The following is a 53054-nucleotide window of genomic DNA, read 5'->3' as shown; positions in this document are numbered from 1 at the left end:
GGAGCCCACGTTAGGGGGCCCAGCACAGAGTTGGGGGGCACCCTAGCACTGAGTGGCAGGCTCGGGGCACAAGAGTGAGTGAAGAGCAGACACCTCCTTACCTCTGCCCGTGGTGCCTCAGCACTGATAGCCTCAGTGCCTGGAGATGCAAGGTCCAGGGTCCTCACGAAGACTCCAGTCAAAGCATGCCCCACCCAGGGCTTTGCCATTGCTCCTGCCCTTCTGCAACCCAGCACTGGGACCGCAGGCCCCTGGAAGCCTCTAGATGCCAGCCTGCCCATGGGGAGCCTTCCCACAGGCTCCCAAATGGTGACTCAGGCCCACGTCTGACTCCAGGTCTGTGTAGGGGCACCAGGACAGCTGAGAGCTGTAGAGTGAGTGCCAAGCACTGGTCAATGAAAGGAGTGCTTGGTGCCTCCTTGGTGAGGTCCCTGCAGACTTCCTGGGCAGAGGAGAGTCCTGGGTTGGGGGAGGGGAGAAGAACAGGGGGAGACCCAGTGAGGCCTCCGGCCCAGGAGTCCTCCCCCCACTTAGGAGTTAAGATCCCTGGGAAAAGGAAAGCAGAGCAGAAAGCTTGCCCAATGGACTGACCTGGAACAGAAAGGTGTATCATCTCACTTCTCACTCCATCCGCAATACCATCAGCACACCTGTTATGGCTCACCATTGCCTCTGTGCCACAGGGAGGAACCCACCTGAAAACACACTGGCTGAGGGGTATGGGAGATGCACCTCTGGCATCCCTGCTCATCCCAGTGGGACTGAATGTCAGGACTGCACGTCTCCCTTTCTGCACCATTCTGCAGTGTCAGCAAGCCACCTGTAATGCAGCCTGGTCACAGCACAGCTCTGTTCCCCAGCCATCTTGAGGGGCCTACCCTGCTGTCAGGGTTTTCCCCCCTTGGAGACACAACTCATCACCCAAGAGGAAAGAAGTCAGTCTGGGGTTTCACATCAAGTGGGATTTACCTTGTATTTGAGCCCAAAGCAAAAACAATGTTCAACCATTCTGTACTAAGTAAAAGGGGTGTCTGACTGTCCTTCCCTAAAGGATCAAGCCTGGGCCAACCTTTCATACGTCGATGCATCCAACGGAGGCCCACGGGGAAGCAACACCTGTCCTTTACGTCAAAATTCCAATTCATCAGGATGGGCAAGGTACACAAGCTTCAATGTCCCTCCTTGGTGGGAAGGGCCTCTGTGCCAACACTGATTTTAAGAGCACCCAGACCTGTGCCCTAGAGGCCTAAGGCTGCCAGGACACAACAATGCTGGCCAGTGAGGTCTTAGGTTTGGTTTAAGAAAAAAAAAAAAAAAAAGAGCAGCATCCTTTGGAGGTGCTTCCCCCAGAGAGAACAAGGACCCGAGGTTTGGAACCAGACACAGGTCACAGGACACACAGAGCACACTGGGAGGTCGGACAGAGCAGGACCCAGCTGGTCAACTCTGGCCACACTGTAAAGTGCCTTCAGCAGGTGTTAATGGCCAACAGCCGAGTGAGAGTAATCCACCCCAGGGCCGGGTCCAAACTTGCTCCTCCCCCGCTGGAGGGCAGTATGGCCACACTCCGCAGCCCCGTTGGCCTCCCAGGACACACATTACCACGTGTGACCATGTGCTTTGAAAAGCCTGCTGGTGCACCAAAAACCCTTCTCCCCGATTTAGGACAACGTTCAGACACAATTTGTTTTACAAGAGGAACCCCCAAATGGCACCCATTTGCATTCGAAAGCATCCCTTTATATTTAAAGCTATAGCAGATGTCCACAATTCTACCCAGATGCAGATGCCACGAGCGAGCGGGTAGGGCAGTTTTCTCTGAGGGTGGCAGCGGGGTATCCAAGGAGGGCTGTGGGGCCAAGCACCCCCTCACACATTGCACCAGACTGGACAAGTGTGCCAGGGGACCGGCCTTTCCCTCCGCCAGGGCAGAGGGCCAACCAAACGCAGCCTTGGCCAAAGCCTGGAAACCTACCTGGCCTTCCTGTGTGAAAAGCCAGGGCACTCTGGTGGTCTTCCTTTCCCTCCCCCAGGCCCCCCCGACCCCGAGGCAAAAAACAACAGCAAGACACAACAAAAGCCTACCTACTCCTTGCCACAAGGCAGAAGCGTGTGGCCGCCCCACCTCAGACACAGCACAGCCCCAGGGGCCAACAGCAGCCCCCAGGCCAAGGCTAAGCCAGTGGCAGCGCGTGGGCCCCACAGCGCTGCCCCAACAGCCCGGAGCCAGCAGGCACCCACACTGCTCCCAGGACAGGGCCGGCGCATACACGGTCCTGCCCTCCATGCAGGTTTCGAATGTGTCGTTTATTCACTATTTTTGATGACTATAAATAAGTGTTTCCACTATGGAAAAGAAAGTGAGCACAGTACATTTTCATGACTGGGGAATGGATTTTCTGAAGTCTTCTTCAATAGGGCAAAAACTTAGAAAAAAACAACCTGAATGTTGGAATTCAGTTCTTTATATAAAGTCCCTTGTAAAAACAAAACAGAATAAAAACAAACTGAAAAGAAGGGGCAGGGCAAAATTTAAAAAAAGAAAAAGGAGGAAAAGAACGGAAGGAAGAGAAGTCAAGGGGAGGTGGCTTATTGCTCCTCCTCCGCTCCAGCCTTGCTCTCGGTGTCTTCCGACTCCTTGCTCTCCTCCTTCACGGAGAGAGCTTCTAGCTTCTCAGTCACCTTCTCGGCATCGTCGTTTTTGCCCGACCCTGCTGAGACATAGGGGGACGCAGTAAGAAAACCGGGAAGCGCCGCTCTCTGCAGCCCATCCACCTCCTGTGGCCCTGGGCCAAGGCCGCAGGACAGGACAGGCCGCTTCACCACGTGCCGGCCAAGCCAGCCTCCAGGGGCACACAAACGAGTTAAGAGCTCATGCCTGGGACGGGAGTCAGGGAGCTCAGTTAGGTCAGGTCCCTTACTAGGGCAGCCATCGTCGGGCCCCAAGCAAGCAGGTGACTGCAAGGACCTCTTGAGGCCCCTTCGGCCGTGGACTCTAGCCAGATGTCGTTACGTGACCACCTGGCTGGGTGCTGTGAGGCCAGGCCAGGGAGCATGTGCTTGGGGCCTTGATGGCCAGCTCACTCCCCAAGAAGTACCCTGTGTCCCCAGACGGCTGTATCACCCTTGACAGGTTGAGGTGGTCACAGCACCCTGGGATGTTTCTGTGGCAGACGGAAAAAGCACCCGCCTGGGGCTGCAGCCGGATGCAGAGTGAGTCTGCAAGGAAGTCCCCTACCCATGACACCATGTCACCTTTCTTTTCTCTCTCCTCGATCTCTTTCCTGCATTCTTCAAACTTTGTTTTGAATTTCTGTGCATCTGTGGAAAGAAGAGACTTCCTAAGATCCCTGAGCAGTGAAGGGGACACGTCCTGGAGGGTCTGAAGAGTCAAGATTCACAAATGGCTCATCCCATGGCCAATTTGGACTTAAGGACACAGCCCTGGGCTCACTCTTACTCAGATGGAGCAGTAACTGTTTCTCGAGTCCCTCCTGAGACCGGTGGCTATGCTGGGCTGTCTCCCTCCATCTGACGCTGTGACAATCTGGGCAGAGCAGTACATGGTACTGGCGGCCGTGCACAACCAAGGGCAGGGGCCTGCCTGCCAGGCACGTCAGAGCAGCTGCTAGACGAGGCCCACTGGGCACTTCTGACAACCGGGGCTGGAAAGGGACAGGCCTGCCCGGGGTAGACTGAATGCCCAGACCCCTTTGAGGTTAAAAGGGAAAAGACCCTGCTCGTGGCCTCAAAGCCCAGATGAGGCCTCGTTGGCACATGGCTCAACTACAGGGCTTGCATCCCTCCCCCAAGGGAGCACCAGACTGCACGGTGGGACCAGCCCCTACCACACACTTCCCAGGCACAACCAGTTCTCCCTGCAAAGCCCTGTCAGACGAGTGGCCGCAGTCAGGCAGTCCCCAGGGCCCAGCACCCTTCTGCTTACTTTCAGCATTTAGGAAGCGGATGGCCAGCAGCTCTGGCTTGGGGCACTCGTCGGCAAAGTCAGCATGGGTGTTCCAGACCCAGGCACGGTCACTGCCCGCATTCGGCTTCAGTTCCATCATCGGCGTGACTGGGGAAGAGGAGACAAGTGAGAGTCCTGTCAACTGCGGCGAGGCCACCCCGCCACAAAAGGCCTGGTTGCCAACGCAAGGTCCCACTTTGGGGTCCACCAACCAGGCCTAAACGAAGTCCCGTGGGACAGGGATCTTAAACATGTTTCTTTGCAAATACCTCGTGTTCACTTAAAACCAAGACTGTCCTAAATCTGGAAACAGGGTGACCTGCTCCCTGACCCGAGAACACCTCAGCAAGCGTTCTCCAATTCCACTGGAACAAGGGCTCCAACACCAACAGAGCCACTCATACCTAGCCCTTCCTGTGGAGCACCTATCACGTGGCTGTGTCCACGCTCAGTCACACCATCAGAGACCTGGCCCATCGGGAGGTGGGGGACAGAAACCGTAAGCAGGGTGACCCCCCCCAGGAGGGCATGGGGTCGGACCAGGGCAACCACTCTGACATTGTCCAGGGACTTGGGGGACGAGGCCACCAGAAGTGGACACCGTGGGGCTTGTGATATACATCATGGAAGACAAAGCTATGACCTGGAATAAGCACAGCTACCCGAGGGTCCTCAGGCTTTGCGCAGCCCCAATGGCGGAAAAGGGAGAAAGATTGCGCAAAGAACAAGAGCACCCCCAATGCCGCACCCACCGGTGTGCCCCTGCACCCCTGGCAAAGGTCTCCAGGGATGTGGGCTGGCCCACGCCCAGCCCCAAGCACACGCGACCATCTGAACCGGGACCAGTCACACCATCCTCATGGAGACACGTGGCAAGCCCTCAAGCTGTACAGAGCACAGAGGCACGGATGCCGCCTCCCGCCACCACCCGCCTGAGCCCTCAAGGGCTCTACGGTATGTACCAGGCCCGGAAGCCACCTACAACTTGGAAACAACCCAGTGACCTGACAAGGCTCTGGAAGAAGCACAGGGTGTCAGGAAAACCCCTGCAGAGCGATTCAAATTGGAGTGGAGGCCAAGGGCCAGGGAAGACAGGGGGTGGTGGGGTTCACGAGAGGATACCTAAGCAGCCCCCTAAGGAAGGGCATGAAAGGGGCACCTGGGTGGCTCAGTTGGTTAAGCATCTGCCTTCGGCTCAGGTCATGATCTCCGGGCCCTGGGATTGAGCCCTACATCGGGCTCCCTCCTCAGTGGGGCGTCTGCTTCTCCCTCTCCCTCTGCCTCTGCCCCCCACTCGTGCTCACTTGCGCTCTCTTTCTCAAATAAATAAAATCTTATGAAAAAAAGGAAGGAGATGAAAGCCCCTCTGCACCACCCCTCAGGACCTCTGCAAACCTGCCCATCCTTCCACATCACCCTCAAGGGCTGTTCTGCTCAGGTTCCTGCCTGGTCACCCTGTGTGCCCAGATGAGGGGCCCTGCCCTGCCAGACATGCATTCTACCCAGTAACGCAGACACGGCACTGGATCAGGAATGCAGCCCAAAACACGTCTGCTTCCCAAGACACACAGCACTGCAGGACAACCCAGAAGCCAAGAGACTGTTACGGTGGGGAACTTACTGTTGCCCCTTCACAGGCCAGGCCTGAGGGGGCTTTTCCCAGACTCTACCCCCATCCCCACCATGTTAAGCCCAAGGATGGTGCATCACACCTGTCCAAAGGCCTCAGCTTGTCACTACCTGTTCAGTCTCACAGGCACAAGGACAGGTAGCCACCTTCTCTCCCCACCCCTTTTCCCTTCTGTGTCTTCCTCAGGGGACACCCTGCAGGGACAAAACACACTGAAGAGTGGGAGGGCTTCCTACTGGGCACATCAAATATATATGGGAGCACACGTCCTCACAACACTGCCCAGTCCTTGGGCAGGCACCTCATGGTCCCAAGCCCACAATGGGGCTCTGTGTCCACCCCGTCATGTCCTATCTGCCTGGACTCCACACCCCGTATGCCAGAAGTTTCTCTGAAAGTCTGCTCCGAGTTCAGAGCATGTGGGAACACCTCATTCCCTACTTTAAGTTCAGAAAACACCACGAATATGCACCCATGTCACAATGCACTCCCAGGCTCCCAGTGCAGCACTGAAGGCAACCTGCCCAAAGACCTGAAGCATCCTCGTGTGGGACTCAGCGTGAAAACACAGTCCCCAGAGGCCACCTACTATAATGGTTGGCGCATATCTTCAGGGTCTTGTCCCTCCTCATGAGGAGGCGGATGGTCCCTTTCTCCTTATGCTTCAGAAGCTTGACGTCACCAGTGCCTCGTTCCTTCCATTCTGGGAGATCATTCTCTGAAGCGAATCGGAATAGCTTTGCCCGCCTTCAAAAAAAGCCATTAAGAGAGAGCTTAGATGGGCAGAGGGAAATAAGTAGTCAAACACTGGCTTGGAAAGAACACTTGTTTTCTGTGCACTGAACAAATAGCTGTATCTGGTGTCTCCATAGACGCCCTTTCCTTTCTTTGCACTTTGAGGACTATTAGTCCAAAAATTACCAAAAGAGCAAAACAACAATTTCAAGTTATGAAATGAAAAAGAAAAGAGATTTCCAACAGAAAGGCCCAACTTCTCAGCAAAGATACCGCCCTGAGTACGCTGGGCTTGCCCGTCATCACAGTGCAGGGGAGCCCCTGGTGTCCCATAGGGCCACAGGGGTAGCTTGGAAGCAGATGGAGGTCAAGGACCCCTGCCCTCCAAAGGGCCAGCCCTTCCCTCTGCTGTGAGATGCCCCCTTTGCTTCCCTGGCCCCCCAACCCAAAGAGGGGGCTGCAGACCTCTGCTCAGGCCGCCAGGCTCTGGCCCAACACCCTGCCTTCCTGCCCAGAACAGCACCTCACATTGGGCCCAGCCAAGGCCCCCACCCAGGTAGGCACCAAAGCCCACATGGTGAGCCCAGCAGTCCTGCCTTTAGGACTTTAGGCTGATGTCCTCCATTCCCTTCCCCACCCGACCCAAGCCCTGCTGGTCCATTTTCTGCACAACACTCTGCTCTCTCCCCCAAGCTCAATTCTGTTAAGGGAGACAGTGCCCTCACAAGGATGCCACCAAAGCTTTCACCTGGAGCTCAAGGGCCCAGACGCAAAGGCCTGACCTGCTGGCCTCACTTCCCTCAGGAAGGGCCTGTGTCCAGGATCACCAAAAGTTCTCAGCCGCGCGCGCGTGCGTGTGTGTGTGTGTGTGTGTCAGCAACAGCACCAGCAGTAGTCCCCACTCCTGGGAGGAACCAGTCCTTGGCTATTGCACCATTTCTGGGCAAAGCAGAGATGTCAAGAACCAGTGTCTTCAGGGACACGCCCACCACTCTCTGAGACCAAAAGGTTGTATGTGACTCTCCCTCCCCAGACCTTTGGGCGTGGTGGGAAGGGGTTGGTCTCCCCAGTCTGCCTTCCTTAGAGGGAGGGGTCACTGTTCCTGCCCGACCCCCCACCCCAGGAAAGCACTCAAACCCTCAGCTGGCTTCTTGGGTAGAATCTGAAGGGGTGTGGGGGAACTCCACAAGCTTGGACAGGAAGAACACTCCAGCCTATTTCCATTAACTTGTAACAGAGCCTAGTGTTTCCTGTGATTCTGAGTATAGGCAACAGGTCAGTCTCGGCAGCACTGATTTTGTCACAAACATCTCAACACATGGCTGGTGCCAGCACTACTTAAAAATGTCCCTTGCCGGGGCGCCTGGGTGGCTCAGTCGTTAAGCGTCTGCCTTCGGCTCAGGTCATGATCACAGGGTCCTGGGATCGAGCCCCTCAGCAGGGAGCCTGCTTCTCCCTCTCCCACTCCCCCTGCTTGTGTTCCCTTTCTCACTGTGTCTCTCTCTGTCAAATAAATAAAATCTTTAAAAAAAAAAAAAAAAATGTCCCTTGCCATTGTAGCTTCTCAGTGAAGGTGTCAAAACACACGTGTAGAATAACTCTTAGACAGTAATCTTGGTAAGCATAACACCACCCCCTTTCACTTATAATTCCAGGTGTTATTTTGTGCATTAAAAACACTGAATTGGGAGCTTACAAACTTCAAGATGCCAGTCTACAGTGCAAAATAATAATAATAATAATAATAATAGAGACTCCCTGTTCAACCAGAGGAAGGGTGCCATGGGAGTCTTAGAGGTAACAAAGAGGTAACAAGCCTGTAAGGCTGCAAGGACGGGGGCTGTGGAGATGCACCTTTGTGGACAGAGCAGCAGGGACAGGACACCAGGGAGCACCTGTGCTCTCCACAGCACTGGCCACCAGAAGCAGCGGCACCCAGGGAAGAGGTAACCAATGAATGGATTCTAACAGCAGCCTTAATTTCCACGTAGGATTAGTCAGCACACAATTCCAAGCCCTTTCTTTAGCCTCAGTCCAATTAAAAGTCAGGCCAAGACCTTGACACCCATAAAGACCGTACTTCAATCTTACACTAACGATTCCTATGCCTGGAGCAACATGAGCTTACTTACATTTTAAAAAGTTCTTCTTCATCTTCTTCCAGCGTTTTAATTTCCTGCTCGGGAAGAGAAACTATAGGCTCAAACTGGGGATCGTGGTTGGACTCATCTGCATTCTCAGTGGAGGTGTCATGGTCCTCATGGGTGTCCTGTGGATTGAGGTGCAGAGAGGTGACTCTGCTGGCCCTAGAGCCTGGCCCCAACCCAGAGCTCAACAGTGCCTACAGTGGGCAATCCCTCCTAGTGAAAAGCCTTATCCCAAAGCAAGAGATTAAGCCCACAGTCTTTCACACAAAGAAAGGTTTGCACCCACATTCAGAGTGCAGTAAGATGCTGAACTTCAGCACCCTCCCCAGATGCATCAATCACACGTGTGGACAGTCGGACTGGGGCCCCTAAAGTTGGGCCCCCTACTGGCCAAAGAGACACTGCCTCACCACTTTGCACCTCAGTTTCCTCACCTGTAAAATGTTGATAATGACAATGCTAAGTGAAGATTAAAAGACATACTGACGGAAGAGAGCCTCAAGAAGAGTGCCACCCTTTAATCAAAAAGCAACCCTTTGAATTTCTACTGGTTGAAAAAAAATCAGTGCTCTTGTTTAGTAGAAGGCAAAAATATTACTACACAACTGTTAGTATTTACATGGAATTCACAGTTCTGTCAGCAATTTTATCTTACATCAGAAAGCTGATGCGTCGACAGAAATCGTACAAAAAAGAGCCGTAAAATTCTGACCCAGTTTAGAAAACTACAGGGCACAAAGGATCATATTTTAGGTTCAGGTCTTACAAAACACGTGGTCTGGTGATCTGTAGTCCATAAAAAACTAGGAAACTTCACTACCAAACTCGAGCCAAAAAAGAACATATATAAAGCTTCGTTGCCTTCCTTGGTTGGACAGCACTGCTGCTCCGCCGAGGCCAGCTCAACCCGAGCAGATGTCCCGCAGTCAACAAAGCCGCCCCCACCCTGGGTCGGTGCGGCTACGACCCGACCACCCGGCTGGAATGCGAGCTTCCGCGACAGAGGCCTGTGGCGGTTCAAGACATGAGAACAGAATGAATGAAGTGCTGCGTAGGCGACGGCAGGAAGGGACGCACGGTTTTGGTGGGAAGCCTGCAAGTGGGCCGAGCCGGAGGAAACCGGCCACCCGCCCCTCGTCTCAGGCGAGCAGCGAAGTGAACTAGAGACCAAGAAGCCTGGGCGGCGGGCCGCCCCACGCCCGGATGGAGCTCCCGGCCCCACCTGGGACCGCCCCAAGGTCACGCGGGCGCCCCGCAGCCCCCAAGCCCGCGCTCCCCCAGGCATCGCGAGCCACGGCCCCGAAGGCCCCAGGCCGCGCTCCCCAAAGCTCCAACCACGCGCCACTGAGGCCCCGCAGGCACCGAGCCCACAAGCCAGCGGGGGTTGGCGGCGGCGGCGCGGGCCGCCCACGTGGCCGCCGATAGCGACCTCGGCCTCCCGGCCCCCACCCAGTCCCCGCCCGGGCCCTGCCGCACCTTGGCGGCCGCCATGGGGGCGCGGCGGCGGCGGCGGCTCGGTTGGCTCGGTCGTCGCTGGCTCCGCGGCCTCTCGGCGGCTGGTCGTAGCTCCTCTCCTCCGCGTCTGGCGCCGGCGCCTCCCGCCCTCCCGCTCTTCCCTCCGCCCCGCGACCCGAACCCCGACCCCTGACCCCGGCGGCGGGAAACGCGACGCGATTCAAAACCAGTGCAGCTTTATTGGCTCACACTGCGGACACTCTCATTGTCCAGCCCGCCCCGCGCTTCCCGCCAAAACGCCCGCGGCGCATGCCCGACCCGCCCGGCAGCCTGGGGAGCGTGCCCTCCCGGCGGCCCTCGCGCGCACTTCCGCCCCGCGGCGGCGCGCACCCCTCGGGCTCTCGAAGGGACAGGGGATCGGAGCTGGCGCGTTGTGATGACGTCACCGGAAGCCAGGATGATAGAGACGCGCTGCCTCGGCTGCACGCGCTGGCTGACGGGAGAGTGGCCAGCTAGGCGAGCGGCCGGCGCGGGCCCCTGGCGGGCGGGCGGCGTACCCCATGCCCGAGACCCGAACCTGAGCACCGAGGGTTCGAGTCCCGCCCCCGCCCGGGGCGGAGCCGGCGAGCGGCCTCGCGGCGTTGCAGCCGCCCTCTGAGCGCCTGCCTCCCTTGTGCCAGGCCCAGGACGGGGCGGCGGAGGCGGTCCTCGTGGGTGTCCCCAGTCCGGGCAGCGGACGGACCAGACGATGAGTGACAAGCTCGACAACGAAGTAAAGTGAAGGGAGATCCTGATGGGAGACGGAGGAGATGGAGGAGGGGGGAATAGGGGGAGATGGAGGTGGGGTAGGTAACCGCTAGGAGAAAACGTGGGATAGGGGGTAAGTTGGGAGAGGGGAAAAGAGGCTGGGCGTAGGGTGCACTAATGGAGGTCGGGTGTGGGACAAGGGGAGCTGGACCGTTCAGGTTCTAGGGTCCAGCCCTCAGCCCAGCCCTTGTCTGTCTCCACACAGGGCCCTGTGCCCATGGAGGGCTGCGGCCAAGACAGCAGCAGTGCCCAGGGTAGCCCTGCAGCCCTAGCCCCCCAGGAGGAAGACAAGGAGGAGGAAGGGGGGGCTGGGGCGGCTGCAGAGTCCGTGCCTCAGCCTGGGCTCTACAGCTACATCAGGGACGATCTGTTTACCTCGGAGATCTTCAAGTTGGAGCTGCAGAACGTGCCCCGCCATGCCAGCTTCAGTGATGTCCGCCGCTTCCTGGGCCGCTTTGGCCTGCAGCCTCATAAGACCAAACTCTTTGGGCAACCTCCCTGCGCCTTTGTGACATTCCGCAGTGCTGCTGAGCGGGACAAGGCTTTGCGTGTGCTGCACGGTGCCCTCTGGAAGGGCCGCCCACTCAGCGTGCGCCTGGCCAGGCCCAAGGCTGATCCTATGGCCAGGAAGAGGCGGCGTGAGGATGAGGGTGAGCCGACGGCCACATGCATCGCAGATGTAGTGACACCTCTTTGGACCGTGCCCTATGCTGAGCAGCTGGAGCGGAAGCGGCTGGAGTGTGAGCAGGTGCTACAGAAGCTCGCCAAGTAAGTGTGGGTGCAGATCACCCCCTTGGCCCCAGAGCTCTGCTCGTTTCTATGTTTGTTCAGCCCATCTTGTGCCCTGTACAGACATCCTCAGGGTCTGCACAGTCTTTTGGGTAGTTAGCCAGTAAGATCCACGTATAATCAGCGTGGATAGTGAGGTCCTGAGGGAGGGGCCCGGGCACCTGGGCATTTGGAGAATGGCTGGGGATGGTTGCAGGGGAAGCGGACTGAGTCCAACCTTGGCCCCACCTCATCCTGCAGGGAAATTGGGAGCACCAACCGCGCCCTGCTGCCCTGGCTACTCTCGCAGAGACACAAGCACAACAAGGCCTGCTGCCCGCTGGAGGGGGTTAGGCCATCACCCCAGCAGGTCAGGCCCGGCTGGTGTGGCCAGAAACTCATCTTATGTTCTTAAAGGAGCTCTTCTCGCTTATCTCTTATCTCTACCATCCTTTTTCCTGCTTTGCATTTACTTCTGGTATTCATCGTGTGACTGTTACTTGTGGACCGCCATCCCTGGACGGCCAGGGTAAGGTCAGGCATGTCTCTCTGCCTCCCTGCAGACCGAGTATCGTAATAAGTGTGAGTTTCTGGTCGGCGTTGGGGTGGACGGGGAGGACAACACAGTCGGCTGTCGGCTTGGCAAGTACAAGGGCGGGACGTGTGCTGTGGCAGCCCCCTTTGACACCGTGCACATCCCTGGGGCCACCAAGCAGGTGGTGAAGGCCTTCCAGGAGTTCATCCGGTGAGGGCTTATGGCTGGGCTGGGGGCCCTGAGAAGTTCTGAGGTGGTCTGGGAGCAGAGGATCTGCCTGGGGGGATTCTGGGATTGTGATCTGGCAGGTGCAGCTGGAAGAGCGAGCAGGGATGCTGCTCACCCAGTCCTGGTTGGCAGATGTTGGGGGACTCAGGGCCACTCATGGCTTCCACAGGTCCACTCCATATCCGGCGTACAACCCGGAGACGTACTCAGGCCACTGGAAGCAGCTGACTGTGCGCACCAGCCGCCGTGGCCAAGCCATGGCCATTGTCTACTTCCACCCCCAGGTCTTAGGCAGGGTGGCTCTCCTGGGGGAGGGTGTCTGGGCCACAGTGAGCTGTGACGCAGCCTTACAAGGCCTTTTCTGCTGCCTACCCAGAAACTGGGCCCTGAGGAACTGGCTGGGCTGAAGGCCTCCTTGGCGCAGCACTTCATGGCGGGGCCAGGCAAGGCCACTGGGGTGACCTGCCTCTACTTTGTAGAGGAGGGACAGCGGTGAGGAGCCTGGGAAGGGGTGGGGCGGGTCCCTGCAAGGGCTGGTGACACTGATGGACTTAACCCTACCACCCACAGAAAGACTCCCAGCCAGGAGGGCCTGCCCCTGGAGCACGTGGCTGGAGACCGGTGCATCCACGAGGACCTGCTGGGGTTGACTTTCCGGATCTCTCCTCACGCCTTCTTCCAGGTAGCCCCAAATTTTGGGGGATCACAAGGACACACGGAGGGAGGCCTGACGTCAGGATGTGATGGGGACAGTGGGCTAGGGCAGTGATAAGGGATTAGCCTGGGGAGAACGTCCAGGCAGGAGAGCCACAAGCACCGTAAGGTAGGAAAAAGATCATTTGCCATTAGATTCTCTGACAACCCTTCGGAAAAAGGGCCCTCTGAGGGGTAGGAACAGGAGTTGGGGTGATGCCAGGGTTCTGGTGTGAGCTCTGGCACTCAGAAAAGAGGTGAGGTGTGGGGTATCAGCATCAAGTTGCTTTTCAAAGCCAGCAGACTGGGCGAAGTTGCCAGGCATGATAGGATTGAGGGTCAGTCCAAGGACTGGGCCTCTGGCACTCAGATGGCTAGATGGGGGGAGGGGTGGGGTCTGGAGACCTGGGAAGAGGGTGAGTGACCCAGGGATGGGGCCATGGAGGCCCCCAGGCAATGCAAGTGTTTGGGGGTGGGGAGGTCAGCGTGGGCAGGGAGGCTCCGCTGACCTCCTGGATGCTGCTGGCCTGCTCTCCAGGTAAACACTCTGGCGGCCGAAGTGCTCTACACAGTCATCCAGGACTGGGCCCAGCTGGACACAGGGAGCACAGTGCTGGATGTGTGCTGTGGCACTGGCACCATCGGCCTGGCGCTGGCCCCGGTGAGCCCTCCTGCCCCGCCTGACAACCCCACCCATGTCGTCACCTGCCTCGTGACCCCCAGTGCCCCCCCCCCCCCCACCTATTCCGGATCCTCTTTCACTCCCCAAATGCCTCCTGCCGTGGCCCTCGCTGAGGGGGTGGGGATGGGACGGGGCGCCACGACTGTCCTTTCCTGACTTCAGAGGGTGAAGAGAGTCGTGGGGATTGAGCTGTGCCAGGAAGCCGTGGAAGATGCCCGGGTGAACGCCCGAAACAATGGTGAGAGCCAGTGCTCCATACAGCGGGTGGGCGACAGATGCTCCTGCTGCATACCTCAGCACCGCCCCTGGGGCCCACCAGGTGGTTCTTAGGGCCCATGGTGCGGTGAGGGGCAGAGGGTGCAGGAGGGCTCCGACTGTGTGCCCAGGACGCTGGAGCTGGGTAAGGGTGAGCAAGCTCCTTAGCCAGAAGGCTTTCCCGAGACACCTCTGGCCTGGGACTTCAAGATACCAGGCAGACCCTGTGGGGAGAGCGTGTCCTGGGTCCCCTGTGACAGGGCTATGGTTCCATGTCCAGAGTTGAGCAATGTGGAGTTCCACTGTGGGAGAGCCGAGGACCTGGTGCCCGCTTTGGTGAGCAGACTAGCCTCCCAGCAGCTCGTTGCCATCCTGGACCCACCCCGTGCTGGCCTGCGTAAGTGGCCTCCATCTGGGAGGTGTCATGGGGAAGTGGGGGGGGGGGGGGCAGGGATGTCTGGGTGGCACACCAGACTGCGCAGCCTCAGGCCTGATGCCCATCCCGTTTGGACCTCCTCAGATTCCAAAGTGATTCTGGCAGTCCGAAAAGCTGAGAACCTCAAGCGGCTCCTGTATGTCTCTTGCAACCCCCGGGCAGCCATGGGCAACTTTGTAGAGTGAGTGTGAGGTGGGGGGCCTGGGGTGGCCCCAGGACAGGGTGGACTGGGGACCTGGTGGACCCATGTGGCTGACCCTGACGTTCCTTTTCCACCACAGCCTCTGCAGGGCCCCATCTAACCGGGTGAAGGGCAGCCCCTTCCGGCCTGTTAAGGCTGTGGCTGTGGACCTGTTCCCGCAAACCCCGCATTGTGAGATGCTCCTCCTGTTTGAGAGGGTGGAGCACCCCAATGGCGCAGGGGCCCTGGCACCCCAGGACCCTCCAGCCCAGTCCCCACCAGAGCCCCCAGAGGATACCTTACAAGAAACCGGGGCTGCTGCCTCTTGCTAGGTCCCTGGAGGACTGGAAACTTGCCCTTTCAGAATGGGGCCATCTTCATCACCCGGGCAGCAGCCAAGGGGTTCCCCAAGTCCTTGCCTTGCCTCGCCTCAGGACGCTCAGGCAGCACCTAGAGGGCACAAGACTTGGCTGACCCACTCAAGGTCCATCTGTCCCTGTGACCCTAGGCTCCTGTAGCGTGTCCCCTACCACTCCCCGCCACACCTGTCCAGTTCTTTTTGGGTTAGCTGGGATATAGTGCTAGAATAAATAGTTGCTGAACTACAGCTGTTATTGTGATGAAATCATTAGCACACGGGGCTCCCTTTTGCCCCCCCCACTGCAGGTGTGGGGGGCAAGGTCAACGGGGCACCTTGAGCAGCCTAAGTCTGAGCCTCCACCTCCCGCTAGCACACTGCCAGCCCCTCTGCACGGCTGCAAGTCACAGCAGTGTGCTGACAGCATCAGGTTTTATGCTTAACCCCAGGGGAGCAGAGATGTGGCTCTCCTGGCCCAGGGCCAGCTGTACATGTGGGGTAGAACACATGGTGAGGGGCCGTCTCCTGCAGGTAGGCCCGGTGGTCTGCCCCGTTCTTCCTGCGCCCCCTGAGGTGAGGTTCCATCCGCACCCTAGCCCTGAAGGGAAGCCACTGGAGCTGGGAGCCAGGATGGAACACTGCCCAGCTACCGAAGGAGCGGTGTGACCAGGCAAAAAGGTCTCCGCCCCCGGGGGGGCAACTGAAGGGGGCGTTCTGGCCAGTTGAGGGTCCACAAGCCCCATAGCCTCACAGGGTTAGAAGAAAGAAACACCAGCCATTCCCTTTGGGGACAATTTTGCTTTATGCGTTCAGTCAAGGCTCACCCTCACAGCCATAGTTTAGCCGCCGCCTGGAAGGTACGTGACGGCCAGTGGCCACGTGGAGGTGGCATCAGCACGGGCTCCCCCTGCCCTCCGCCCCCAGGGCATGGCTGAGCGCACACAACACTCACACCCACACGGACACAGGAAGGACACGGGGAGGCTGCAGCAAGGCTCGCGGCCTCTAGTTAACACGTGTGCACGAAGCTTTGGTTCACAATGGCGCATCTGGCTGTTCTGAGGGCTAACAGTCATAGTCAAATGATTATTCACAGCTGCAGACAGGAGGCAAGACAGAAGCAAGTGTCTAATTACAGCAACTTGATTTGAGGGTTTTTATAAAGGTCAACACAGAAGCTAACCTCAGTCACATAGGTGGTAAGGGAGAGATACACTGTGGGTGGCACACAAGACCAGCATTCTGGATTCCTGAAAACAAATGCCATCATTTGCGTGCTGGTGCTCACGGGGGATGTGATGGAGAACAGGCACGGCCGTGGACAGTGCAGCCCAGCGGTGGGCCCCTGCAGCCGACCGTGCACCGAGAGCACATGGCACCCTGAACAGGCCCTAGGCACAGGAAGCGGATGGCCACCGCGACCTTGCACGTGGGGACAACCCAGGGCCCCAAGCATACCCACGTCCCCTGCAGCTCAGGGCAAGGACACACCTACCCCTGCACCTATCTGCAGGAGCCACTTGGAGAGCACTGCCTGCTGGTCAAAGGAACAGGTGGCCATGAGGCCTGGCTGCGCAGGGCAGGTGCCTCTGAAATCCAGTGCAGCCATCGTCACAGGCAAGACCGCCGCCCTCCACATGCTTGTGCCAGCTCTGGAGAGGAGCGTCACTTTGTGACCACGGATAGATTACACGAACGGTCCTGGTTTCCTCTTCTAAAATCCTCGTGCTAAAAGGCTTCACTTGTTTATATCTGCTACGTGATTCCAAATCTACCTTCTACTCTCACTGTAAAAGTTTCTTCCCAAATGCTAAAATATCATAAAAGCTTTAAAAATTGATGGGTGGACAGATGGACTTGACTGTGCAAAAATCTTTAGTAAAAAGTTGCCAGAGGCCAGTGAAGGTAAGGGGCCTTGGTGTCTAAGAAGGCGTGTTTTTAGAACATTAAGACTTACTCAGAAAAAATGGACCACACGCCAGCCCAGGGCCCGGACAACAAGCCAGGCGGAGACCAGCTGACTTCACACTCACACTGGCAACATGTTTCAAGGATTGAAAAGAATCACCTTGAGGGCTTGCCTGCAATTTCTGAAAAATAGTTGATTCTAAAATTGTGTTTATTTTAAGCCAAAAAGGTCTGAAATACTCCTTCCTGTTATAACCTTTTCAGAGAAAAAGGGAAAACACAAGAGGCAGGGGAGGGGGTGCCAGCGCACACCTTCTGACCAGACCTCTGCAGTGCGCTGTGGGAGCCTGGGGCACAGGGCACCACAGGACTCAGCCACCACTTTCTCAGTCTGTCACTTCTTGTCCGTGCATGTTACATACTGACACTCAGGAAAACCTTCATCAAACCAGTCTGCAGCAAGTCCCCAGAGGCAGAGGTCATCCACAGCTATTGCCAAGTTCTTGGTTCTCACCCATGTGGGCAAGCTGAGTCCATCCTTGAACACGTCCACTCAGACCTGTGGGCGGCCCCCAAGGAAGAGCTGCGTGGCCCTGCTGTCCCTGTGCACCAGAGCCCCACCCCTCTGGCCCCGGCCTCAGATGCCTGGCCGCAGGGGAGGAACTCCGATCAGAGGCCCGGAGGCTGCAGAGTGAGCGGCGCGTGGTGTCCCTGGCAGCAGAGCTGGCAGTCCCTGCGCCTGCCCCTGCTGCCTCCCTCACACGTCCACAGTGCACAGGGGCTCACCGCCAGGCTGGGCAGACGCCACAATAGACATCTTGGGCTTCTTCCGAGTCTCCTCCTGGAAGAAGAACAAAGGTCAGGGATGCCAACGATGTGGGAACACATGGCCCAGCCCAACCTCCAGCAAGAGGCGCCCAAGGCGGGGGGCGCGGGGGGGGCGGGAGAGAGGGGAACGGTGAGCTCAGCACACTGGTGCCAGGTAGCCTCTGGAGTAGGAGGGCACCAGCCCTGGGGGGCCTGAGGAGTGGGCCGGATAGGGGGCTGGCTGGGTCTGCCTGGATGCCATCTCAGAGTACTGCGTGCTGGTGCTTCCCTGGCAATCACAACACACCCAGAAGTGAAAGGCCAAGAAAGTTACAGCCACCAGGGACAAGCCACATGGGTGGGTCTCTCTCCCCGCTCCAACTTGAGGGCAGAAGTGAGGCATCTCCTGGGCCAGAAAAGCCAAATAAAACCTTCTCAGGGTTTTATACAGGCCCGGGCAAAGACCACAGCTGAAAAAGGTCCTAAAGCCTAGAAGCCCCTCAGGCGGGTAGCTTCAGGAAGCTTCACCAGGACCGAGCCTTACCCGGGTCAAATTATCCTGTGAGCAATGCTCCTCTCTCACAGAAATGCCAAGGGCCTGAAGAAGAGGTCCATGATGGCGGTCTGTCACCCACATGACCCTGAGTAAGGGAGGCCTCACAGGTGCACTGTACCTGCCTTCAAACAGCTGGTACTGGGTGGAAACACCCAGAAGCCAGGCCCTTCACAGCTGTAGGCCAGGGCTGAGAGCTCTATAATATAACTAAAAAATGAAGTAATTTGATGCAAGTGTCATGAATGCTGAAACACAAAGAAAAGGAAATCTACTCTGGAAGTTTTGAGGACTCACTGGGAAGAGGGAGCACTACACAGGCATCAGGAGCCAGGGATGGGTTCCTGCGGGCTGACTTTACCCCCACAGCTGCCAGTTTGACCTTGACTCGATACCCCTCCCCTCCCTTGAGGGCAAGGGGATGAAGGAGTAGAGGGGCCATGGCCTGTGGTGCTGGCCAAGCCTGCATGCTCACCCTCTCCTCGGCCAGCCTCTTCATCTCCTCCTGCAGCTTGCTCAGGATGTGCAGGTTTGGCTTGTTCTTCTTGGCATACTGCTGCAGCTCAATCACGCTCTTATCCGAGGTCTCCTGGGGGAGCACAGTGCCTCACTCTCAGGAATGCCCGGGACAGACCTCATCGACACAATGTGGCCAGCAGCCAGAGCTGCATGACCCTAGACCGGCTGCCCCACCCTCAACCCACACCCGGCAGGCTGACAAAGCCACAGAGAACGTAGACCAGTCCACAGCTGCCCAGCTCACTTTCTGACCATGCCACCCCCACTTCTGCCTCACCCTCAGCAGGAAGAAGCTATGGCGTCTTCCCTTCATAAGGCAAGGGCACCCAGGCAACCAACTGCCTCCACTCCTGCCATCAGTGCTGAGCACTCGCACTGCCCAGACCCTCAGAACGGAATGACCAGAGCACAGCCTCAGTCAGCAGAATGGCACGCTGCCAGATGGGACATACCCCGGCACTGGGGCCCAGCTGGGAGCCCATTAGCCCTACACACAGGGCTCTCTACATATCTGCGTGCCCTATGACCTTCAGTGCAGGACCAAGCTGTCCTGAGGCCCTTCCTGGGTGAAGAGACCATCTCTGAGGACACCTGCAGTGCCTTGCACCTGTCCTCCAAAAGATGCAAGCTAGCGCTGTGCCTAGACCAGACCCTCACCCTCCAACCTTGGGAGGGTTTCCACTCATGGGCCAAAGCAGGCTTTCTCTCTCTCAATCTTAGTCCAAGATGATGCACAAAAGTAAGGCATATAAAGGCGGAAGTCAGCCTCATCTGCACTGCATCTGAGTTATATCAGCAATTCACCTTGAGGTTCCTCAAAGCACCCTATGAGCCCAGTGTCACCTCCTTCACCCCACCTTGTCAAGTCCCAAACGAGCGCCTCTTCAGGGATGCCACAATGACCACCCCTCCCCTTACTGGGGTGCCAATAACCCAAACTATTTCTGGAAACATCAGGGGAAAAATTAAAAACCAAAAACACCTCCCAGTATTTCCTTCCACCTCACAGAGCACACAAACCTAAGGGCATTGATTTAAATCTCAACAACTCAGCAAAACAGCAGACACTAACCAGATCACATACAAGGTAAACTAGTATTCATAGCCAGGAAAAGCTGCCCTGCATCTCTTACTCTCCCTCAAGCTCCTAGGGGTCCTCAAATTAATCCAAGGGCTTCCAGCCCCGTCGGGCTCAGGGCAGGGGACAACAGGGCTCAGCTCAGAAGCTTCCTCTCCACTTGGGCTGCCAGCACCACCAGCTGCACCTCCTGCTGGGCAGGCCCTTCCCACACAGCCAGTGCCAGGCCCAGGCTTCTCAGGGAGGGAGACACAGCATGAATGACCTCCCATCCCCCAAGGTCACAGACGTGGCCAGCAGAGGGCCCAAGAGGCAGCACTGAACAAGAGCAGAGCTGCCCAACTTTGTCCCGTGACAGCAGGACCCCAAACACGTGCTCCATGGTGGGGGAAGAGGATGAGAAGCATGGAGGCTGCCCTAGGCCCAGGGGGACCCAGTTACCTGTTTGACCATCTTGCTGCTTTCGCGGCCATACATGCGAAGTAAAGACCCCCAGTTCTTGACATGTGGGTGCAGCAGCTGAAGGATTTTCTGAGAGGCTAACTGTTTTCCAACTCTCTTATTCTTACCTGTGAGGAAGACGAAATGTGGAGAGGGAGTCCCTAACATCCAGCCAACACGGCCAGCTCCCTGAAACAGGAGCACACCTGCCATGCCCCCACCCAGCTGAGGGCATGTTCTACAAGAGGGGGTAGAGACATGTTCTAGCCCTGCACTGGGGACCAGGTCTCACAAAGCTGAGGCCAGGACCTACCCCACCCCACTTTACAGAAGAGCCCCCTCAGAGACTCAGGAAATCAGCACAGGCCCAAGGTATAGCTGACAAGGCCTCCCTCCCACCACACCCCACACTTCCAGAGACAAAGACAAGCAACAACGAGTGTCGGCAGGCACAGGGGAGGACAGACTCCGCCAGAAAGCCCAGAGGAGTTTCCAGGGGGTGCATGCACTTTGGGGGGGTTTCTATGCAGAGGGAAGGCAGGGCCAAGGAGCAGAGTGGGTCTGGAGAACAGTGAGTGCCAGGAGACACCTATGGCTAGGCTGAGCAAGGCGGGCCACACTTCCCAGAAGCGGGGGGCGGGGGGTCAATGGCCCAGAGTCCCTCCTCCGCCCGCCTGCCTGCTCCAGAAGGTGGCTCCGTGAGGACTGGTGTCTGCTGGATCACGGGGACACCTGGGTGTGCAAGTGGTTCTGTGATTTTCCCAGGGACAACTGGTATGTTACCTTCCAATTTACACAGCACCGGTTTTGTGTTTATAATAGTCATACAAGGTTTTCTTTTAAAATATTTAAAAGTTTTAGGGCGCCTGGGTGGCTCAGTTGGTTGGGCGACTGCCTTCGGCTCAGATCATGATCCTGGAGTCCCGGGATCGAGTCCCGCATCGGGCTCCCTGCTTGGCAGGGAGTCTGCTTCTCCCTCTGACCCTCCCCCCTCTCATGTGCTCTCTCTCATTCTCTCTCTCTCAAATAAATAAATAAAATCTTTAAAATAAATAAATAAATAAATAAAATATTTAAAAGTTTTAAAAAGTGGTTACTCCAAGAACCAAATTCGGTAAAGAGCACAGGTGGTGCACACAGACACCGGAACACAGGGACACAGAGTATGGCAGGCCAGGGGCTCTGCTGCCATTCCAGGACACCCCTCCTCCTGCCACAGGGACCACGGGTTGGATGGGGCACTGGTGGCAGGAGGAGAACACACGGTCTAACCCAAACGATCAGCCCAATCCCAGGAACCAGGATGACAGGGATGGTGTGGGCAGGACTCCCATAGTCCCGCCTGCGGGTGACTGCCTTTCCGAGGTCGAGAGGAGATGCCAGTGGACACACTGCAGGCAGTCAGCACCCAAGGCAGGAGCTCGGGAAAGATGCCAGAGCAGTGGCCAGAGACCAAGCCACAGAGGCTCAGGGCTGCCAGAGAGGCCACAAAGCAGGGAGCCACCGCCCCAGCAGTCATGAGAAATTGTGACGGGGTGGCCAGAAGCAGGGGAGGCAGTCCTTACACCAGCCGCGCACTGTGTGTTTGCCGCACGCCATGACATATTCGCTCTTCTGGTTTTTACCAGGAACCACTTCAAACTTGATGGATGTGTCACCCATTCCATGGTTTCTTTAAGAAAAAACAGAGAAAACAGGTGACATCAGCTGAGAAGGGAGGAAACAGCAACTCCAGGAAAGCCCTTTAAAGGCTCTCTGAAGACAGTGCCAACTCTTTCCCCAAACCGCTTCTCAGCTGAGAAGGAGGGCAGTCTTTGCGTACACCCCATCACGGGCTCTGACCGCCAGGCACGAGGGGCTTCTGTGCAAGCACGGAACGCTTGCAACAGCCCCACCTTTAACAGCACCTCTTAAGCCAGGATAAATGGCTAGTAAAGACACTGGGCACCAAAAGAGAAGCCCCCATGACTGCTCTCAGGAGGGGAAGCACCCGCCCTACCTTTTAAGGCACTCGTGGAGGATCTGATAGGGAGACAACAGTCCGGCCTTGCTGGTCAGCTCGTAGACCCGTGAGTCCTCGATACTGATGTGGTTAAAATACTACAAAACAAAGCAGCCACTCCTAAGTGCTGGACCGAGCCTGCTGGACGCGCGGAGCTGCTCCCCATGCTGTCTGCTTGCCCCAGAAGTTTCCTGTCCTCTTTACTGCCTCAAGGAGCATGTCACACCCCCACCTCACTGTCCAGCTGCCCCTCTGAGATGGGATGAGCAGTGCTGTGCTAAGTTGGAGAGAACATATTGCAACAGGGTGGTAGAGCCTCGTGCTGCCTGGGAGCCTTCGCTGAATCTAAGTCTGAACAGACAATTAGTCAGAAATCTAAAGACAGACAACCTTAGGAGAAAAATTTGAAGATCATCGTGAGACTATAGAAGAAAGAAGGTAAGTCAAGACAAAAGCAATGTACTCTAAAAAGGGCAAGCCTCCTGAAGGCTGCAAAGGGCCTGGCCTCGCTCCCATTTCAAACACAAAGTCATCCGTCCTGGCTCTGAAACCAATCACTATGAGAACCAGAGAACAGAACGACTAAGAAGGGTTAATGAGACACCACTTAACCCGTTTTTTAGGGGAAAAAAGGCAAGTTCTGCACAACAGAGGCAGGCAGCAGCCAGGAAGTGGCTCTGACTCCAACCAGGCTTGGGCCTCTGCTGAGCCACCCCCAGTGAAGGGAGGCCATGGCCTACCCATTCAGCACAGCCCACCTCCATAACAAGGTACCACAAAAAGGGTGGCTTATTTTCTCACATTTCTGGAGGCCAAAAGTCCAAAAGCAAGGAGTAAGCAGGCCACATTCCCTTTGAAACCTCTCAGGAAGATCATTCCTTGGCTTTCCCAGGTTCTGACAGCCCCAAGCTTTCCTTGGCTTGTGGCAGCGTCACTCCCATCTCCACATGGCCCCCTCTCCATCTCCCTGCCTCTTCTTTAAGAACATAACACTGCTGCTGTGGGGACGGAGGCAGGGGTTCCTCTCCCTCCACCAGCGGACTCACTTTTACTGAGTCAAGAAAGCAAGGTACTATTTCTGAAGAGGATTCCTGATTCTGGTGAGCTGAAAATCTCCCTGCTCTCATTTGGCTATTGTCTTCCAACAGGTCCCCACAGGATACCTCCACTTACAAGTGCCCATATCAGCGTGGATCAGTTTCCAAGGAAAGTTATTCACCAAGATGTCAAGCCCTGGACCCATCCTCAATGGCTGGCCAGGTAGCCAAACCATCAGCGGAGGCTGGCTCTCTCATTCAGCCTATGAGGACCAGTCTGTAACCGGCAGCCAGCACCTGGGCTATGGACCAGGCTGAGTAGGTGGAAAACAACCTGTGTGCCCAGGATCCTCCCTGCAAGAGCCGAGGCGCACACACACAGCTGGAGAACACATACTCAGAAGCCCAAAGACATCCAACAGCCGCAGGCAAAGGCCGGCACCACAGTTACCTGCACCAAGGGCCACAGCCACATGTGGCTCATGGTTAACCTATGAGGGGCATATAGGAACTACAGCACAAAGGGTAGAAGTGACCCACTGACAATATGCAAGCCTGGAGCATCAGTGCCCAACAGACATTGAAGGACCATGAGGGAGCACCACAGACAGCCCAGCACCCATAAATTCAACAATTTAGAGAAAATGGACCAATTCCTTAAAAAATGCAAACTACCCAAACTGCCCTTTTCAAGAAGCTGATAAAACTTTCCCGCAGAGAAAACTACACATGCAGATGGCTTCATTGGTGACAACTGCCAAACATTTAAGAGAGAAAAAAAAAACACCACCAATTCTAGAGAATCTTTCAAAAAACCTTAAGAGGAGGAACAACTGTCAATTCATTTTATGATGTTAGTAGTACTCTGTTATTAACACCAAAGAGAAAACTACAAACTAATATCCCTCATGAATACAGGTATAAAAATCCTAAACAGAGTATTAGCAATTCGCAACCAGTAACACATAAAAACAAATCTATGCCGTGCCCAAGTAGGACTTATCCCAGGGATGCAGTTTTTAAAAAATAAATCAATCAACCAAATTCACTCTATCAACAAATTAAAGAGGAAAAGGCCTATCAACAGATAAAGGAAGGGCATTTGACAAACTGCCAACACCCTTTCATGATAAAAACACTCAACAAACCAAGAATAGAAGAACCCTTCCTCAACCTGATAGAGGGCACCAACAAAAAACGGACAGCTAACATCACACTCAGTGGCCAGAGGCTGGATCCTTCCCGCCTAAGATCAGGAACAAGACTAGGATGTCCACTCTCCCCACTGCTACTCAACATGTAATGGAGCTTCTAGCCAGAACAGCAAGCCAAGAAAAAGAAATAAAAGGCATCTAGATTGGAAGGAAGAAATCCAACCACCTTTAATCTGAGTCAACCTAGTCTGTACACAGGAATTCCAAAGAAATCTACAGAAAAACTATTAGAACAAGTAACACAGTTTGCAAAGCTGCAAGACACACAGTCAACATACAGACAGTAAATTCCATCTCTCTACACTAGCAATCCACAGTCAGGACTGAAACTAAAGTGCTACTCACAACAGCTCCAAAACATGTGTGAAATACTTATGTCTAAATCTAAGAAAACGAGTGCAGGATCTGCACACTGGAGATGACCAAGCTACAATAAAAGACATGAAAGAAGACCTCAATAAATGGGGAGACACACTGGGGTTGTGAACCGGAAGACTCAATACCGTTAGGAAGTACATTCTCCCCAAATTCATCTACAGATGTAACACAATTCCAATCAGAATCTCAACAGAACTTTCCATATGACATACTGTTTCTTTATGGAAGGGCAAAGGAGCATGGTATGGAAGTACTTTTGAAAAAGAACAAAGTTGGAGGGTTCACACTATCTGATTTCAAGAATTCATGTCATTTGGGTGCCTGGGTGGTGCAGTCGGTTAAGCATCCGACTCTTGGTCTCAGCTCAGGTCGGGATCTCAGGGTTATGAGATCGAGTCCTGCGTTGGGCTCCGCACTCAGTGGCGGAATCTGCTTGGGATTCTCTCACTTTCCCTCTGCCCCTGCCCCCGCCACAATCGTGCTCTCTCTCTCAAATAAATAAATCTTAAAAAAAGAAAAAAAAAAAAGGAATTCATGTCATCAAGAAGGTGTGGCACTGGTGAAGGGACAGACACACAGACCAAGGAGACAGAACCAAATGTAGAGACAGACCCACACATACATGCTGCTCCCCACAGATGTGCAAAGGTATCCAGTTGAACACACACCTACCATACAGCCCAGCAAGGCCATCTTGGGTGCTTATTTATCTACGCTCACATGGAAACCTGGACAGCCTCATAGCAACCAAGTGCTAATCACCCAAAACTGGCAATGTGCTCAACACCCCTCAATCAAGAAGGAAGAACACACCCAGCACTGCCCTGTAGTGGGCACGCTCAGCAGCAAAAATGACCCAACCATCGACACAGGCACCAACAGAGACGAATCCTACCTGCATCACTGAGTTGGAGCCTGGTTCTCGGGGTACCTACCCTGTGACTCCACTGATAAGACATTCAGGAACTGGCTAACCTAGGGAGACAGCTCAGTGCCTAGCAGGGTGAAAAGAGAGAATTCTGATGACAAAAGGACAGTTCAAGAGAACTGGGAGGGGGAGATTTGAAAATGTTTTTGATTGTGCTGTGGGTTACATGACAAAACTATATGCATGGTTCAAAACACAAAAGTGTACCAAAAAGTGCATTTAACTCTGTATAAATTAAAAAGTAAATTGGGGGACGGGTGCCTGGGTGGCTCAGTTGGTTAAGCAACTGCCTTCGGCTCAGGTCATGATCCTGGAGTCCCTGGATTGAGTCCCGCATCGGGCTCCCTGCTCGGCAGGGAGTCTGCTTCTCCCTCTGACCCTCCCCCGTCATGTGCTCTCTTCTCATTCTCTCTCTCTCAAATAAATAAATAAAATCTTAAAAAAAAAGTAAATTGGGGGGAAAAAAAAACCAAAAAGGCAAAAACAACGGGTCACTAATACCTAAATTCTAGAACAACCATGAACCAACCAGAACCCACAGGTATCTTTTTTTTTTTTTTTAAAGATTTTGTTTATTTATTTGACAGAGCGAGATACACAGTGGGAGAGAGAACACAAGCAGCTGGAGTGGGAGAGGGAGAAGCAGGCTTCCCGCAGAGCGGGGAGCCCGATGCGGGGCTCGATCCCGGGACACTGGGATCATGACCCGAGCCGAAGGCAGATGCTTAACAACTGAGCCACCCAGGCGCCACCATCCCACAGGTATCTAAGAAGCAATAAGATATTGAGAAGAAATCACCCCAGGTCTTGTGAATGGGCATGGTGCCAGTTCTGGTCATCCGTTTTTGCCTTTTTAATCAACATCAAACACACCCTGCCCCAAGCCTCTACTTCCATGGCAGCTCTCACACCCTGGATTTCTATATCCACGCCACCATTGCATGTGGACTTTGTGCCCCTGTACCACAAGGACAGCAGGGCACAGCGAGAGCTCCCAAAGAACCAGGGCCCACTCAGCCCACCTTGGCATCCTGCTGTCCGTCCCCCAGGAGTCCACACAAGAAGGGAATGCCCCCACAGCCTGAGCTCTGGCACCACACCTCCAGAGAGGCACCATGGGAAAGAGGGGCCACCACCTATCGAGCTACTCACAAGGATGTGACAGAAACACTGTCACAATTTTTTAGGAGCAAGACAGCAAAATCAGTCAGGACTGAGCTGCTCTAACACATCCAACCTGACAGAGAAGCTACTCTCTTCTCTGACAAATTTTAAAACAAGGGAAAAATACATGGGGCACCTGGGTGGCTCAGTCGTTAAGCGTCTGCCTTCGGCTCAGGTCATGGTCCCAGAGTCCTAGGATCGAGCCCCGCATCGGGCTCCCTGCTGAGCGTGAAGCCTGCTTCTCCCTCTCCCACTCCCCCTGCTGTGTTCCCTCTCTCACTGTGTCTCTGTCAAATAAATAAATAAAATCTGTAAAAATTAATTAATAAATAAATAAAACAAGGGAAAAATACAATGTGTATGTGTGCACACACCTATACAATTAAATTCTAAGTGTGAAAAACCCTCTCCAGAGAATGAGGATATTTTTGGCCATCGGACACATATTTGGTCCTTGTATCCAGTTCCTGGCATGGAGCTCCTAAAACCCTTAGAATTTCCTGAGCAATAGGTGTATCTTTTGTTATTCAAACGAGCCCCTCTGGACCTCACCTGAGTTTATGCTAATGAGGAGACTGGAGGGGGGGAGGGGTTGGGGTTGGTGGGGACCCTAGACAGTTTCATGATGGGAGCTTCATGATGGGGCTGGTCACCAGAAAGAGCAAACACAATTAAGGACCTGTTCATCTGGCTGTCCATCTGTATCCTTTATAATAAACCAGTAAACATAAGGTGTTTCCCTGAGTTCTGAGAGTAGATTCTAAGAAAGTTCTAATTCAAGCAAATTAATGAAACTGAGGGAAGTCATGGGAACCCCTGATTCTGTCCTTGGCTGGGCAATGTGGGTGGCCTGGGCACCCCATTTGTGGCTGGAGTGGGAAGTGTGGGCAGTCTTTTGGGATTGAAGCAACTCCATGTAGACAGTGTGAGAACTGAACAGAGTTGTAGACACCTCGCTGACGTCAGAGAATTGGAGCAGTGACATGGAAAAGCCCCTTGTGTGTACAAGGGAACTTTTACCTGGGATTTCCAAGCTGCCCATGTGGCATCCTCCACCTGAGGAAACCTCCTCTTTCTCAGCCTACTTTCTGATGTCATTTCTAGAAAGATCCCTCACTTTCCAGACGAGCCCCAGAATACATGGCCAGAACCTGAATCTTACTACTATTCAGCACAACCTGAGGCACAAATCCCTGAAACCCACAGCACCTGTCCTGGCAGATGCCTCAGGCAAATGCAAATGCCTCACTAGAGGCGCTGATGGGAAAGGTTCCAAGGAAAAGGCTGCAGCCACAATGACCTTGCAGACTGAGGGCAGGAGGGAAGGTGGAGGACGAAACAACAGAGCACAAAGACTGCCAGCTGGTCATCATTAAACCATGCACCTCCAACAGAGAAGAGGTAACCACTGGCCTCTGATCACCAAGTGTACCCTGATAACAAAGTGTGAGGCAGTGACAAGGCTGATGGTAAAGTCTAGAGAGAGCTTGCAACCCTCCAGGTGCACATCCCACTGCATGGCCACATATGAGGAGGCCGCAATGCAGGTGGTAGAACTGCGAACGGCAGCTGGGACAGAGCAGGGAACTGGAGCGACAGGCCACTGTGCAACACACATAACCTGCCAACGCTGGAGGAGCCATGGAACACACCCTAGGTCCCTGTGCTGGCCAGAATGAAACTGGGTGGTCCCTGCTTAGGGAACTACAATGGTGCTAAACACGAGTGAACTAAAGCCAGAGCAAACACAGAGACTTCAGGTTTAAAAACTGTAATGAGCTGCTTATTCATTCAACCACCAACCAAGGAAGATGCTGGTATCTTAGAGGCCACAACACTAAAGAGAGACTGTCTTGGATGTTATCTTGAAACCAGGCATTCCTAACGCTTGTTCTACTAACCCTGGAGAATTTTCCATTATCTCAACATGTCAAAATATTTTCAAGTCAACTGTAATTTACTGAGTTACTTTAAACTTTACCATAATAATAGCCACAGGCAAGGGGTGTGTGTGTCCTGCAAGATACCCCATTCCCCCCCCCCACCGGTGGCCAACAGCAGAGCCTGCTCAGATAAGCTGCTGTAACAAAGCAAAGTTCCCATCCCCCAAAAAGGCTGCTGGAGCCACACATCCCCTGCCTGCAGAATAGTCTAGGAAAGTCACTGTTATGGGTTGAAATGTGTCCCCCCCCAAATTCATATGTTGAAATCCTAACTCCCAGTATGCCATTATGTGACCTTTTTTGCAGACAGGGTCCTTACAGAGGTAATCAAGTGAAAATGAAGTCATTAGGGTGGGCCCTAAACCCAACATGACTATTGTCATTATAAAGAGGAAATTTGGAAATAAACACACAGACAGGGAGAAAGCCTGTTATCAGTTATCTTCAACAGCTATCTCCAAATGAAGGAAAGAGGGCTGAAAGAGATCCTTCCCTCCCAGCTCCCAGAGGGAACCAACCCTGCTGACACTTTGATTTTAGAGGTCTAGACTCCAGAATTGTGAGGCAAAAAATTTCTGTTGTTTAAATCACCCAGGCTGTGGTATGTTGTTATGTCAGTCCTAGCAAACTAACAAAGTCACTAAATAGACAGCAACAAAAACAGCAAGAACAACAAATCTTGGGAAGGGGAGGTAATCTGACATCCAGAGTTGCCACATTACTTGAAGTGTCCAGGTTTCGACAAAAGAAATTATGAGATATGAAATGAAACAAATGTATATGCCCTACAAGATGGGAGAAAGCAATCAATACAAACCATCCCTGAGGAAACTGGACTTACTAAAGACTTTAAATCAGCTATAATAAATATGCTCAAAAAACTAAAAAAAAAAACAAACACCATGTCTAAAGATTTAAAAGAAAACACAAGAACAATATCTCACCAAACAGAATTTCAATAAAGACATAGAAATTATAAAAAAATTCACCAGAGGGGTTCAAAAGCCGATTCGGTCAGAAAAAAGATCAGCAAACTTAAGACAGGCAAATCAAAGGGCAGGCAAATCAAAGGGGTGCCTGGGTGGCTCAATCGGTTGAGCTTCTGACTCTTGATCTCAGGGTCCTGAGTTCAAGCCCCGCACTGGCTGGGTTAATATCCAGTCTGAGGAACATTTAAAAAAAAAAAAAAGAGGAAAAAGACTAGTGACTATGAGGTCTGTGTGTCTGTGAGACCTGTGGGATAGTGTGGGAGTATACCAGCTTACATATAATGGGAGTCCCAGAAAGACAGGAGAAATAAAAGGGCAAAAAAAAATATGTGAGGAAATAAAGGTTGAAACTTCCCAAGGATGAAAAACATTGCATATTCAAGAAATTCAACAAATTCCAAAATAATAAGCTAAAGAAATCTATACCTAGACATACCTGTCAAAGACCAAAGAGAAAACCTTGAAAACAGTAAGAGAAACAACTCATCAATAATGTGACTCAGTAAGATGAACAGCTGGCTTCTCATTCCTTGTAGAGGCCAGAAGGCAGTAGGATGACATATTCCCACTATGAAGAAAAAGAATGTCAACCAAGAATTCTATAACCAGCAAAACCATGTTTCAAAAAAGGAAATTAGGGGCGCCGGGTGGCTCAGTTGGTTAAGCGACTCTGCACTGGGCTCCCTGCTCTGCGGGGAGCCTGCTTCTCCCTCTCCCACTCCCCCTGCTTGTGTTCCCTCTCTCACTGTGTCTCTCTCTGTCAAATAAATAAAAATCTTTAAAAAAAAAAAACAAAAAGGGAATCATTAAGACATTCTCAGATCAAGAAAACCTGAGAGAATCCACTGCTAGCAGAACTGCCCTCCCAGAAATACTAAGAGCCTTCCAGCTGAAATAAAAGGAACACTACAGACTGTTAACAAACTGAGGGCCCTACAGAAGGTAAAGATAACTACAGTAAATAAAAGACAATATAAACACATACTATTTCTCTTTATTTCTACCTGAATTAAAAGACAACTACATAAAGCAATAATTATAAATCCATGTTTATGGACACACAACATACAGAGATGTCATTTGTGATAGTGAAAGCATAAAAGTGGGGGTAAATAGAACTATATAGGAGCAAAGTTTTGTATATGATTGAAGTAAGCTGGCAATAGTCCAAGCTAGACTGTTTTTAGTTTAGATGTGACTGAAATTCCCTAGGACAACCACTGAGAAAATAACTAAAGTATCTAAGACAAAGAAGACAGTAATGGAGGAACTGAGGAATAGAAAGACATAAAACAGAAAGCAAACAGTGCCGTGGCATACATCAATTCTACCTTATTAGTAATTACATTTCAATGGACTAAGCACCCCACCCCCCCAACCAGCTGAAAAACAAAACAAGTCCATAAACTGAAATTAAAACGGGTGCCTGGCTGGCTCAGTCAGTGGAGCATACGACTCTTGATCTCAGGATTGTGAGTTCGAGCCCCACGTTGGGTGCAGAGATTATGTAAAAATGAAATCTTTAGGGGCGCCTGGGTGGCTCAGTTAAGCATCCCACTCTTTGTTTTGTCTCAGGTCATGGTCTCATGGGTGCTGGGATTGAGCAGGGCAGCTCCACGCTCAGTGAGAAGTCTGCATGGGGATTCTCTCCCTCTGCCCCTCCCCCCACTCTCATTCACTCTCTCTCAAATAAATTAATTCTTTAAAAATAAAATGAAATCTTCCCAAAAAATTGCCTAAGCCCTTGGATCAAAAGGCAGAGACTGACAGAAGGATAAAACAAAACCCAATTATATGCTGTCTATAAGAGACATGATTTAGATTCAAAGTCACAAATAGGCTGAAAGTAAAAAGAAGGAAACACATATCACACAAAGAGTAAGTAAGAGAGTAGGAGTGACTATATCACATAAAACTGACTCTAAGACAAAAATTGTTATTAGAAATAAAGGACATTTAATAATGACAAAGGGCCCATCCATCAAGATGACATTAATATTATAAACATTAAACAGAACTGACTTCTAGTTTCAACACTTGACACCAAATGAGTGGGTTTCCACACCAAGCAGTTCTAACGCTAAATGCCAGGAGTTGGAGCAGACTCCACAGGTTAAGGGCTCAGTCCCACAAGACTGTTGCCATCACTTGACTTCAAGTCCAGGTTGTCACCTGTGCTCTGACTGAGCAGCTGTATAATACCGGTTCCCAACCCTTCCTCAGCTTCAGTAATTTTCCAGAACAGCTCACAGAGCTCAGGACAACAGTTTACTTAATAAAGAACTGGTTTATTACAAAAGGATATAACTCAGGAACAACCAGATTGAAAAGATAAATAAAGTATAAAGGGGTACAGAGCTTCCATGCCTTCTCTGAGCATGCCATCTTTTTTAGCACCTCAATGTGTTCATCAACCCAGATGCTCTCTGAACCCCTTCAGTTTTGTTTTTTTTTATGAAGGCTTCACTACACAGGCGTAACTGATTACATCACTGGCCATTAGCGATTAGCTCAACCTCCACTGCCTCCTAAACAAACACACACACACACACACACACAACACATGGGAAAGGGGGGGCTGAAAGTTCTAACCCTCTAATTATACGGTAGATTCCACAGGCAACCAGCTCCCATTCAAAGGGATGGTCCAAAAGTCACTTTATTAACATAAACCCAGGTGTGGTTGAACGGGATGTGTTGGGGGAATCTAGCTGGCTCAGTTGGTGGAACATGCCAACTCATGATCTTGGGGTCTTGAGTCTGAGCCCCACGTTGGGTATAGAGATTACTTAAATAAATAAAATATAAAAAAAGAAAGAAAGGGGTGTGTTAAAAATAAGAAAAGACATTCCATTCACCTTTATCCACCTGCAGCTTTTTAAAGAACTGGGGACAAAAAACAAACATTAATATATTGTAGAAGCTCTGCACCAGGAACCAAGAACAAACACCAAACATATACCTCTTATTATATCACAATACCACAAACATGTATGTATCTAACAACAGCCCCAAAATACATGAAGCAAAAATGGACAGAACTGAAGGGAGAAATAATTCAAGAATAACAGCTGGAGACTCCAATACCCACTCTCAATAACAGACAGAAGGCAGGGCACCTGGGTGTCTCAGTCGGTTGGGCATCCGACTCTTGATTTCGGCTCAGGTTGAGACCTCAGGGTTGTGAGATTGAGCCCCGAGTCGGACTCGGACTCCGTGCTGGGCATGGAGCTTGCTTGGGATTCTGTCTCCCTCTGCCCCTCCCCCACCACGGGCGCGCACACGCCCACTCTCACTCTCTCTCTCTCTCAAGGAAAAAAAAAAAAACAGAAGAACAAGGCAGAAGACCAACAAAGATATAGAACAAACACCATAACCCAACTGGACCTAACCCGACACCTGCTTCACCCAGTAACAGCAGGAAGTGCACTCGCCTCATGCACACAGGTAACATTCTCCAGGGCAGACTGTATGCTAGGTCTTAGACAAGCCTCAGTGAACTTAAAAGGACTGACTGAAATCATACAAACTATGTTTTCGAACCACACTGGAATTAAAGATCAACAACTAGAGGAAATTTGGGAAATTCACAAATATATGAAAAGTAAATATTCCTAAAATCACCTATCGTTCAAGGAAGAAATCCCAAGGGAAATTAGAAAAATACCGAAATGAACGAAAACAGAAACACAACACACTAAAGCTTATGGGCTGCAGTTAAAGTAGTACACAGAAAAAAATTTATAGCCATAAATTCCAGTATTTAAAAAGAACACCTCAAATCAATACCCTAACCTGAAAACACTAGAAAAGAACAAACTAAACCTAAGACTGGCCAAATAAAGTATTGAAATAAAGGCTAGAGCAGAAATAAATGAAATAGGAAATAAAAAAGCCAATAGGAAAAAACAAACAAAACCAGAAGTTGGATCGTTGAAAGATCAATGACAGTGACAAACCTTAGACTGACCAAGAGAAAAAGAGAGGGAAACTACTAAAATCAGGAGTGAATGCAGGATCAGCACCACAACCTTACCAAATAAAGCGGGTCATGAGGGCACACTATGAAAGATGTATGCCAATGAATGAGATAACCTAGAGCAAACGGAAAAATTCCTATAAAGATACAAAGTCCCCAGACCAGCTCAAAATGGAGGAGGAAATCTGAAGAGAAGTACACATGAAAATTAAATAACGTAATTAAATAATGTCAAAGTCCAGTCTAAACTCAGATGGTTTCACTGTGAATTCTACCAAATGTTTAAAAATTAATACTAACCTTTCACAAACTATTCCACACAAGAGAAGAGAAAAGAACATTTTCACCTCATTCTGTAAAGACAGTATCCCCCCAACACCACACATTACAAGAAAACTACGGACCAGTATCCCTTATAAATATAGCTGCAGAAGTCCTTAACAAAATACCAGCACGCTAAATCCAGCAACACATAAAACTTATGTATACCAAAACCAAGTGGAATTTGTCCCAGAATCCAAGATTGATTTAATATTCAAAAGCCCACGCAATATACCACTAATATGAATAAAGTAAAAGACAAAAACCACACAATCATCTCAATAGAAGAAGGAAAAACATTTGACAAAATCCAACATCCATTCCTGAAAAAAACTCTTAGCAAAACAGAAGGAAACTTCCTCAATCGCATAAAACTCACAGCTAACACAGCATGGTTTAAAAAGAAGCCAGTCAATGGGGCGCCTGGGTGGCTCAGTCGTTAAGTGTCTGCCTTCGGCTCAGGTCATGATCCCGGGGTCCTGGGATCGAGCCCCACATCGGGCTCCCTGCTCAGCCAGGAGCCTGCTTCTCCCTCTTCTACTCCCCCTGCTTGTGTTTCCTCTCTAGCTATCTCTCTGTGTCAAATAAATAAATCTTTAAAAAAAAAATAAAAATAATAAAAATAAAAAGAAGCCAGTCAATAAAGGACCACATGTCATATGATTCCACTGATACGAAGTGTCCAGAGCTAGCAAATCCATCAAGACAGAAAGGAGATTAGTGGTTGCCAGGGACTGAGGGGCTGGGGGACACGGAGAATTAGGAGTGATTGCTAATGGGTACGGGGTTTCCTTTTAGAAAGATGAAAATATTCTAAGATTAGACCATTGTGATGAAGGCACAACTCAATATACGAAAATCCACTCAACAGTATGGTTTAAAGGAGCAAAATGTATGGTAGATATAGATCAATAGAGCAGTTATAAAAAGCCTTCTTCAGAGTTTGAAAAGCCCTCACTACAAATAACCATAGAATCCTATCTACCCAGAGGCGCCTGGGTGGCTCAGTCATTAAGCGTCTGCCTTCGGCTCAGGTCATGATCCCAGGGTTCTGGGATCGAGCCCCGCATTGGGCTCCCTGCTCAGCGGGAAGCCTGCTTCTCTCTCTCTCCCACTCCCCCTGCTGGTGTTCCCTCTCTCACTGTGTCTCTCTCTGTCAAATAAATAAATAAAATCTTTAAAAAAAAAAAAAAAATCATATCTACCCAAAAAGGTTTACAAGTAGTTTTAAACAGTTCTTAATACAAAGAACAACATAACTTACAGACTCTGTCTCAAAGATTCCCACCATGGATCTACAGTCAGGGGAGAGCTGACTGTGCACATTCTTTGCCACCCATTACAAGACACAGGGGGCAAAAATCTCAGAAAAAAATGACATTTCCCCGCCTTGCTTGCACAAAGACAAACACGTTTCCCTTTATGAAATATGAACAAACAAAAATCACCTGGAGCTTGGATGATTTAAATCCATACCTGCACTAGCCTGGGGGGTGGCGCAGACACTGCCTTGGAGCCACAGTTCTAGACAGAGCAGGATTATGACACTCACCTCAAGCTCTTCACTGTCTTTGGGCTTCTCCTCAGAGGTCTGTTTGACAAAGTCAGGGATAAGGATCTCCAGCGTAGCTCGGGCTGCGAAAAGAAAAACCCCAAGGGTGAGGGCTTGGACCCAGCTTGCTTCCTGACTCCAGAGCAAGCTGCACGCTGGCTCCTGCGCAGGGCCAAGGTTCCCATGGCTCAGAGGGAAGCAAGGGCCCTGGGGAACAGCACTGCTTCCGAGGCAGGGAGAGTAGAGGATGGAGGAGCACATCCTGAGCAAAGGACACAGTGGGGCAAGTGTTAGGCTGTGGGCAGCCTCCTAAGCCACAAAAGCTGCATGTACTCTTGCCCTGAGGTACTTGTAGCAGGCAAGGCAGGCGAGATCTGTTTCAAAGAAATCACGGTGGTGGCGTGCAGGCAAATGGCTCAGCAGGACCCAGGCCAAGTAGTGAGGCCTGAGGACTGAGCAGGCTGCTGTTGAGCGTGGGAGGGAAAAGCAGCGAGACTGGACGGATACTCTTGAGAAAGCGTCTGCAGGATGGAGGAGAGGGATGGCTCAATGCTGAGCACAGATTTCTGAATGAGCAGGGCTGCCACTCACCACTGGGGTGGGAAGTGAGGAGTGCTGGGGAATGCGGAGGGGTAACAATCTGACCCTACAGAGTCGTAGGTGCTAGCAAGTGAGATATCTAGAGAGCAGCTGGGATCTGGGCAGAGGAAGTGGATCCTTACACGTGAGGAGAGCAGAGCCCTACTGCCAGGACGTTTCCACCCCCACAATGAACCCTACTCTGAACTATTTGCCCCATGACCTTGGTAGCACTAGTTTGCTGAGCTGAAAAAGCCTTTTGGCACAATCTCTCTAAAATGGAAAGCAGGCCTTCCTGGAGAAGGGGTGTAGTGCATGATCCCAGCACAGCCTCACAGAAGGAAGGACAGAAAGTAACATATCCTCTCAATCATCCTCAGCATATACCACAAAAGAAAGCAACTCCAAGGTAAACTCAGAGTCACATGAACAAAAGCACTTTCACCACCCAAGACCTGGTAAGAATGTGATGAAACTGACATACTTCATGCCTGTACAGGGCAGAGTGCTTTGGAAGACACTACAGCAGAGGTAGAAACCTTAAGAACAGAACTGTGGGGGGCACCTGGGTGGCTCAGTTGGTTGGGCGTCTGCCTTCGGCTCAGGTCATGATCCCAGGGTTCTGGGATCGAGTCCTGCATTGGGCTCCCTGCACTGCGGGGAAGCCTGCTTCTCCCTCTCCCACGCCCCCTGCTTGTGTTCCCTCTCTCGCTAGGTCTCTCTCTGTCAACTAAATAAATAAAATCTTTAAAAAAAAAAAAAAAAGAAAATCCACCTCTTTGTCATCTAGCATGCCCATGTTTTGCACGGTTTACGAACAACCCCACTCTAGAATGTGTGCTCACCACGGCCCAGTGAGCTCTGTGAGCAGTGGGGACAAGGGCGGGAGATTCTGGCCCAGCTGCCACAGAGCAGAGAAGGTTTGAATTTTCTAGTTTTATTTCTCATATTTTACTTCCTCTATTTGAGTCTTTTCCAATGAGCACATACTTTTAAAAAACCAAGTTAGAGGATTACATAAATCAAATGGATTTGCCCCACCCCCAGCCCTCCCTAGCCAAGGGGAGGGGCGGACACTGTGGGCAGCATGGGTCTCTGACACCCAAGCAGGCACATTACCAGCTTTATTCTTCGCAAGTTTTTTGCTGCTTGCAGTTCCAGATCCATAGGTCACACCATCAATGGTCACTGAGGCACCAAAAGGCTCACTTGGGTTCTCTTAAAATTAAAATTACGGTTTTAAAAATACTTGCCAAGACAGTAAAAGCGCGCACGCACGCACACATACAATCTGCTAGCACCAACAGACAAGGCGGGGTCAGGGCTACTGCTGAAAGGCAGAGACGGGGGCTCCCTGAGACATGGAGATAGGGCCAAGGATTGGTCAGCAGGCAGAGAGCATGCCAGGAAAACTGGGAAACGGGGGACCATAGGTTCGTAAGCTGGAGGGGAAACAGGAGGCCAGAGGCCAAGCCACCAGGGACAGGGATCAATGTCTGTGAAGGATGGACAGAGGACTGTGAACAGCAGAGATGCTGAAGCCAAGGGAACAACATTAAAACAATGAGTGACTCCTGGGTTCAGGGTTCTACAGGGAAGACAAACTAGTTTTCACAAAGGTGTGATGTGGATGGTGACAGGAGAAGGGCTGGTGGGAAGTGCAGGCCGGAGGCCCCTTCATCCACCTCGGGGCAGGTGGAGACAGTAGGGGGCCTTCCTCAGAGCAAGGGATGAGAAGAAGGTGGGAGTGGGGGGAGTGTGGATAAAGAAAGGGGGAAGCAGGGGCATTTGTCCTCAGAAGGGACACACAGCTGTGAACACAACCCGCCCACCTGCAGCACGCTTCTCCCCGCCCTGCCCTTTCACTTCTATCCCAGCAGAGTGGGGTTAATGATCAGTTCCCGCCTCCCCAGCCGTGACCCCAGCGAGGTGTAGGATTCTTCAGGGCCGAGATGAGGGAAGTCAAACTTACCACATTCAAAGAAATTATAAACGGGGCGGACCTTGAGGACGCGCTGCATGTACTCGTGCAGGATGCAGACCTCGGACTTCCCGTTGGGGTTAATGACAAACTCTGTGACAAGAAGGCCTATCTCAGCAACAGCGTGAGGACCTGCCGCAAGCTAGCACTCGGGACCTGGCACCATCCAAGTTAGCGACTCACTGAATTAGGGGCTCACCACCGTGAACGTAGTGCACCTCTGCATTCGTAGGGTAAACATAAGCTTTGAAGTAAATGCAACTCGCACACAAAGCATATGTTCTAAGACCATCAAGTGAAAAAAAAACAGGATAACCAATCTGCCCAAGATAAAATTTACGTGCCCCAACTCACCTTTCTTTGTGGGTGCATCCTGCACAGACAGAGTGATGAGCTTCTGATTGGCCGGCAGGATGGGCCTCTCGGACTCGGCCTGTTTCCGTTTCATTTCTCGGTTAAACTGTCGCCGCTCGGCCCAAGTCCTGAATTTCTTCACAGTGACTTGCTCAAAGTCAAAACGCTTTTCCAGGTAGTTCCGAAATTCCTCAAGATCTGTGTGGATTTACCAGAGAACAAAACTGCTAACTTCCAACCTAAGAGTCATGTTCCCTCTGTCCAGTGAGTAGGATGGTGACGGGCTGCCCATCAAACAGGCCCCGCCATGCCATTCCCCACTCCCCTTTCCCTTTTGAAGGGCAAACAAAGCAAAGGATCAGGTCCTTTCTTTTTTCTTTTTTTAAGATTTTATTTATCTATTTGAGAGAGAGAGAGAGAGAGTGCGCAAGAGAGAGAGCACAAGTAGGGGAGAGGCGCAGAAGGAGAGGGAGAAGCAGGTCCCCGCTTACATGGGGCTCGATCCCAGGACCCTGGGATCATGACCTGAGCTTAAGGCAGACACTTCAGACTGAGCCACCCAGGCGCCCCTGAACCAGGTCCTGTCACTCAAATTACTCAGGAAGGTCCCTTATGGACAAATTTCTAGATGCTCTTTTAGTCTATTTGGAACAAGAAAAAAAAGAAAAAGCTTTAAAAACAAAACAAAACAAAACCAGATGGCCTTCAAGACTTTTCTCCCTGTATCAAAACAAGTACCACAGCAGCCGAAGCACTGTGCACCTTGCGCTCTTCCTCTCCGGCCAGCCTGGCTGCCTGCACACTCAGCAACACACCCAGGCAGCTAGGGCCCTGGCACCTGTCATGCCTCTCCCCACACAGCCCCTGGCCCAATCCCACTGCTCACCACCCACCTCCACTCAGTGAAGTTCCCAGGGGCCTCCTGCTTTTACTGTTGCACCCACTACCCCTCTCGCTCCCAGGATATCCTAGAGGGTCACATCACCCTCACTGGTTTCTTATGCAAGTGTAAGCCCTGAGGCAGGGACTCTTGTGGTTCACACCGAGCCCTAACAGCAATGCCTGTGGAAGTAGAGGGAGGAAGTCCATGTGCAAGACTGAGAAATACATGGTTAAAACACAAGGCTGTGAAACAATATACCTGCACCCACTTAGTTACACACTAAACCACGTATTTCTTTACATGTGAATGCAGGGAAAGAAGTCTGGAAATAAGTACAAGTGGTCACCTCTTCCAAAAGGAGTAAAATTAGAAGTGAAAGAGAGGTCTTTTCCAAAAAACAAGAACACGTTCAGGTGTTACATGTGCATAAAAGATGGATTTGAGGGGCGCCTGGGTGGCTCAGTTGTTAAGCGTCTGCCTTCGGCTCAGGTCGTGGTCCCAGGGTCCTGGGATCAAGTCCCACATCGGGCTCCCAGCTCAGCGGGAAGCCTGCTTCTCCCTCTCCCACTCCCCCTGCTCGTGTTCCTGCTCTCGCTATCTCTCTCTCTGTCAAATAAATAAATAAAATCTTTAAAAAAAAGAGATGGATTTGAAGAAAGAAACCATTACGTTGAAGTCTTAAAGCGAAAACTCTGTTCCAGCTGGGTCCTTAGAAAAGCCCGGACACATGGACAGAAGACAGGGGCAGCTGACGTGGATGGGGAGGGAGGCAACAGGCAGGCAGGTTGCAGGGAGATAGCAGTCTGTCCATGCGGGGATGCTGGGGGCCAGTGACACACCCTGCCTTTCCCTAGATGCCTAAGGCTCCAACCAGCCCTCTCCACCAAGGCCCCTCCCTCAGCAGTGGTGCACCCACCCACCCCGCCCCAGCTTTTCTAGGCTCCACACACTTAAGAGTTACAAGGAAGGCTGGGCAGCAATATTCAGACAATATCTAAATAGCAAAAACCAAAATCCTGAAAACACAAAGTCCTCTTTGAAAGAGATTCAGCAGGTGGGCTGAGAGAGGTCGGCCACCACTGTAGACAACTAAGAATTTCACGGGTAGGCCTAAGTTAAAAGACACAGAAGAGAGAAGAGAAACACCAATACATAGCCAAAAGCAATTATTGAAGAGGGAAACATCCACAGAATAGTGGCTGTCTCCCAGTACTGAATCTGTGGATTGAAGTAGTTCATTCTGAGCGCATCAAGACAGATCAAAACAACGCCACATGAACATATCCTACTGAAAAACCAAGATTTCAGGAAAGGTCACAAAAGTAACCAGAGAAAAACGCCAGTGTGCACTGACAGTAGCCATCTCCACGGCAGCCCCGGCCATGTGGGGCCTGCAGACCCAGGCAGGTTCTAAGATCAGGGAGACAGGCATTTCCAACCACGAAAGAGTGGAGAGAGGTCCCCAGAAGTCCCTTCCTCACAGACAAAAGCAGGAACAGGTGGCCTCAGCAGGAGGAACGTGACCCCGGGGAAGGCATGGAGTGCAGCCACATCCCTGCAGATGGATCACAGCCAACAAGGAAGGAAGAAAGTTCACCCCAGAAACTTACCAACTGATTCGTCTTTGCACACCTCAACCTTGGCCTTCACCTGCCCCAGGGCCCCGGGGGCACCCTCAGCCCCCAGTGGGTCCTTCTCATCGAGGGCCCCCGAGTCAGCTCCCATGGAGTCAGGCTCTTCCAGGGGGAACTCCAACTCTGCAGATCGGCTCAGGGGCTTGACAGGGGACACTTCCCCACTGGGGGTGAGCTCACTGTTTTGCTCTCTTTCCTCATTGTCCTTCATTTTCTTGTAATGCAGACAAGGAATGCTGCTCAGAGGAGGATCATGTTTCTGTGGATAGTGAAATTGCAACACAGATTACAAGGATGACCTCAAAGCTCTGAACATCTGAAGCCTTCCACTTGCCTCTGCCTGGCTAGCATGCAAACACAGCGTGTGTATGTTCAGTCTGCAAACTTACAAGACTAAATTCATGACTGATGCATCCCCTACCCGTATGCTTCCCGTTCCCAGGAAGTACGGCCTGGACCAGGTGACCACCCGAGACTCTCTGTGTAGGTACACCGGGACTCCGGAGTTATGGAATGTCATGATCCACCCGTCGGGCAATGGTTCTGTAGGAGGACGGCCACGACCTGCACAGAAGACAAGAGCATCCTACAATCACTTCAGAAACCCTCTGAGTTGTAGAGATGGCTTCAAAATTATGACACATGGCAGATAAAAATAGTAAAGTCAACCAAGGATTGATTGGAAAGAACCTCTAAGAACTAGGGGAGTAGAGGAGTACCCTCCCCTCCACCAGACAGAGCCTACCCAGCCCTGCCTGCCACTCAGCGCCTCCAATGCACGAAACTCTTCTCAATTGTTGTGCTTGTTTATATGGCTCCAACCCAGAGAATCTAAGTCCCTCCTCAATAGCAGGAAGCTGTCCACCTTGTTTACTGCTATACTCTTTGGCCTAGAACAGCACATGGTGCACAAAGGAGCCTGGGATGAGGTTCTACAAGACAAGAGTCCTAGCCTCAGCTGCTGCCTGCACAGCTGTGGGCACCACGGCCATCAATCCCTCACTGCCTGCCTTGGCTATGGCCAGAGGCACCCCAGGGGCTGAGTAAACTTTGCTAACAAATTGCATGTCTGCCGACCACTGCTCCCTGTGACTCGACAGCAAGTGTTCATTGTACCTGAGCTGCATACTCTCACCAGCACGTGAAACTACTTCCAATTCATACGTTTCTAAGTCAGTTTTAGAACACTACTCCCAACCCCTTCTTTGCTTTACAGGCAGTCAAAGAAAAAAGCTCAAGACTTGTTACCCACTTGACACCTGCCACTAACAGGCCTGGTGACTAGGAAAAGCACAAAGATTTAACTGAAACGTAATTCTCTAACAGGAATTGGGAACAAGTGAGAAATTTAGGGACAAAAGAAAAAAGCAAATGAAATTTTAAAAACACAGACATAATGAAATGGCATGAGGGACTCTCACGGACAAGGGAGTAGCATCCCAGTGCCTGGTCCCCACCCGGCAGTGTTAACCCTTGGCCTGACATCAGAACATAACAATCCTGGCTGGATGGCTGATGTCAGGATGGCCCCCAGGAGGGAGCACAACAGGTCAGAGGTGCACAGACACTGTCACACACTTTCCCCTACCCGGGCTAGAGCCAAGGAGCTGCCTCACACCATCTTTGGGCTAAGTCAGGACAAGGAGAAGCAAACAAAATGCTAGCAAAGTACAACATGGGTCACTGGTGCACCTGGGCTACTCATTTGTGACAAGTAGCAGTCATAAAGCTGGCCCAGCCGTCTGAAGAGCTCACATGCAGCTTACATGCAGCCTGTGAGCCTGAGGCCCATGCCACAGCTCCTGGGAGGCAGCACTGTGGGGCAGGCTGCCAGGTGGGTGAGGTGGAGCAGAAGGCTGCAGAGGGAAAGGCACAGCAGTGCCCGGTGCAGGCAGGCCCAGTGGCATCCCTGAAGTCATGGCCAGGCACACTGTGAACCTGAACCAGGCTGCTCAGAATGGACACGGCTTTGTGGCACCTAGCATAGCCAACCCGTCCACTCTGCAGTGGGAGACTGCACACCACCTGCCCCTCGATTTCCTCCCATCACGCCAAGCCACCTTCTGCACTCCAGCCCTCAGCCTAAGGTCTCAACTGTGTGCCTGAGTCCCCACGCATCCGTTCAGCCCCTTCCCACTGCCCAATGCCCAGCCCCACAAGCAACTCCAGGCCGACTGCCCCACCCCCCAAATCCAAGTGCAGCTTTGGAACACCTTCACCCCTACCACAGGAGCTCCCACTCTAGCCACCTAAAGTCCACACACCATGCTGTAGCCATAGGAGCTGTGCCTTTAGACAAAAATTGTGTAACAACACCACCTGCCTGCTTCTAGAGGCTTCCCCTGACACTTGGTGGAGAATCCAGAAGCCAGACTACAACCATCACCTGCCACAGTGCTGCACCCACCTCTGGCCTCGGTCTCACATCCTCTAGTTGCCCATCTTGTCATCTCCCAGCAACATCATCCCCCTCCACCACCCCATCAGAAGTGCCTCCCCACTCCCCTGCACAACACCAGCCGCTCCAGTGTGTGTCCACGCATGACACCACAATCTGCACCCGGGTCACTGTGCATCTGGTGCTTCCTTGTGTCTTGTCTGTCCCCCCTTCACCACACATGACTGTCCTCCCTCAAACATGTGCCCACTGCTAAGACCACTGCCTGGCACCCAAGGGCTCTCAAAACGGCACTTCTACCGCCCCACAAACACACTACTTTCTGACTGGCTGACTTACTTTTTAGCACAGTTTTAATCTTGGTCATCATTGGCTGCACACTTGTCTCTCCGTCAGATGGATGGTCACTGTCTCCTCCGTATTTCTCCTCCATTCGTCTCTTTTTGGGAGCACAAAGGCCCTCTTCCAGCAGAGCATCAACATCGTTGTCAAAATCATCCTGCAAAACATGCTGTTCAGACACCAGGGCCCCCGGAGCCTGCATTCCTGTACCGTAGGCAAGCTTAACAGCATTAGTGAGAACAGACACAGAAATGAGGCACTCTCAAGTGGGGCCTAGGTATGCCTTTATGTTGCGTGATCATCTGAAAAACAAACAGGAAGAAACTGACAACTGCAACCAAAACACTTGACGCTTGGCACAGGTGCACACGCCACCAGGAAGCGCTTCTCAGCAGCACCTTCCAACTCAGGTTGCATAAAGGTACAAGGTCGACTGCTCAGCCAAACCTTTCTTTAGGAAAATTTAAAAACCTGGACTTCTTACAGCTTTTTCTTTTCCACATTAACATTATTCCACCTGATATGGGTTTTTTTTTTCCTCTGCAACATCAGCTTTCAAAAGATGCTGCGGTTCCCAACACCTCTCTTTGGGTTTTGCTAAGAGTGCTCCAAAGGCGGGGTCGCCGACATACCTCATAGGAGAAGTTCAAGGCCTCTTCATCCACTCTGTCTCTCTGCACGATTGCTTTAGCCGTGAACCCGCCTGTTCCTTCTTCATCTAGCTCCAAATTGTCAGTAAAATCTTCTAACTCATCGAGCACTGCGTACTCCACTCTCTTTTCCTGATCCAGCTCATTCTCCTCATCCTTCTTATCAGCACTCTCACCCCCTACACCTACCCCATTCCCAACACTCCCGCCAAAGGGACAAGCATGCACGTCTCCACTGACAGGGCTAAGGGCCAGACCGCACTCTGCGCGAGCGTCGCGCTCCACTCCTGTGTACAGCACCTTCCTGTCCTTACTCCTGCAGCTCTCGGTAAAGCTCACGCTAATCTTTACATCCTTAAGCAACTTAAGGTCAGGGGAGAACTTCCGGACCGCAGGTGCGTGCCGGGCGGTGCGCGGGCTGTGGCCACTACAGTTCGGGTCTATGAGGAGGCGGGCCTTAGAGAAGGATCCTTTGGAGAGAAGAGAAGCTCCGTAGAAGTTGAGCGGGTCCTCAGCAGGGGGTTCGGCCTGTCCATCACCACCAGAGCCAACGTCCATTACCTCTGCATCACTGGACGTTTGCAGGGGAGGTGGTGGAGACTGTTCACGGGGCAGCGCTTGAAAGGGGCAAGCTCGGTTCTCCATCACCGCTTCTCCTGCGGGCTCACGCGGGAGAGGAGAGGGACTCTCATATGTCTCCATAGTAAAAGTGGTTAAGACTATTTTAAAAGACCAGAGTTTTAAAAAACCTTACATAAATCTATACAGCTAACATGCACAAGTCCGCTGAGACCCGGGTGCCGTCCTGCCCGCGCTGCACACGCCGGCGGCTTAGTCAAGCTGGCCACATTGCTCTTTTCATTAATGTAGACAGCTTTTAGAACCACTGCCTCAATTATTGGAAATCACAATGCACTCAGCTTAAATGACTGACGACTAAGCGAGTCTGTCTTCATGCCAAAGTGGCACCTTTCTTCTTCCACCTGCAAAGAGATTTAAAAACATCGTCACAAAATGACAGAAACCTTCTACTTCCCTGGTACTAAGAGTCAAGTGCTATTAACAGTGTAGTAAAGAACTTGAAATACTACTGCCTTAAAGAACCTTCTAGGCTTCAAAACAAACTAGCTCTACATTCTTCCTTCAGAACCTAAATTATAATTTAAGTCCTAAGTTAAATATCTTACTAATTGTCCACTGTAATTCCTACTTCAGAAGCACAAAAAGTATTATCTTAAGGCTCAAAAAAGATTTTTAAAAACTAGGCTAAGCTTCACCGCAGCATTCCCCTAACTCAGTTTATTAGGTAAGCAAGCTCGCGGTGCAAGGCTGCCCTTTCCAGAACACACATAAGGTGTGTGGCCTCCCTCTGGCCATCAGAGCGACATGGATCCACTCACCTGCTAGGGCTGGGTCAGTCAGAGGGCGAGGGCGAGTGCGAGACCCTCAGCTCAACTCTGCGGCACTAGGGCCTCAGAGGTACAGCCAGGCGCTCTGCTACCCAGGGACCCCAGGGCTCTCCTGGGCCCACAAGGTGGCGGGTGGACCGGGATAGTGATGCAGCGTGCTGAGGTCGCCAGAGGTGGCATGGTTCTGTTCCCAGTAGAGGAGGGGATGGTGGCTGTGGGGAAGGGAACCTGGCCAGGGTTGGTTGGGGGAGCCTCAGGAGACAGCTGGAGCCAAGGCACAGGAAGTCCTGGGTGCCATCTGGAACCTGGCTCCCTCCTGGGGGCAATAAGGAGCCACCAAGGGTGAAGCGATTCCCATGCCACAATTCAGCCCCTATTTGAAAAAGGAAACTGACAGCTGTGCCAGGCCCAGTGCCTATGCCCAAGGCACAGAGGGCAGTCCTCCAGGCCAAAGCACAAAGGTGTGAATGAGGCTCTGGTGACAGGGCTGGAGCCCTCAAGAACAGTGAAGACACAGAACTGACCACACTGCTGACTGGGTAGAGGTGGAGAGCAAAGACAAGAGGGAACTGAAGGCAAATGAGGCTTCTCCCCTGGGAGGACACACGTGTTCCAGCATTCAGGCAAGAGCCTGCCAAGGAGAATGGATGGAGCCTCTAGGCAGACCTGTCCAACAGGTGCTGAGGCCACAGCTCTGGAGCTGTGACTGGCCCAGAAACAGAAGGCCAGAACACATCAGGGAGGTGATAGTCGCCAAAACCACAGGAGAGAGGCTGCCCAGAGAGGCAACACAGACCAAGAAGAGGGTTAAGGATGCAACTCTGGGAAGCTTCCCTTCAGAGAAAAGACAACAAAAGGGATGACGTGAAAAGGCAGGTCAGAGGGACAATCCAAAAACCCAGAGGTCTGCAGGAGGGCCGGGCATCAAAGCAGGAGAAGCACGTGCAGACGCAAACGTGTATGCGCACACACTCCCACACCATGCAGACACACACACACACACACACACACACACATGAACATGCCATGCACACGGGTGCAGATACGCACATGCATGCCCATGCCCACATAGGGCAGGCCTGACTGGCTGCATGGACAGAGCAGAAGACAGCAGACATCACACACTTAAGAAGTTTACAGTGAAGGAGTAGAGCGTGGTGGTTGTACTTTCAAGGAGACACAACATAAAAACCAAAGACTTACTCAGATTTAATTAATTCCTTCAACCAATATTCACTGGCCTTCTACTCTAAAGGATGTACTACCATGAACAAGAGACAAGGTCCCCACCACCTGGACACAGCTGGAAGGGCAATGACCACTGAGCTGTCACTCTATTTCCTAGACTCTAAGATGTCCTTACATTTCTGAATTCAATGGGAATTTTATCACAATACTTCCCCCAAAGGTGTATCTGTCAAAGGTGCTAAAGATCAAGGGAATACAGCTTACAGATAACAAGACTCAGAACTGAGGTAAACGCTAAGGAGGCTGCAGCTGAACAGGCATGAGGAGAACCGAGTGAAATAAGGCCAGTCTCCTGGCAACCAACAAAGATCATTTCAGAGAAGGACAAACAGGTCAGCATGTCCAGTGCTAAAGAACACAGATAAAAATCAGGACCAAACCCCTCAGCTTCTGGTAGGTCTGTGGAGACACTAGCCAAGAGCCAATCCAGTGATTCTGGGGGCTGAAGGGGGGGGGCTGAAGACAAAGGGTGGTACAGGATGGGGACACCTGCTAGTGTTAAAAGACCAAGCAGCTGCCATCACCAAAGCACAAAGCAAAGATGATAATGACAACAATGCAGGGAGGCCTGAAAGAGGTGCAGAGGGTGGGGTCAGGGAGCCGTAGAGAAAAAAGAGTGTTCTTTCTCCCTGGGGGATCAGGAAAGCCTGCCCAGCCCCAGGGGGCAGCAGCTCAAGGCTCAGAACTCCGCAGTAGGGCAGTCCTGGGCAAGTTCCTTACTTTCCCCTGTAAGCTTGCTCTACTCATTCAACAAGTGTTTGCTGAATGCTTTCCACATGGCCCACGTACCATTCTAGATGCTAAGGACGCAGAACAGACAAAATCTGTACCCACAGAGCTCACTTTTTAGCAGGACAGATGGAGAAACAACTAAGAAAAGCTGATTAGTATTCAAGAGAAAACAAAGCGGGGGGGGGCAGCTTCATAAAGGGCAGACAGCAAAGACTGCACAGTCGGAGTCCATCTGAAGGCAGAAGAGAGTGAGCTGGGTAGGTGGGAGCAAGGGACATTCCACGTGACAGAAGAGCAAAGACCCTGGGGTAGAAGTGCAGTGAAGGACGTGAAAGCAGCGTGCTAAGTGAAACTGAGACCAGGACTGTGGCTCTTATCTTAAGAGATGGGCCACTGGACAGGAGGGTCCAAGCACTGAGGTGGCATGACCCAAGGACAGCAGTGGCAACCAACCCTCAGCCAGGCCCTGCTCTAAGAGTGTTATGCATTTTCACTCACCAGTTCTCACACAGCACTAAGAGAGAGGTTAAGGACAGAAAGGTTAAGCAACTTCCTCAAGGTCACACAGCTAGAAAGCAGTGAAGCTGCTTTACCACCCAGGCAAGCTGGCTCCCCTCCTCACTTCCTTGGTTTTACACTATCCTACAGTTTAAAAGAATCATTCTGTGTCCAGAAAAACTATCATGGGTGAGTGGCAGGGAGGAGCAAGAGTGAGAGCAAAGTGAAGAATTAAGAAGCTCACCAGGCAGTTCAGAATAGCACGTTAAGCTGGAGGTGGTAAGAAATTGTCCTGAGTGTTGCATGGAGGCCTAAGAGAGGAATCCAGGTGACTCTAAACTCATAAACGGAGCTGTCGTGCACTGAGGTAGCGAAGGCAGCATGAGAAGTGTTGTGGGGTGGGTGAAGAAAAGGATTTAGGTTTGGCCATGGCTACTTGGCATCAAAGTAACATATAAAGATTTGGAAGAGACAGCAGCTCAGAAGGGAGGCCAGGGCTGAAGAAGGCGATGGGAGCTGTCAAGGAGAAAGGGCATTAAAGCCAGGAAGCTGGATGAGACCACCAAAAGGGGAAGGGCAGCTACTAAGAGGGACCAAGACCAGGCAATCCAGTGAGATTCATGTTTTCTACTACCAAGGTCACGGTCAGATTATAAAACAATCCCCAGGAAGTGCCCTACAGAGTGCCTGGCCATAAAGAGCTCAAAGAGTGACTCTCCCACCATCAGCCTCACTGCTACTGCAGCTGATTGAACACACCGATGCAAACCTTGCTTGCCAAGTGGACTGCAAGCCAGCAGCAGGCTCCCCTGGATCCCTGGTACATGGGGTAAAACCAACAGGCTTGGACAGCGCCCTTCACTGAAGTCCACTTGCTGAGTTGGCATCGAGTCGCTGACTGTAACGTCCAGGGCTGGGGCTGGTGCCTTTCGGTCAAGCCTCTCACACTGCAGCCTCCCGCCCAACCCAGCAGCAGTATGACCTCATCCATTCCTTTTGTCATCCTCCAACAGGCCTCACATCCTGTACTCACAGGCGCACTCCTGACTGGCCATTCACTCCCTCTGGTGAGTAACAGCCTGCGGCAGGGTTTGAGCCACTGTGTGCGAGGCGCCTGACTGGGAGTCCAGGCTTAGACCAGTAAACAGAGGGTCTCCGCCTGCTGGTTGGCCTCACACAGTCACCAGCCCTAGCCTGGACTGCCGTGCATCAGGTAACAAGGTACATGCAAGCATGCAGAACAGCAAATCAAATTCCTACCATGAGAAACCCAAGTCCATCGAATGATACTTGACAGGTACCACTATCAACAGGTTGCCACCTTCCATTTATTTCTACCACGACCACTGTTACAACAAAACCACGCTCCGCTTATCTAAGTGACACTCAATCCATAAGCATTTGGCGGAGAAAAAGATTCAGGCGACTTCTCAGATTTCCCAAACTGTTATACCCGGCAGGATCCTGGACGAGCACTACCCATGTTCATACCTTTCCCGCCTGAAAGCGACGCTACGGCTTCAGGCCCACAGAGCGAAGGGCCTCTTTACACTCGGGCTGTTTACCCGGGCGGAGAGCGACCGGCGTCGGCGCCACCTGGGCCTGGGGCCCGCCCCCACCCCACCCCCACCACGGCGAGACCCCCGCCCCGCGTTCTCCGAGGCCCGCGGCCATGATGTTTCACAAAGGCCGGGACTCCGCGTGGCTGCCCCGCCTCGCGCCCTCCCGCCCCGCCCCACCCCGCCGCCCCGGCCCTCAGCCCTCGGCCCAGGAAGCAGGGAGGGGAAGGGCGCGCCCTCGCGCAGGCCGCAGCGCCCACCCGCCCGCCCGGCCCGCGGGGCGCCCCTCGCGCCCCGCACCTACCTCCGGCGCCCGCGGCCTGCCCGAGCTGCCCGCAGCCCGACCAAGGCAGGGAGACCCTCACGGCCTAGCCGCCATCTAGAAAGGCCTCCCAAGCTCTCTCCGGTCGGCGGACCCGCCTGCCGCGCGGGGCGAGCGGAGGGCGGACCTTCGCGGCTCGCGGCCAATCCCTGCGCGCGGGCGCCCCGCATTGGGGGAACCGCGGAGCGGGCTGCGGAGGCCGCCAATCGGCAGCGCGTGGCGCTCGCGGCCACGGCACGCGGCCCAATAGCGCGGCCGCGTGGGCGGGACCAGGCGCTCAGGCCGCGGCCGCGCTAACGGTCGCCGCCGGGGCGGGGCTCGCCGCGCGGAGGGCGGCGGCCGCGAGGAGCGCCGGGAACGGGCAGCGCAGGGGATGCCGGGAACAGGAGAGCGCGGGAAGCGCAGGGAATGCCGGGGAAGGGGGAGCGCAGGGGATGCCGGGAGCGGGAGAACGCGGGAAGCGCCCGCAGCCGGGCAGCGCAGAGGACGCCGGGAGCAGGGGGAGCCTCCGTGGTCTACGCAGTGCAGACGAGACCATATACACACAATCATTAAACGTTTGCAATTAAAAGCATTAAGCATAATCAGTAGGAAAAAAGGACAAATATGCTGAACTTCCGGCATTTTTCCACTTGCTAATGCCATTTCAGGAACCTCAGAAAAGGGAGGGTATGAGTAAGTGGAGAAGGGACAGCTCTTCCTTAGACCAGAATTCCAGTGAATAAATGTAGAAGGAATGATGGAAGTAGGAAATCTCCCTTTTGGCAGCCTGCACAAACCTGCTGCAGACAAAAATCACGGATGCTAAAAATAGCAGCAAAGTAGGAGAATTGGCGATTTTTTTTGTTGCTTTACAGAGATGCAAAGTTTCTCCCCAAGACACTAACTGCAAACCTAAAATAGTAACTGCAGTGGAGAAAAACCTGAGAGAGAACCAGGTAACCAAGTGATCGAGGTCACCAACAAACGTATACACACCCAAACTTACCAAATTTATACTTTAAAGATATTCGTTGTATAGTATACTAATGATACCTCAATAAAAATGAAGACAAAGGTCAGCACCAGTAAAGACATATTGTGGGCCTCCTGAGAAGGACATGCATCACTACCCAAAAGGCAAAACCTGAATGAAGAAAGATCAGACAAACTCAAATGAGGGACATTCTACCAAAAAACCGGCAGGTGCTTTTCAAGTGGCAAGATCATTCAAGTCAAAGATACACTGAGGAGCTGTCTTCAATTACAGGAAACACAACTATGTGATGTGGGATCTGGACCCTGTATCGGAACCTAGCTCAGGAAAGGGACAGAAGTGGGACAACTGGTCATTCAAATCAGGTTTGTAAATTAGCTGGTAGTAATGTATCAATGCTAATTTCCTGGTTGTAATCATTTTAGTATGGCTAGAGGTAGGGTGTTAACATTTGGGGGAACTGGGTGAAAGACACTGGAATGTTTTGTTCTATTGTTTCAAGTTTTTAGTAAGTTGAAATCATTTCAAAATGAAAAGATTAAAAAAGGTGGGGAAAAAGAGTGTTGCAGGTGAGAAAGCTGGAGGCCTATCCAGGCCCTTCCCTCCCTTCCTGCCCCTTTCTGTTTACCTGGCTGTCCAGGGGTCAGCACCAGACACTTCACAATAAAAATGTGACCAAGCCCCATGAAGTTCTAGCTCCTGGACTTAGCCAGGGGAGGCCAGCCTCTCTGTGGCTGGGCCAACTGCTCTCCTTGGCCCAGTGGTCAGAGCTCATGGGAACCCTTGGCATGCCACCATCCAGCCTTAGCAAACTCTCCACACTTTATTGCTTGGTGAGTTGCCTCAGACTCGAGACCTCAGACCAACAGCTGGCTTCCCACATGGCCTTCCCACACAATGTCCCCACAGTCCCCATCCGACTCCAACCTCAGGTGGATGCCTAGAAGCCGGAGCTCTAGCCCAAACTGAGGAAACTTTTCCTTCCAGGCTCGTATGTTTCCACCTGAGCCCAGCTCACCCATGAGCCAGGTCTCTGCTAAAGGGCCTGGATGATGCTATCTGCTGGCAAATGAGACCAAAAGATCAGGTGTTAGTGGTGGGGCAGTGGCGGGGGGTGTCTCTGCAGGCAGAAGGCCAGGATCTCAGGCCTGCCATGACAAGCCTCAAGGCCAGGCTGCATTCCTGGGCTGGTCTTGTTTACTCAGACTTAGCTTCCATATCAGTCAGCTCCACACCTCCAGTCTGCATGCCAACACACTTCAACTGGCTGTCTTAGAACCAGAGAGCAGAAGCAGCTCATCAGGGGCATCTGAAGAGGAGGTGAATTACCCCTCCATCTGGGAAAAGAAGACCCATGTTGGGAACTCAGGGATCCAGTGCATCTGATGACTAGCTAAGCCATGCCAAGGTCAGGTCCAGGCCTTCCTGTGTGGCATGTCAAAAGCACTTCTAGAAAGCACAGCTTCCTAGGGTCCCTTCTAACCACACAAGGGTCTCACTTCAAGGCCTAAATAAATGGGGGCTTGCGAAGTGCCAGCAATGTCATTTTTGGTTCAAATGTCTACCTGACCTGGGCATCAGGATACAGTGATGGACAAGAGAGGAATGGCCTTGCCTCCTGAAGCTCTTGTTGACAGGGAGACACACAAGAAACAATCAAGCAAAACACATAGCATGTCCCAGTGCTAACTGCTATAGAAAATAGAGCAGGGACCAAAGCAGGGCAGATTGCAGCTTCAGATGGGATGCCTCCCCAAGACTTTACCAAAGAGCTGCAGGATGTGAGGGACAGTGTGGTT

General features: G+C 52.3%; 3 protein-coding genes, 1 long non-coding RNA gene and 1 other non-coding gene across 8 annotated transcripts; 1 reads left to right on the top strand and 4 right to left on the bottom strand.

The window, feature by feature from the left end:
- Positions 1 to 2288: 2288 nt before the first annotated feature.
- On the bottom strand, positions 2289 to 10117 carry RANBP1 (RAN binding protein 1). Of its 2 annotated transcripts, none has more exons than XM_081801624.1 (6): positions 9956 to 10117; positions 8465 to 8601; positions 6187 to 6344; positions 3947 to 4075; positions 3256 to 3321; positions 2289 to 2714 (listed from the first exon to the last, which is right to left on the bottom strand). In XM_081801624.1, the coding sequence occupies exons 1-6, from the start codon at positions 9968 to 9970 to the stop codon at positions 2590 to 2592; spliced, it is 630 nt and encodes a 209-aa protein (XP_081657750.1). In that variant the 5' UTR covers positions 9971 to 10117; the 3' UTR covers positions 2289 to 2589. The 2 variants fall into 2 exon arrangements, with proteins under 2 accessions (XP_081657750.1, XP_081657751.1); XM_081801625.1 differs by having other exon boundaries at positions 2289 to 2711; positions 9956 to 10116.
- On the bottom strand, positions 3098 to 3223 carry LOC115937526 (small nucleolar RNA SNORA77). The gene has a single exon (XR_004072795.1). It is a non-coding gene; the product is annotated as a small nucleolar RNA SNORA77 (small nucleolar RNA).
- Positions 10118 to 10399: 282 nt separating the features above from the next.
- Positions 10400 to 15126, top strand: TRMT2A (tRNA methyltransferase 2A). Its single transcript, XM_006746445.3, has 12 exons — positions 10400 to 10706; positions 10947 to 11509; positions 11771 to 11879; positions 12073 to 12254; positions 12442 to 12556; positions 12649 to 12764; positions 12843 to 12954; positions 13504 to 13626; positions 13810 to 13885; positions 14183 to 14299; positions 14423 to 14519; positions 14620 to 15126. Exons 1-12 carry the CDS (start codon positions 10683 to 10685, stop codon positions 14849 to 14851), a joined length of 1866 nt encoding a protein of 621 aa, XP_006746508.1. The 5' UTR covers positions 10400 to 10682; the 3' UTR covers positions 14852 to 15126.
- Positions 15127 to 15655: 529 nt separating this feature from the next.
- On the bottom strand, positions 15656 to 50412 carry DGCR8 (DGCR8 microprocessor complex subunit). Of its 3 annotated transcripts, none has more exons than XM_081801620.1 (14): positions 50262 to 50412; positions 44494 to 45494; positions 43859 to 44018; positions 41543 to 41685; positions 41098 to 41380; positions 38605 to 38802; positions 38242 to 38343; positions 37389 to 37487; positions 35691 to 35773; positions 22183 to 22283; positions 21749 to 21855; positions 20184 to 20311; positions 18621 to 18734; positions 15656 to 17626 (listed from the first exon to the last, which is right to left on the bottom strand). In XM_081801620.1, the coding sequence occupies exons 2-14, from the start codon at positions 45211 to 45213 to the stop codon at positions 17543 to 17545; spliced, it is 2322 nt and encodes a 773-aa protein (XP_081657746.1). In that variant the 5' UTR covers positions 45214 to 45494; positions 50262 to 50412; the 3' UTR covers positions 15656 to 17542. The 3 variants fall into 3 exon arrangements, with proteins under 3 accessions (XP_081657746.1, XP_081657748.1, XP_081657747.1); XM_081801622.1 differs by lacking the exon at positions 50262 to 50412 and adding an exon at positions 49890 to 50029; XM_081801621.1 differs by lacking the exon at positions 50262 to 50412 and adding an exon at positions 45912 to 50003.
- LOC145716812 (uncharacterized) lies at positions 26289 to 35680 on the bottom strand. Its single transcript, XR_014139716.1, has 2 exons — positions 34788 to 35680; positions 26289 to 34561 (listed from the first exon to the last, which is right to left on the bottom strand). It is a non-coding gene; the product is annotated as an uncharacterized LOC145716812 (long non-coding RNA).
- Positions 50413 to 53054: the final 2642 nt, after the last annotated feature.

The sequence above is a fragment of the Leptonychotes weddellii genome, chromosome 13 (genome assembly GCF_054177405.1).
Source record: "Leptonychotes weddellii isolate Sample4059 chromosome 13, ASM5417740v2, whole genome shotgun sequence".
In the NCBI taxonomy this organism is placed as follows: Eukaryota; Metazoa; Chordata; class Mammalia; order Carnivora; family Phocidae; genus Leptonychotes; species Leptonychotes weddellii.
Note: the sequence above shows the minus strand (reverse complement) of the source record. Positions and strands in the feature narration are given on the sequence as shown.

What these genes read in the sequence shown, in the direction of transcription:
- DGCR8 (XM_081801620.1), bottom strand. Translation starts at nt 45,213, where the DNA reads ATGGAGACATATGAGAGTCCCTCTCCTCTCCCGCGTGAGCCCGCAGGA. An exon ending in CCTTGAACTTCTCCTATGAG is followed by an intron (nt 44,019 to 44,493) that starts GTATGTCGGCGA and finishes CATGTTTTGCAG; the next exon opens with GATGATTTTGACAACGATGT. An exon ending in ACTTGCGAAGAATAAAGCTG is followed by an intron (nt 35,774 to 37,388) that starts GTAATGTGCCTG and finishes TTCTTTTCGCAG; the next exon opens with CCCGAGCTACGCTGGAGATC.
- TRMT2A (XM_006746445.3), top strand. Translation starts at nt 10,683, where the DNA reads ATGAGTGACAAGCTCGACAACGAA. An exon ending in TTTGTAGAGGAGGGACAGCG is followed by an intron (nt 12,765 to 12,842) that starts GTGAGGAGCCTG and finishes TACCACCCACAG; the next exon opens with AAAGACTCCCAGCCAGGAGG. An exon ending in GGTGAACGCCCGAAACAATG is followed by an intron (nt 13,886 to 14,182) that starts GTGAGAGCCAGT and finishes TTCCATGTCCAG; the next exon opens with AGTTGAGCAATGTGGAGTTC.
- RANBP1 (XM_081801624.1), bottom strand. An exon ending in CCGCTTCCTAAATGCTGAAA is followed by an intron (nt 3,322 to 3,946) that starts GTAAGCAGAAGG and finishes TTCTTTCCACAG; the next exon opens with ATGCACAGAAATTCAAAACA. An exon ending in CGAGGAGAGAGAAAAGAAAG is followed by an intron (nt 2,715 to 3,255) that starts GTGACATGGTGT and finishes CCTATGTCTCAG; the next exon opens with CAGGGTCGGGCAAAAACGAC.